Source organism: Pinus tabuliformis, chromosome 6, assembly GCF_031772625.1.
Source record: "Pinus tabuliformis cultivar Carrire ecotype Pingquan chromosome 6, CPIR1, whole genome shotgun sequence".
Classification (NCBI taxonomy): Eukaryota; Viridiplantae; Streptophyta; class Pinopsida; order Pinales; family Pinaceae; genus Pinus; species Pinus tabuliformis.
This window is the reverse complement of record NC_142292.1, coordinates 755,818,501-755,890,589: the sequence shown is the minus strand read 5'-3', so window position 1 is coordinate 755,890,589 and position 72,089 is coordinate 755,818,501.

Genomic DNA, 72,089 nt, shown 5'->3' with positions numbered 1-72,089 from the left:
TGTTAGTGGTACGACCCAAACACACACCTTGAAAATCTATCAGCTCACCATGAGGATCATAGATCACCCACGCCGTAGAGGACAAGTTGCGAGTACTGCGACAGGCACCATCAGCGAAACCAACATCAGGTGCATCAGACATCTGCACAAGAAGCGAAAGACACAATAAGTGGCATTTATGCCTTTAAAACTGACACACATACACACAACACACTTGCTAGAGTACATGTATGTACAAAATAAAATGTACAAGCATCATGCATAGTACTTTTTCAAATACAGCCTGTTTCGGGGCTTCCCAAGAGGGTTCCCTTCATAATCAATTAGCTCGTAGGCCCCTTTCTACAAAACTTTCTTGACAATGTAAGGGTCTAGCCACATAGACTCGAGCTTTCCTGCTCCTAACTTATCCTTTGCCTGATCGTACAGCAGGACTAAATCTCCCTCAACAAAAGAACGTGGATGTACAGTCTGATCGAAGTGAGTCTTGACTCGCTTCTTTTTTGTTTCGATGGCCAAAGAGGCCAAGCGATGGGTCTCATCTAGGCGTTCCAAGTAAAGAAGGCGTTCTTCTAACAGAGTAGTGTTGGGAAGTAGCTCGACAGCCAATTTTAATGAAGGGATTTCACATTCGATTGGAAGGGTAGCCTCTAGTCCATAAACGAGCTGAAATGGAGTAAAACCAGTGGCATCCTTCACGAAGGTTCGGTAGTCCCACAAGGCAGGGAACAACATCAAATACCAGTTAGACTTATGCATGCCAACGGTACGCTGAAGCATTGTAACCAAAATCTTATTGATAGCTTCAACTTGGCCATTGGACTGAGGGTAGTATGGAGTTGAACTATCGTGCTGCAAGCCTAGCTGGGTTGTTAATTCCAACATCATGTGATTACGCAAATGCTTCCCGTGATCAGTGACGATGGCTTGAGGGACGCCGAATCGCGAAATAACATGATTGAATAAAAATTGCACCGCTGTGTGACCGTCTTCACTTAATGTAGGCATCGCCTCAACCCATTTAGTAAAATAATTGACGGCAACGATAATAAACCCATGCCCCCAGGCCGAGCGAGGGTTACAGGTCATATAATCAATGCCCCATTTTGTAAAAGGGCCGACGGTGACAACAGGGTGAAATGGAGTAGGAGGCGCTCGCATTTTCCGCTGGTATATCTGGCACTCATGACAAGAGCGGACGGGAAGAATGCAATCCTTGAAGATAGAGGGCCAAAAGTAGCCAGCACGGAGGATTTTTTGGGCAGTGGCATATCCGGACATGTGACCACCACAGGCACCTGAGTGACAGTCATTCAAGACATGCTCAGCTTCCTCGAGAGTTAAACATCGGCGGAGAACAGAGTCAGCACCGAGGCAATATAGTGTATCCCCAATGATACAGTATGGTTGAGACTGATGACGAATCCTTTGCCGAGCGTCTTTGGACACGCCAGGGTGAAAGGAGGACGTTTGCAGATATATAATAATATCACCGTACCAGGGATCGAGGGTGCTAATGAGAAATAAAGTCTCATCCGGAATTTCATCCTCTACGTGAGAGGTCGAGGAAGAAGATGGCAAAGAGCAAAGCAACTCAGCAAATACAAGGGATTTCTTAGACTTGGCAGTGGTAAATTCCAAGTCAAACTCTTGGAGGATGACAATCCACTTTGAGTACTTGCCCCCCAGCAACTGGCGTGGCAAAATATACGTCATGGGGTTACAATCAGAAATCACGGTAGTAGTGCGCAGCAGAATATAATGACGAAAACATTGGACAGCACAAACGACGGCCAAAGCCAACTTCTTGACATAAGCATATCGAGTTTCCATGTCTAAAAGGTTGTGGCTGAGATAATAGATAACATGCTCAGTGTCATCGTCGTCAGTTTGAACAAGAACCATGCCGATAGTAGTGTCGGCGGCAGCCAAATACAGGGTGTAGTCACGATAATAGTTCGGAGGACGGAGCAATGGAGCAGAAACAAGGAGACCCTTGAGACGCTCAAAAGATTCTTGAGCGATGGTATCCCAATGAAAAGGGACATCTCGCTTTAGTAATCGTTTGAAACCTTTGGCCACCTCGGCATATTTTGGAACGAAACGTCGTAGAAAATTTGCTTTACCCTGCAAGCTTTGCAATTGCTGTAAAGAAGCAGGGGGAGGAAGATTCACTATAGCCTCGACCTTAAGGGGATCCAAACGGATGCCCTCTCGGGAGACGACAAACTCGAGAAGTCGGCCGGATTCAACGCAGAAGACACATTTGTGAGGATTAAGCCTGATTCGGTATTATCGGCAGCGAAGAAAGTTTGCGTGAAGGTGCTTAGGGTGGTCCTGACGTTTGGCTAAATGAGCAGGGAGATCATCCAGGTAAGGCTGTACAATGTGTCGAATGTCATGGAATGCATAGGACATTGCACGCTGGAAGGTAGCACCAACATTTTTAAGACTGAAAGGGAGCTTCTTATAGGCAAATGTGCCCCATGGACAGATAAATGCGGTCTTGTGTTGATCAGTGGGAGCAATATTGATCTGGTTGTATCCAGAAAAACCGTCCATAAAAGAGTACATTTCACTTCTGGCACACTCGTCAATAATTTGATCAATGAATGGTGTGGGAAAACTGTCTTTAGGACAGGCTCGATTTATATCACGATAATCGACACAAACACGGATTGTACCCTATTTTTTACTCACAGGTACGATATTAGAAACCCAATCTGTGAGCGGGATAGGATAAATAAAACCGGCTTTAAGAAGCTTCTCGACTTCAGCCTTAATAGCTGCAGCCTTTCGGGGGTGTACAAGGCGTAGACGTTGACGAACAGGCTTAGCACCTGGGTACGTGATTATCAAATACACCACTATGCTAGGATCAATGCCGGGCATTTCTTCATAGGACCATGCAAAGACGTCACGGAATTCGCGAAAAAAATTGGAATAAAGTTGAATCTCCTCCCGAGTACAAGTGACTCCAATGTGAAGATGCTCGACAATCCCTGGTTTCACAGAGATGTCGATGGGTTGGGTTTGCGTAATTTTCGCCATATTTCCTTCCGAAGACACTTGATAAACTTGGATAGGTGTTTGAAGGATTTGAAATGGGAGGCAAGGAGCAAACCGCTCGATACAAGTCAACATATCCTGAGGGGCAAGGAGAAACGAGGAATGATGATGAGAATCATGCCAAGGAGGTTCCTCGAGAGACATAGTCTCAATAATGGCTTCGTCGGAAGGGAATGTTTCGTTTAAAGAGTCCGAAGAAGTCTCATCTACAAGCCCTGAGGATGGAGCGAACAAGTGAAGAACCTTGCTCGAAGGAGCAAGTTCAGAAGAAGGAGTCGATGCAGCAATGATTTCGACATAGTTGAGCTCGGTAGGACTCAACGGCATCTGGTCGCCCCACGAGTCTACTTGGTCAGTGGGAGGGATGATCCACGGATCAGAACAAGTAGTAATCATATTGACAGAAGCGACATTAGGAGGGGGGAGTGGAAAAACACCCATAAGGGCTAGATCTTTGAAACGTCCGGCTCCCAGAATCTCAGATAATTGCGAGGTATGCTCCACAAAAGGGATGTTGCCTTCCGAAGAGGAAGCGAAGAATGATAACTGGTCTACGGTAATAATCTTCCCTTGATGAGGGAAACGAATGATATGAAACAAAGATGAAGCTACAACTTTCATCACGTATATCCAGCTACGTCCGAGAAGGAGGTTGTAGGTAAGAGTAGCATCAACAAATTCAACTTCCATTTCGACCATCTTCCCTTCTAAAGAGATGGGCAAACGTTGGAGTATACCATAAGGACAAGATGCTCTTCCATTAAAAGCTTCCAAGGTTGTGGAAGACTGGCTCAGCGTTGGAGATCCAATAGCTTTCCAACAGGCCACAGACATGATGCAAGTAGAAGCACCTTCATCAATGACTGTACGATGAATCGTTTTGGAATCAATAATAACCTGTGTAAGGAATGCGATTTGGAGAGGAAATCTCTGCGTATGGCGTTCTAAGTCAAAAGTAATTAAATCTGAGTCAGCCGGGTCTATGCCACCAATAGCGGATAGCAAGGACTTCCTCTGAGAAGGGCAGCTCTGGAGAACTTCTAAAGCGGACATAGCCGACGGACTCTGAGCTAAGTCCTCAATGATATTGTAGTGCTGTGCAACACGAGCATTTGGGTTGTAAGAAGATTTCCGGAGTACTCCTTTTTGAGGGGGTCGAATAGGCGCCTCAGTACTAGGTCTCTCAATGTGGAGCGGACCTGAACTGAACGAAGGAGCACTAGAGGGGATCTAAGGCTCTTTCCCGGCAGATGGTGGATAATATTTTGTTCAAGTACTGATATTGACAGGTATCGTTCCAGCCATAAACACTTGAGAACCGAAGGAAGAGGGAGGCTGAGAGGGGTCAGCCACCATTTGAGTTTTTTAAGTTTGTTGTGAGGGAAAGGGTTCTTTGAGCACCGCAGGAGTCCCGGGAGCACCTTTCAACAAACGACTAACTTCGGACCACCTAGGGCAGTCTTTGGTATAGTGATATTCATCATAGATAAGACAAGGATACTTGGGTTTGCGCTTGGCACCGTCGTCGGGCGGAGGTTTAGGGGAGTCCTATTTAGGTTGATCAGGCTTATTCTTCGCTTTCCCTTTCTTCTTTCCTTTCGAGGCTTTGTCTGCCGTGGTGGACTGGATGACATTGACCTCGGAAGTAACATTCAAAGCAGGTGTTACCTGAGAAGTGGGTTCATTCAAAGCACTTGATTTTTGCTTCCCAGGGTTCGCGGGATTTTTCTTCGAGGATGAATTAACAAAACCAATAATACCGTCAACAGTTGGTGTTGGCGGGGCTTTGGATGTTCCTGGTCTCGGGGCGTCAGGCAGATAATCATACAGTGTACCTGACTGAGAATAAACCAAGTCAAGGTACTGAGCGCGCGCGATAGCTTGCTCTTCAGTGACACACGCCCCCATGGCAATGTCCCGAGCTATTGGAGGAACGAATGAAGTCGTAAACCAATCGGTAAGAAGTTGGTCGGGAATCCAAAATTCGATCATACGTCTACGCCGCCTCCATTCATGGATATGATCAGAGATAGGCGTAGCCGTTGTTTGTCTTAAGGATGTGAGGAGGTATGTACCCGTTTCATATCGAATGGGTAACTGAAAATGAGTGAGAAATTCCATAGCCAACGAGTTGAAATCCTGAAAGGATCCGCGATTGAGCTCAATATACCACTTAGCGGCAGAGCCAGTGAGAGTCCTTTGAAAAAGGTGAAGCCGAATTGAATCATAAAGCCATGAATTGTATGAACACCACAGGTGATAAGTCATGACATGAGCTTGTGGATCTTCATTAGCTTTACCATCGAATTTTGGACAGTCACCAGGAATTTTCGTTGGAACCAGAGGCCAATATGGATTATGGAGAATAGGATCATTGGTCAATTTAGACACATCCGATAATTCTAAAGTCGCTAAGAAAGGCAATTGAGGATTGAAGGACATCTGGGGCTGCTGGTGGGATGGAACAGCAGGGTTCCAACCAACTGGCAGTTTCCCCCAAGGGCTTGGTCCGGACGGATTTGGCCCCATAGGGTTTTGTCCGTAGAGATTTGGGTTCTGCCCCCCAGCGTTCCAAGGATTAACAAACGGTCCTGCAAGAGCACCATATGGTTGTGGATAATTCTGATAAGGATTCGCTTGCAGTTGTTGATAATTTTGATATGGGGCAAACAAAGGTTGCCCTTGAGGTTGCTGGTAACCATATGGGGGCTGGACTCCAAACTGAGTTTGGGAAACAGGATGAGTTTGATAGGATTGTTGGGATTGAACTCCAGCTTGCATTTGAAAACCAGATGGGGTCTGGGGTCCAGCCTGGGGAAAAAAACCGGGTTGAGCAGTGCCAGAAGGATGTCCTGTAGGTTGGGCTATCTGGCAAGAAGGATGACCTTGTTGATATTAAGGTTGGCCTCCCTGCCCAGAAGGTTGTACCTACTGGGAATGGAGTTGTTGTTGCACAAGTGAAGGTTGTCCTAAAGGACCAGATGTCTGAGTGGGCTGGGCAGTTGGTTGGCCTGATTGGATTTGAGGCTGACCGACTTGCCTAGAAGGTTGACTATACTAGAAGGTAGGCTGACCATGTGGTTGAGCAGCTTGTCCAGATATTGGACCATACTAGACATTGGATTGGTTTGGGTTAACATATGATTGACCAATTTGTCCAGTAGGATGACCTTGCTGGATACCAGGTTGGGCTTGTTGAACGGAAGATTGACCTGAGTTACCAGAAGGTTGAACATAAGAGGGGAAAAACGGACCACCAGAGGCAAAAGGGTTTCCCTGGAAGGATTTCCCTTGTTGGTCTTGATGAGGTGGTCTTGGAGATTGTGCAGACGATACTTGGCCACCATGAAAAGAGGTGGAGCCCCAATCAATTGACAACGGAACTGAAATCTCAGCAATCGGTTGAGAAGGCAAATATCGATCGTATGGCCCCTCTGCTGGGAAATTTGACGTAGGATCAAAGACTCCGAATAAAGAAGCTGAAGGACGACTGAAAATAGGAGTCGAAAAAGATACACATACCGTTGGAGTGGTTGTGATTGAGGTAATAGACGTACTGCGACTTTGTGGAGTAAAAGGCTCCATGGTGGGAAAAGCAAGTTGTGACCAAATAGAACCCGTGAAAGGAGTTCCAGAGGGCATAGTATCCCTTAATGCTTTATTGCCTGGAGGTAGGTTCCCAGTAGTAGGAGTGCTACTAACAAGTGTAGGTTCCGTTGCGGTGGGAATTTCACCGCTCGTCGCAACGGATTCTTCAGTCGAAGTAGGGGATACGTCCTCCATGTCGGAGGAAAAAGGTGGGACTGAAACACGAGGAGAAGTGTATTCCCAAAAAGGGACACTGTCCTCAGAAGGTTCCCAAACAGGGTTCCAATGAAACTCGTAAGTCTCGTCGCCTGGAGCACGAGAACTAATCGGTTGTATACTCGGAACAACAGGAAGAATTCCACTCACAACCAGTATCTCGGCAAAGGAAGAAGACGAAATTGGTAATTCCGCCAGGATGAAACTTCACAAAACCTAGGGAGTCTAACGAGACAAAACCCTACTCAAACTAACGCAAACAAAATCTAACCAAGTAAACGTGTATCGTGGCCGAATAAATTTTAAGACGCAAAGACACAACTTGATCTTTTCATGTTTTAAGAGTCGAGAAAAGGAAAAAAAGATGACTCTAGTCTCCTTCGAATGTTTAATGAGCACGAAGTGACAAGACGCTCACTGGCACCTTTTCTTTTAAGGAGTCCAAAAAGGATCAAAAGTGACTACTCTGGAGACTCTAGGCAAAGGGTTTACCAAACAATCTGTAAAACTACTTATACACCTTGGCAATCAGATGAAAACCAAGGACTTCCCGTACGGCAGTCAATCTTCACGAATGCTGTGTTCAGTGCATTACGGCTTGTAAGGCGGCAGACACGGCTTTCTGTGGATAAAGGATGATGACCTAGTGGGGTCTCCCTTATATATGCGACAGTACGTGGGAGCTCAGTCTGTGCTAGACCACTATCGAGTCACAAGAGGAGGAATCACCCAATCGTAATGTGAAACAAAAGTGACTAGGTTTAACGACGCCAGAGCACGTCTCTAGCCTAGACCTCTAGAATGTATACGTTAGGTTCCAATGTGTTGTTAGATTTATTCGGTTTATTTTATAGTTGATCTTCAATTAGGTTTCAGTTTTTAGGTCCTACCGTATGTGATTTCTCAGAATTTCCTAAATGCAAACTATATGCCAAAATATATCATTCCGTTCAATGAATGCTAAATACAGGAGAGTTGAGATTTTCAAACAAACAAAATGATCACCAAACAATCAACAAAGATCCTAATGCAGCTAATAGCAATAAATGAAAATTTTTCCTTTTCTTTTTTAAAAGTGACTAATTGCCAATAACAATAAATGCTAACTAATATAATGTAAAAAGATCATTTGTTTTTTCTTTTTTAAAATGGCACAATGCACTTAAACAAATCTCGAGAGATGTTAACAAGCGTAAACAGACAAATTTCACTCAATGCAAATAGAACCAAGTCTGAAACACCAAGACAACCTGTTAAAACAAGGAGAACCACAAAGACCTCAATGAACCATGTGATCTAAGCTCAAACGAAGTCAAGCAAAATGCAAACGAGGTAGAGGTGAACTGCTCGAAGCACGGAATAATAAGCTTTAACAACCACTAGACAAGTGCAAACAACCAAAAAGTTGACTGGACAATCAAAGAATCAAAAACTCCCACGGAAGGCTCGATATACAAAGCCACTAGATGCTCCAGGGCTGGGATATAAGATCGATGGAAATAGGCAAATACCCGAAGGATAAAGGTAAAAAACTAGTAAAACAGAGTTTTCATCACCGTCCCTGTTACCCCTTTTCCGTACATTTGAGTACTCATTCCGGTACCTGTGAGCAGTGACATATCTTAAAAACATTTGCATTATGTTCCCCTAAGTATGGACTTCATGTGCCCTAAAGACACCTCCTGCAAAATATCCCTGAAAAGTGCCCTTTTTCCATTAGCGCGGGTCCACAATGTACTACCCGCGCCAATGAATGAGATCCTCAAAAGAAGGTGCGACCATTGGCGCTCTGTCTTAGAGTAACACCCGCGCCAACCAAGTTTGGATAATATTTTTAACAAATACGCGCCCAGATGTTTTTTCCCTTCAAGTCATGAAGTCTTTTGAGGATAAAGCTCATCTTCTAGATGTCGAGAGTCATCATCTATCCCTTACATCTATCCACAATGGCATTTTGGAGATAATGCCAATCCATAATGGGTGTCTTGATTCATTGTATTTTCTTCCCCTTCTCCATCTATAAAAGTCCGTCCTCATGCATTTGACAAGCTAGTTTTTGAGTAGTAGTGATAACGCTTGTCTCGAGTGATAGTAAGAGTTTTGGAGCATAGGGAGGTTATGCTGCCGGAAGTATGAGAGAGAGAAGGTCTATTGCAAGACATGTATAGCTGCTCGCCCAGCCAGAGGAGAGATTCAGCGTCAGAACTTTGGTTGTATCTTTCTCTGTTGATTATTCATTAATAAATGACTATTATTATGGTTCCAATCTTATTGTTCATTATGATAATGTTTGATCTATTTCCTTTCTGACTGATATATAGTTGTATTTAGTGGATTTTATGCTTGTATCTCTTTTTCCTCCCATCACATATAAAGCTTCTTCTGGAATCCATAGAAGTTGGCTTGAGATCCTAGTGATCTTGCGCCAACTGACCAAGTGACAACCTATAGTAAGAACTAGTACTTATGCATATAGCACCGTCGCTTCCAAGTTTGTTATGAACTACCGAGTTGATAAGAGTAAAGTAGGCATCCCAAGAGTTGCAGCATTATTGTTGCAATAATGGTCCTCACCACTTTTTTGCACCGTTGCTAGGGAAGTGTCAAAGTATTCTATGATTACTACTTTCTTTTATTTTCTCTTGCAACATTCTGCTAATAGTTTATTTCAACAAAACTAGAATAGACATTTTCTTTCTTTCAGTTCTGCATTTCTTTTGCTTTCCTTTTCAATTCTGCAATTTTTATTTCAACAAAAGTAGAATAGACATTTCCTTTCTTTCAGTTCTTCATTTCCTTGCTTTCCTCTTCAATTCTGCAAATTTCATTTCAGCAAGTTCATTTCAGTTAGTTGTAATTTGTTTGTTCAATCAATTTTAGTTTCGTAGGTACTATTAGTGTGGGGAAAAAGAAACAAAAACCAACTGAAAATATTTCCTTTCATGCCTCGTAGGAATAGAGAAAATTCAAGTAAATTTTTGCCCAACACCCCCACTGCTCCACACAGCCAACCTTCTCTCTTCTTCGGTGGCTACGGTCAAGACGAACACTTAGGTGAACAGCTCGACATTTTTGAAGAACCTATAGGGGAAGAAGAAGAAGAAAACATTCCTTTAGAGCCAATGGATGAACACAGAAATGCTAGGGGGAATGGAGAAACAATATAGGGTACCTTTCCCATATGAGAGACGAATGGGTACACCAAAATGAAGAATATAAGCCCTTCTGCCCTACCTAATTTCCATGGTCTAATTACAGAAGATATTGGTGCCTTCTTGTTTGAGTTTGTTGTTACCTGTCAAACCTATGACTATGCTAAAGATGAGAAAAAATTGAAACTATTCCCTTCTACTCTCAAGGATGTAGCATTGCACTGGTTCATGGGACTGCCTGGCAATAGTATCACAACTTGGGCTCAGATACAGCAAGCCTTTAAAAAAAAGTATCAAGACTATTGTAGGTAAAAAGATACTAAATAAGAATTTTTTTGAATGACTATAGGAAGTGGTGAGTCCCTGGAAGACTATGAGGAGAGGTTCCAGCTAAAATACAAAAGGGTTGGGTGTAGACTTGAGCCTGAGTCTCTGAAGATGGTTCTGCTAAGGGGAATTTGGGAATATCTTTTAGACACCCTCCATCTATTGGCCATGGGAGACATCTATCAACTATCATATGAATACATAAAGACTATTTTTAGAAACCATTCTAGAGCAGCTAGAAAGAAAGGTGGGGGAGTCAACCCATAGCCAGTACCTCTTCCTCTAACTCATCCATCAAAGGAGAAATTGGAAACATGTTGGAAGACTTCAAGAGTGAGATGCTGCAGACTCTTGCCATGCAAATGGATACCTTGCATATCAAAAGGAAACAAGAGGAAGCAGAGAGGGCTTTAGCCATATTTTTCCCTAGATGCACCAAGAGGCATCCTAAGAACGAATGCCCATTGAACTCTATAGAGGTTTGTTCAGTCTGTGAAGAAAATCATTCCATAGATAAGTGGCCTTCCTTACCTGGACTTAAAGCTTTATATCAAGGGGCTAAGGGAGTCACCGAACAGCTCTATTGCATAAACCAAAGAAAGCTGCATGGACCTAGACTATACGAGCAGGGGATGCAAGGGACATCCCAGGCATACTACCACCCCAACCAAGTCACTTCCATACCTTCTTGGGGTCCCCCTGCTCATCCTTCCTAGTCCATGCCTCCTCCTTGGTCCTTCACATCTCACTATCATGCCCAACTAGCCAACCATTCATTTCAATCCTATGCTAAGCCATCACCTCAACAGAATGCACCTCATCAGGGTGGAGGCCCCAACACAACTCTCTCCCTTTCCTCCACCACCTGCCCAACCACAACCATTACCTCCTTCTCCTCCAAAGAAACCCCAAATGTTTTCCCAGTCAAACCCAAACCGGAACAACAGACAAGATCAACAAGTGTATAATGGGGAACCATCATGCCCAACTTATGTTGTGGAGATTTATGAGATCAACCTGCGATCTGGGAATGTTATCCCATATAGTCAACCTCCACCTAGGGAGGTTGAGGAAGATAAATAGGAAAGTGAATCGAAACCAATTCCACCCTTTCCTGAGAGACTATCCTTGATAGTCTAGCCTACCCATGAATAAACTCAACTCCAGGGGGAAATGAAGCATCTATGTGTAAAGATACCACTTTTCCAAGCCATAAAGGATGCGCCTATCTACAATAGGTTGATTAAAGAGAAGTTGTTTAGGCTTCCAGGAAGCTGTAAGAGAGATGCCCCAACCATCAATGTCATAGGGCAATTTTCCGACCAAATGTTGGGGTAGGTAATCTGTACAAAATATCTAGACCTTGGAAGCTTAGTAATTGATATCCACATCAATGGCACCATGATTCCACATAATTTTATTAATCTGAGAGCTTCCATTAATGTGATGAAAAAGGACACAATGCTCAAACTCAACCTTCAGGGCTCCTTGAGGAAGACCACAACCATGCTACAGTCAGCAGACCACTCCATCGTGACCCCTAAGGGGATTGTGGAAGATGTGATGGTCTCCACTGATTCTTGGGAGTACCCTACTGATTTATTAGTTCTTTAGCCCAAGGCAAAGCTCACTAGGTATCCTCTCATTCTGGGAAGACCTTGGTTAGCTACCACTGATGCCTACATCAGCTGTCGAGCTAGGAACATGACCATAAAGAATGGGCATATGTCCAAGAAATTAATCATATGTCCTCCTACCCATCTTTCATTAGAACATGATCTACCTCTCTGGTTGGAGGAGGAAGATGAGGATGAAGTTTATTCTGCACCGCTTTGTACATTAGAAATTTCCCTGGGAGGAAAACAACAAGATGAGGATGATATGATTCAAAATCTGATTCAAAATCCACCTCCCAATGTATCGCTTTTAGAGGAAATAGTAAGAGAAACCCAAACAACCCCTCAATTGATCTCTGTGCAACTGACTCCACTTCCCTCTGTGTTAATAATATAGAGTTCGGTCTAGAAAGAACCTTGAAAATCAATCCATCCCTATCCACTTCCCAAGAGAAGGAACTGTGTAGCCTAATGAGAAAGCACTTAGATGGCTTTGCCTGGAGTTATAAGGAGATGAAAGGAGTGCACCCTTCAATTTGTACTCATCATATATACATCAAGGAAGGTTGCAAGCCAGTCAGGCAACCTCAAAGGACGATGAACCTAGCACTTAAAGATATTGTTAAGTAAGAACTGCACAAATTTCTTGATGCAAGGTTCATTTATCCCATATTTGACAATGAATGGGTCTCTCCTTTGGTGCTAGTGCCAAAGAAAATCGTAAGTGGAGAACCTGTGTCGACTATCAAGAATTGAACAAAGCCACTAAGAATGACCATTTCCCCTTACCTTTCATAGATCAAGTGTTAGATGTTCTAGTAGGGAAAAAGTTTTTCTCTTTCCTACATGGGTTTAGTAGGTACAATCATATTCAAATCAACCTGGAAGACCAAGATAAGACCACCTTCACTTGTCCTTGGGGTACCTTTTCATACCAGGTCCTTCCTTTTGGTTTATGTAATGCTCCAGCCACTTTCCAAAGATCGGTACTGAGTATATTCTCCGAATTAGTTCATGATGTGGTAGAGATATACATGGATGAATTTACTCCTTATGGCTCTGATTTTTAGGAAGTTTTACCTAACCTAGGAAAAGTTCTAGACAAGTGTATTGAAATGAACTTGTCCATCAATCTCGAAAAATTTGAATTTTTTATGACTGAAGGGACTGTGCTAGGGCATGCAATATCTCAACAAGGATTGCAAGTGGACCCCAACAAGATTGCCATTATCCAATGGGTCCCACCTCCTCAAAAGGTGAGAGATGTCAGAAGTTTACTAGGCTTAGCTGGGTATTCCCAAAGATTCATTAAATATTTCAGCAAGCTAGCCTCTCCGTTGTTTGGTCTTTTGGGTAAAGATGTTAAATTCATATGGCTCCGTGGTGGGAAAAGCAAGTTGTGACCAAATAGAACCCGTGAAAGGAGTTCCAGAGGGCATAGTATCCCTTAATGCTTTATAGCCTGGAGGTAGGTTCCCAGTAGTAGGAGTGCTACTAACAAGTGTAGGTTTCGTTGCGGTGGGAATTTCACCGCTCGTTGCAACAGATTCTTTAGTCGAAGTAGGGGATAGTTCCTCCATGTCGGAGGAAAAAGGTGGGACTGAAACACGAGGAGAAGTGTATTCCCAAAAAGGGACACCGTCCTCAGAAGGTTCCCAAACAGGGTTCCAATGAAACTCGTAAGTCTTGTCGCCTGGAGCATGAGAACTAATCGGTTGTATACTCGGAACAACAGGAAGAATTCCACTCACAACCGATATCTCGGCAAAGGAAGAAGACGAAATTGGTAATTCTGCCAGGATGAAACTTCACAAAACCTAGGGAGTCTAATGAGACAAAACCCTACTCAAACTAACGCAAACAAAATCTAACCAGGTAAACGTGTATCGTGGCCGAATAAATTTTAAGACACAAAGACACAACTTGACCTTTTCATGTTTTAAGAGTCGAGAAAAGGACAAAAATATGACTCTAGTCTTCTTCGAATGTTTAATGAGCACGAAGTGACAAGACGCTCACTGGCACCTTTTCTTTTAATGAGTCCGAAAAGGATCAAAAGTGACTACTCTGGAGACTCTAGGCAAAGGGTTTACCAAACAATCCATAAAAATACTTATACACCTTGGCAATCAGATGAAAACCAAGGACTTCCCGTACGACAGTCAATCTTCACGAATGTTGTGTTCAGTGCATTACGGCTTGTAAGGCGACAGACATGGCTTCCTGTGGATAAAGGATGATAACCTAGTGGGGTCTCCCTTATATACGCGACGGTACGTGGGAGCTCAGTCCGTGCTAGACCACTATCGAGTCACAAGAGGAGGAATCACCCAACCGTAATGTGAAACAACAATGACTAGGTTTAACAACGTCGGAGCACGTCTCTAGCCTAGACCTCTAGAATGTATACGTTAGGTTCCAATGCGTTGTTAGATTTATTCGGTTCATTTTACAGTTGATCTTCAATTAGGTTTCAGTTTTTAGGTCCTACCGTATGTGATCTCTTAGAATTTCCTAAATGAAAACTATATGCCAAAATATATCATTCCGTTCAATGAATGCTAACTACAGGAGAGTTGAGATTTTCAAACAAACAAAATGATCACCAAACAATCAACAAAGATCCTAATGCAGCTAATAGCAATAAATGAAACTTTTTCCTTTTCTTTTTTAAAAGTGACTAATTGCCAATAAAAATAAATGCTAACTATTATAATGCAAAAAGATCATTTGTTTTTTCTTTTTTAAAATGGCACAATGCACTTAAACAAATCTCGAGAGATGTTAACAAGCGTAAACAGACAAATTTCACTCAATGCAAATAGAACCAAGTCTGAAACACCAAGACAACCTGTTAAAACAAGGAGAATCACAAAGACCTCAATGAACCATGTGATCTAAGCTCAAATGAAGTCAAGAAAAATGCAAACGAGGTAGAGGTGAACTACTCGAAGCACGGAATAATAAGCTTTAACAACCACTAGACAAGTGCGGAAAACAACCAAAAAGTTGACTGAACAATCAAAGAACCAAAAACTCCCACGGAAGGCTCGATATACAAAGCCACTAGATGCTCTAGGGCTGGGATATAAGATCGATGGAAATAGGCAAATACCCGAAGGATAAAGGTAAAAAACCAGTCAAACGGAGTTCTTATCACCGTCCCTGTTACCCCTTTTCCGTACTTTGGAGGACTCATTCCGGGACCTGTGAGAAGTGACATAACTTAAAAACACTTGCATTATGTTCCCCTAAGTATGCACTTCATGTGCCCTGAAGACACCTCCTGCAAAATATCCCTGAAAAGTGCCCTTTTTCCATTAGCGTGGGTCCACAATGTACTACCCGTGCCAATGAATGAGATCCTCAAAAGAAGGTGTGACCATTGGCGCTCTGTCTTAGAGTAACACCCGTGCCAACCAAGTTTGGATAAGATTTTTAACAAACGCGCGCCAAGATGTTTTTTCCCTTCAAGTCATGAAGTCTTTTGAGGATAAAGCTCATCTTCTAGATGTCGAGAGTCATCATCTATCCCTTACATCTATCCACAACGGCTTTTTTGAGATAATGCCAATCCATAATGGGTGTCTTGATTCATTGTATTTTATTCCCCTTCTCCATCTATAAAAGTTTGTCCTCATGCATTTGACAAGCTAGTTTTTGAGTAGTAGTGATAACGCTTGTCTCGAGTGATAGTAAGAGTTTTGGAGCATAGGGAGGTTATGCTGCTGGAAGTCTGAGAGAGAGAAGGTCTATTGCAAGACATGTATAGCTGCTCGCCCAGCCAGAGGAGAGATTCAACGTCAGAACTTTGGTTGTATCTTTCTCTGTTGATTATTAATTAATAAACGACTATTATTATGGTTCCGATCTTATTGTTCATTATGATAATGTTTGATCTATTTCCTTTCTGACTGATATATAGTTGTATTTAGTGGATTTTATGCTTGTATTCGCTTCGTTCTTTGCATGTGCAGGTATCCATTCGCGGAGATCGTGAGGATCGTGACCTGCCGGAGCAAGGGAACGGGAGTATCAACTCTTCTACGACACGAGCGTTGGACTCCAGGTTGGTTCTCATAATCCACTTTCCATTTGCAACTAGGAACTTGCATGGTAGCGTTAATTGATTGTTGCTAGACCCATTTTGGGCTAGTGGGATCGCCTCTGTCCGCAGAGGGGATTTACCTCTCCAACACTTTCCTCTCTCTCCTTGAGCAAATCCAATCATATTTCTCCCTTCTAATGATTGTTGGTAGACCTTAGGTGCCCTAACACTTCATTCCAATCTTCATCTACCTTCTCCACCCACTCTCACACCTTCAAAATAGTGAAAAATGCTCTTGGCCTCTTCCTATAGAACGTTGCTTTTCCTCCTGTAGATTTCCTGTGTCCTCCTGTATATTTTCTTGTAGGCTTTCTTTTGAAGGCCCACTTTGGGAAAAGCCTCCAGAAGGCCACCTGAGACCTCCTAGGACCCATCCACACCATCCTACATCCTCTCAAGTCCCAAAACTTCCCTCCATCACCACCTATTCGCCGCCACATACATGAACAAATAAATTACATGTATGACAAATCCACATAAAAATAAATAAAAATCCAAAAAGATGTTTTTTGCTCATTTACTTTCAGAAATAGCTCAGGTAGATGTTTTTTACTTCCTTAAGTAGATAATGGCATTATTTTCATGGTTTTCATAGTGTTTTCTGCAAAAGCAAGATTAGTGGTTAATTAGGATTTCCTTGGTTTGCTTCACATTTCAGTTTTCGTTTTTGCAAGTAAAAGAGCATCAATACAGTAATCTCTTTTTCCTTCCATCACATATAAAGCTTCTTCTGGAATACATAGAAGTTGGCTTGAGCTCATAGTGATCTTGCGCCAGCTGACCAAGTGACAACCTATAGTAAGAACTAGTACTTATGCATATAGCACCGTCGCTTCCAAGTTTGTTACGAACTACCGAGTTGATAAGAGTAAAGTAGGCATCCCAAGAGTTGCAGCATTATTGTTGCAATAATGATCCTCACCACTTTTTGGCACCATTGCTAGGGAAGTGTCAGAGTATTCTGTGATTACTACTTTCTTTTATTTTCTCTTGCAACATTCTGCTAATAGTTTATTTCAACAAAACTAGAATAGACATTTTCTTTCTTTCAGTTCTGCATTTCTTTTGCTTTCCTTTTCAATTCTGCAATTTTTATTTCAACAAAAGTAGAATAGACATTTCCTTTCTTTCAGTTCTTCATTTCCTTGCTTTCCTCTTCAATTCTGCAAATTTCATTTCAGCAAGTTCATTTCAGTTAGTTGTAATTTGTTTGTTCAATCAATTTTAGTTTCGTAGGTACTATTAGTGTGGGGAAAAAGAAACAAAAACCAACTGAAAATATTTCCTTTCATGCCTCGTAGGAATAGAGAAAATTCAAGTAAATTTTTGCCCAACACCCCCACTGCTCCACACAGCCAACCTTCTCTCTTCTTCAGTAGCTACAGTCAAGACGAACCCTTAGGTGAACAGCTCGACATTTTTGAAGAATCTATAGGGGAAGAAGAAGAAGAAGACATTCCTTTAGAGCCAATGGATGAACACAGAAATGCTAGTGGGAATGGAGAAACAATATAGGGTACCTTTCCCATATGAGAGACGAATGGGTACACCAAAATGAAGAATATAAGCCCTTCTGCCCTACCTAATTTCCATGGTCTAATTACAGAATATCTTGGCGCCTTCTTGTTTGAGTTTGTTGTTACCTGTCGAACCTATGACTATGCAGAAGATGAGAAAAATTTGAAACTGTTCCCTTCTACTCTCAAGGATGTAGCATTGCACTGGTTCATGGGACTGCCTGGCAATAGTATCACAACTTGGGCTCAGATGCAGCAAGCCTTTAACAAAAAGTATCAAGACTATTGTAGGTAAAAAGATACTAAAAAAGAAATTTTTTGAATGAGTATAGGAAGTGGTGAGTCCCTGGAAGACTATGAGGAGAGGTTCTAGCTCAAATACAAAAGGGTTGGATGTAGACTTGAACCTGAGTCTCTGAAGATGGTTCTGCTGAGGGGAATTTGGGAATATCTTTTAGACACCCTCCATCTATTGGCCATGGGAGACATCTATCAACTATCATATGAAGACATAAAGACTATTTTTAGAAACCATTCTAGAGCAGCTAGAAAGAAAGGTGGGGGAGTCAACCCATAGCCAGTACCTCTTCCTCTAACTCATCCATCAAAGGAGAAATTGGAAACATGTTGGAAGACTTCAAGAGTGAGATGTTGCAAACTCTTGCCATGCAAATGGATACCTTGCATATCAAAAGGAAACAAGAGGAAGCAAAGAGGGCTTTAGCCATATTTTTCGCTAGATGCACCAAGAGGCATCCTAGGAACGAATGCCCATTGAACTCTATAGAGGTTTGTTCAGTCTGTGAAGAAAATCATTACATAGATAAGTGGCCTTCCTTACCTGGACTTAAAGCTTTATATCAAGGGGCTAAGGGAGTCACTGAACAACTCTATTACATAAACGAAAGAAAGCTCCATGGACCTAGACTATACCAGCAGGGGATGCAAGGGACATCCCAGGCATACTACCACCCCAACCAAGTCACTTCCATACCTTCTTTGGGTCCCCCTGCTCATCCTTCCTAGTCCTCGCCTCCTCCTTGGTCCTTCACATCTCACTATCATGCCCAACTAGCCAACCATTCATTTCAATCCTATGCTAAGCCATCACCTCAACAGAATGCACCTCATCAGGGGTGGAGGCCCCAACACAACTCTCTCCCTTTCCTCCACCACCTGCCCAACCACAACCATTACCTCCTTCTCCTCCAAAGAAACCCCAAATGTTTTCCCAATCAAACCCAAACCGGAACAACAGACAAGATCAACAAGTGTATAATGGGGAACCATCATGCCCAACTTATGTTGTGGAGATTCAGGAGATCAACCTGCGATCTGGGAATGTTATCCCATATAGTCAACCTCCACCTAGGGAAGTTGAGGAAGATAAATAGGAAAGTGAATCGAAACCAATTCCACCCTTTCCTGAGAGACTATCCTTGATAGTCTAGCCTACCCATGAATAAACTCAACTCCAGGGGGAAATGAAGCTTCTATGTGTAAAGATACCACTTCTCCAAGCCATAAAGGATGCGCCTATCTACAATAGGTTGATTAAAGAGAAGTTATTTAGGCATCCAAGAAGCTGTAAGAGAGATGCCCCAACCATCAATGTCATAGGGAAATTTTCCGACCAAATGTTGGGGTAGGTAATCTGTCCAAAATATCTAGACCTTGGAAGCTTAGTAATTGATGTCCACATCAATGGCACCATGATTCCACATAATTTGATTAATCTGGGAGCTTCCATTAATGTGATGACAAAGGACACAATGCTCAAACTCAACCTTCAGGGATCCTTGAGGAAGACCACAACCATGCTACAGTTAGCAGACCACTCCATCGTGACCCCTAAGGGGATTGTGGAAGATGTGATGGTCTCCACTGATTCTTGGGAGTACCCTACTGATTTATTAGTTCTTTAGCCCAAGGCAAAGCTCACTGGGTATCTTCTCATTCTGGGAAGACCTTGGTTAGCTACCACTGATGTTTACATCAGCTGTCGAGCTAGGAACATGACCATAAAGAATGGGCATATGTCCAAGCAATTAATCATATGTCCTCCTACCCATCTTTCATTAGAACATGATCTACCTCTCCGGTTGGAGGAGGAATATGAGGATGAAGTTTATTCTGCACCGCTTTGTACATTAGAAATTTCCCCGGGAGGAAAACAACAAGATGAGGATGATATGATTCAAAATCTGATTCAAAATCCACCTCCCAATGTATCGCTTTTAGAGGAAATAATAAGAGAAACCCAAAACAACCCCTCAATTGATCTCTATGCAACTGACTCCACTTCCCTCTGTGTTAATAATATAGAGTTCGGTCCAGAAAGAACCTTGAAAATCAATCCATCCCTATCCACTTCCCAAGAGAAGGAACTGTGTAGCCTAATGAGAAAGCACTTAGATGCCTTTGCCTGGAGTTATAAGGAGATGAAAGGAGTGCACCCTTCAATTTGTACTCATCATATATACATCAAGGAAGCTTGCAAGCCAGTCAGGCAACCTCAAAGGACGATGAACCTAGCACTTAAAGATATTGTTAAGTAAGAACTGCAAAAATTTCTTGATTCAGGGTTCATTTATCCCATATTTGACAATGAATGGGTCTCTCCTTTGGTGCTAGTGCCAAAGAAAATCGTAAGTGGAGAACCTGTGTCGACTATCAAGAATTGAACAAAGCCACTAAGAAGGACCATTTCCCCTTACCTTTCATAGATCAAGTGTTAGATTTTCTGGCAGGGAAAATGTTTATATTCAAATCAACCTGGAAGACCAAGATAAGACCACTTTCACTTGTCCTTGGGGTACCTTTGCATACCAGGTCCTTCCTTTTGGTTTATGTAATGATCCAGCCACTTTCCAAAGATCGGTACTGAGTATATTCTCTGAATTAGTTCATGATGTGGTAGAGATATACATGGATGAATTTACTCCTTATGGCTCTGATTTTTAGGAAGTTTTACCTAACCTAGGAAAAGTTCTAGACAAGTGTATTGAGATGAACTTGTCCATCAATCTCGAAAAATTTGAATTTTTTATGACTGAAGGGACTGTGCTAGGGAATGCAATATCTCAACAAGGATTGCAGGTGGACCCCAACAAGATTTCCATTATCCAATGGGTCCCACCTCCTCAAAAGGTGAGAGATGTCAGAAGTTTACTAGGCTTAGTTGGGTATTCCCAAAGATTCATTAAATATTTCAGCAAGCTAGCCTCTCCGTTGTTTGGTCTTTTGGGTAAAGATGTTAAATTCATATGGTCGAAAAACTATCAATAAGCCCTAGATACCTTGAAAAGAAAAGTTGTGACTGCCCCAATTTTGAGAGGCCCAAACTGGGTGCTAGCTTTCCACATTCACATAGATGCCTTGAACAAAGCAATAGGAACAACCTTGGGAAAAGTCGATGAAAAGTTACCTTATGCCATATACTTTATAAGAAAAAACTTGTCAAAGGCAGAGTTGAACTATACGGTAACTGAGAAGGAACTCTTAGCTTGCGTACATTCCTTAAACAAATTCAAACATTATATCACAAGCTATCAAACTTTTTTGTACACTGATCATGCTGCAATTAGATATTTAATGAACAAACCAGATGTGAATGCTCACATTATTAGATGGTTTCTTTTACTGCAGCAGTTTGATTTGACCATTGTTGATAAGCCTGGTAAAGAAAATGTCGTTGCTGAATTTTTGTCTAGAATAAATTTTCCTACAGGTGAAGAAGGAATGGAGGATGACCAAATGCCAGATGAACACCTGTTTTCTATCTTAGTACTCTCTCCATGGCTTGTTGATATAGCAAACTACTTGGTTTCAGCACAGTTCCCACCACACTTATCCTCAAAAGAGAAGAGCAAGATAGGAAGGAAAAGCACCCTTTTCACTTGGATTGGGGGCAATCTCTTCAAACTTGGCCTAGATCAGATCTTGAGAAGATGTATCAGGGAGGAGGAAGTTTTTGACATCCTCCTGACATTTCATGATGGGCCTTGTGGAGGTCATTTCGCAGCAAAAATAATTGCTTCAAGACACTGCAAGCAGGCTACTATTGGCCCAGTCTTCATCAGGGTGTGAGGAGATACACCAGCCAGTGTGATCGGTGTCAAAGGATGCAGAAACCTACTCCAATGTATGAAATGCCCATGAAGCCTCAAGTGACCGTCGAGCCATTTGAGAAGTGGGGCATGGACTTTGTGGGGCTTATCAGCCCTCCTTCAAAATAGAAGCAATACATCATTGTGTGCACTGATTACCTAACAAAGTGGGCAGAGACAAAAGTAATTAAAGCAATGACGGAGGAAAAAGTAGATGAATTTTTGAGAAACAACATATTCTACATGTTCGGATATCAATGAGAGTTGGTCACAGATCAAGGCAGCCAATTCACTTCTAATCTGATTGAAGACCTGCTCACACATCATAGAATCAAGCATAGGACTTCCACCCCTTACCATCCACAAGCCAATGGGCATGTGTAGGTCACTAACAAAGCACTGGAAGGGATCCTGACAAAAGGTAGTGAGCAACAACAGAAAAGACTGGGTGGACAGATTAGTTGAGGCCACTTGGGCCTACAACACAACATGGAAGACCACTACAGGGTTCACACCCTACGAGCAGGTCTATGGGAAGAAGGCTTTGTTGTCAATATAATTTGAATTCAAAACCCTAAGGATGGCAGCTCAACTGGACCTAGACCTTAGCCATGCACAGAAAGAAAGATTACTCTAGCTTAATGGATTGGATGAACACATAATGCAAGCCCTTCTCCACACAGAGGTAGTTCAGCTTCAGAGGAAGATATAGCATGACAAAAACATCAAAGAGAAGAAATTTCAAGAGGGAGATTGGGCAATCCTCTATGATTCAAGGTATAATGATTTCAAGGGAAAGTTGAGGACAAGATGGCTAGGACCCTACACTATGGAGAAATGCAATGGCAATGGTTCAGTTCTGATCAGAACCATTGATGATGAAGCCATCCCCATGCTTGTCAATGGACACCAGTTGAAAATCTACAAGAAACCCCTCTCCAAGCGAGATTTCATTTAAGGATTGAATAAGTCAGTGATGGTAGTGGAGCATGTCTTAGCCTCCACTTCACCCACTCACTAAAGAATGAAGAAAAAAATAAAAAAAATAATAAGGACTCAAGTGAAAATCTCCATGAGGCCCTTGAGTCCCATCATTGGGTTGAAAACCTCTCCCAAGGCGGCCTGGTGGTGTCAAAAAAGAGAAGAAAGAAAATAAGATCCCTAGGTGAAAACCTCCCTTGGAGGTGCCCAAGGCAGGAAATTAGGGTGATAACCTCCCTCAGGCACCTTGGTTGTTTTCAAAAAAAAAAAAATGAAAAAATGAATTTCCAGTTGTATTACAGGTTTACAGGAGGACTACAGAAAGCAACAACAGGTACTAAGGGAGATCTGAAACCAATACTAGCACCTATCCCACCTTCCCTCATGTTTCTCCATCATTATTGACATTCTTTTCACCTCACTGTTCTTATTTTCCGAAAACTATGTTTTCTACAAGAGGCCCTGTGTTTTGTATAGGAGGCTCCTGTAGAAATTACAAAGGTCAAGAAATGGATTTTAAAGGTATTTTGAGGAACAGGGAAGCTTCATAAACGATTTATAAATCCTCATGTAGTATTCAAACCTCTCTTCCATAATTTCTAGACCAACATCATATTCCAAGCACCATTCTTCTCCCCAACCAGAAAGAAACACAGAAAAAATAGTTTTTTTAGGAAAAGAAAAACAAAAAATAAGAGAAAAGAACAACGCCATTCAACTCACCTCAAGCCTAACCATTACCTCCCCATCTCTATCTACATTTTTGGCATCATGCTCACAGATCCAAGCACAGAAAAAGTTAAAATTTCAAAGGGAGAAGCAGCTACAAGAGCTCCTGTAGGAATTCCTGTAGCAGCTAATCCCATTAAAATCTATCATTGGCAGCGTGAGCGTGCAAATCTGAAGGTTGAAGCAGACACCTGAAGATCAAATCCAGCCACAAAGTAACCTGCACATAGCACATCCATATCTCAGCAAGGAGACAAGCATGCATCAAAAGAAATAAAGGCATGCAGCAGAAGGAAAGACCATAGCACCTCACAACAAACGCATTCAGATCCCTGGTAAGTGACTAACCCAATCCTCTATTTTCATTGGTATAATGAGAGAGCATACAACAAAAACGAGATGATTGAGGCTGGTTGGGGTTGAGGTGGCCAACTAACTTGGTCACCTTCACCCAGTTGACTTCACTCATCCAAAGATGTCACCACACGTGTACTTAGTCAAACTCAAGAGAGATGTCGAGGATAGGTAGTGGAGGAAGTTGGAACTCCGATGCAATCATGAGGGGTGATTACAAGGAAAGGGAAATGATGACAAGGGAGGTGGGGACCAATGGTCCAAATAGGGCCAACGTACACTTGGCCAACTCACCCTCTATCACCGAAAATATCCATAAAAATACATAAGTACTCCTTGCTGAAGCACTCTCACCACCTTTCTCCTTCATTCTCTCCTCCAAACTCCACTCCTGCTACCTTCTCGTGCCCCTATAAGCCTCATACCCATCGTTCTCCACTGATCTCTCCAATATCCCTGCTCTCGGCATTCTACAGGAGCACTTACAAGTTCTACAGGAAAACCTACAAGAATCGTACAGGAGGGTTGGCAGTGTTCTACAAGAGGACCAGTAAGTTGTTTTGGAGAGGAAAAACACGGTTTTTAGCACAATTCTCGGGCTTCAGAGGTAGGTTCTTGGCATGCCTTCATTGAATATAAAAGTATGCTAACAATGGTTTAGTTCTTGAGGAGAAAATAGAACTGTTGGGTGGAGGAATTTCATAAAAGAATTGTTGCTTATTTCTTAAAAAAAAAACACAGTCTATGTCTCTCTGTTTCTCTTGAAAAAAGAAATTGTTCTCCCCATTTCCATAGTTGGTTTTCCAAGGAAGCATAGAAAAAATAACAAGAGGTCTCATCAGGAAGGAGCCAACCAAATACTCCAGGCTCCATGCACACCCCCAAGTAGTGGACATATTCACAAGAGTCAATTGGATTAACGTTTTTGAGAAATTCCGAGGGTTTGATAAGGAAATTGCTCAGGAATTTGCCCACTCTTTGGTCCCTCACTCCAAAACACATTCCACTGTCACTTTTAGAAGCCTTTCCATGGAGTTAACCCCTGAATTTATCAGTAGGGTCACTACCCTTCCTCTTCGGTTGCCTTGGAGTAAGGATGAAAAACCAATTGGGCAGGCTACCAAGAAGAACTTCTTCCAAACAATGAAACCCATATAGAAGATAAGAATGGCATATGAAGGGCTAGCATACCATACCCTTGGGATGAAGTTAGCTATCAAATAATTAAGTATATTTCCTGTGAGGGGAGGTATAGCATTGTCTATGGTTACCACTTTAGAAACATGCATAAATTAACGTATGGCATGGACACTTTGGCCCCTCAGAATCTAAGCATCCCTTACTTCCTCTTGCAGTCCATCATTGACTTTAGTACCAAAGTAAAAGTAGGAAATCCAAACCAACTAGCTCACCATGGGTTAATCAAAATTTTAGTAGAAGAAGCCCTCCATACATTTACAATCCCCATAGCATGGGAAATTTTTCGAAACATGATTGTTGAAGATGACATAAAGGCCTTGACATATGATATTAGCCCCACTAGTAGTAAGGAGGAGGAGCAGTAGGAGGGAGAGGGTGGAGAAGAAACTGGTGATTTAGAGGAACAAGAAGGGCAGGAGGAAGAAACCAAAACAGAGAAGGAGAAAAAAAGACAAACAGAGACAGAAACAGAGATAGAAGGAGGAAAAGGGGGTAAAAAAGATAGAAGTGTCCCCTGAAACCTTATAAAGAGAGGCAGAAACTGCTCTCATTACCCTCAACACCCCAAATAAACCAAAACAAAAGAGGAAGAGGCAAACCTCAATGTATTTCAGGGCTAGGAAGAGCACAAGGATCAAAACAGGGAAACCCCAGACTTCTTCTAAAGTGCCTATCATTATCGAAGATTCACCCTCTGCCCGAGGAAAATAATCCCCTTCCAAGGCACCTATTACTTATGAAAGGGGGACTCCTAGATCTCCCACATGGAAAGAAAAAGTAGAACTACAAGACTCAAAAACAATTCTACAGGATGCACATACTATTCTACAGCAGACCCTATCAAAACTACAGCAGACCGAAAAACTTGAAAAAAGGGTAGAAGGATAGCCACAAGGGATGGAGGAAGCAACAAAGGCCTAAGAACCTGACCCCTAGCCTAGTCTTGGCTCTTACTACAATCTCCTTGAGGGGGGGAGACACAAAAATTTGAAATTCCACTATTCTTTGAGTTGGAGAAAGAAAGAATAAGGACCCATAGGTGGATGCAAATAGCCAAATCCAAAGGATTTGAGGATATTGGCCACATGGTGGACAAACTTAGAGAAATGGGTAGAGAGTTAAGTGTTGTCAGACATAGAGAAGAAATCATAAGAAGTCACTTGGACACTGAAAATGAATTGCTAAGAAGACAGTTGCAAGAGAAAGAGACCCAACTGGCATGCATGGCCAGCTGGTCCATGGAGGCATTGCAATGTAGGACACCAGTAAAATCCTATGGCCTGTATCTCAAGGACCAATGGATGCAACTTCAGACCAAGATTTGGCACAAAGAGGCACAACGCCTTTCCAAGATTGCAGGCAGTTTATGAACCTATGTGACCAAAGCACATTAGAAGATAAGGCAAAGATGGCAAAATTCTATCTGCATAACATGGCCCTCATATAAATGAATGTGTGGCACCCCAATGCTAGGCTAGGGGGCATGCAACTAATGGCCATGACCTCATGGATGAACCATGAAGAGTTAAGGGCATCAGAAATAAGAAAGTTGATGATAAAGGAGTATAATGAGCCCTTAATGATCAGAGTTGAGCCATCAGACCCCATGGCACTCATCAGCACACATAACCTACTTGCACATAATCCTTAGATTGCCCCTAGATATATCAGTGATCAGGCTCAAGCCATTGCACATTTTGAGGATATGGAAAGGTTACTTGGGGATGACTGTGTGCATGCTTGTATGAGGAGATGGAACACCTTACCACATAGTCTGCAGATCAGGGAGTATCACTCCCCAATGAGGATGAAAGAGGCATTAAGGAGAGTGCCAATGTACAAGCGCTCCATGCAGAGGCTGTAGGTCAATTGGATTGGCCTCAAATTGAGTCCCCCACTGCTGCTAGGAATGCTAGAAGGAAGAAAAGAAGCAGAAGAGCAACATCAATGGGAAGAGGTAGACAGAAAGGCAAGATTCTATGACAAAGAGGAGGAGACCACATCAGGAGCATGGGATGCTAGGGAGGCCACCACGACCATCAAAGATGAGGAGATGGACTAAGTTGCTCAGAGGATGAGTAACACTTTCGGTAGGGGGTGATGATGAGCCTCATAAATGGGTAACTATATGGGCTCATTTTACCTCCTAACCTAGCCAAATCAACCATTCTCTTAGCTTATTGCATGATTTTCTGAATATATGTATGCTTATAGAGCGAGTTGAGTTAGTTATGATGCCATGAGGTCTAATATGTGTTTAATGCATATTATTGATGATTTTTGTGGTCAAATTCAAAGATCCAATGGACAAATGGGAGAAATAACTCGAAATGGACAAAGGAGAGGACTTATAGGAGGGAATCACCCTCGTTTATTACTCCTAACTTCGAACATCCCTTCATTCAGCTCAGAGTACAAGCAGCCAAGTCATGCATTAGCAGGCAGTCGAGCAAAGTGGAGGATAACTAATGTTTATCTTGAGTTTTGGGAGCCAAGCCTCCTTGATTTTTAGGAAGTTTTTCGGAGCTTCATTTGTATAAGTAGAGAGGCCTAGGACCTTACTAGGGAGTTGGTCAATTTTTTTTGAATTTTTGCTACAGTTTTTCCTATGTAAACTCTGCTCAACTTCGACCTTATTATCTTGACAGTTCATGTAATCTTGTTATTGTTTTGGAAATAACGATGGAATCCTTTTTGAGTTAGCACTAAGTTACCTCATAGGGCTGAAGCTCTTGGGTTAGGGCCCAATCCAAACAGCCAAGCTCCTCTTTACTTGTATTTATATGTTTCATTTCAGTTTGTAGATTAGGTTGTTGTTAGATGCATTCCTTTTATGGTTAAGAATAGGTTGCTTTTGATGATTCAATAGTTTTCTTCCATTTATGATTTTATAGTAGGTTAAGTAGTGATAAAGAAAAGATTCAAAAGGCTAGTAGCAATGCCTTGGCCTCTCTTCCTCCCTTTGGGACAAAAGGCAAAGACCCTCTTGCTACCCCAAAAACATAGATTTTCCTCCTCCATAGGACTTCTAGTGTTTGCAACCTTCTAGTTTGTTCATAGTCTAGTTTTCTTTACTTTAGAACTTCTTCATCATGTTCATTTCCTTATTTGAAATAGTCTTCTTTCATGCAATTGTTATCAACATTTTCTTCCATAGATCATAGTTTACTTTGATGCAAAAACTCTATTCTTTTAGATGCACTTATTTCCTTGCTTGCTTAATCTCATTGTTCGATTATCGGTTGTTTATGCAGCAAATATCTTCTAGCAACAGTCCAGCGTATTAGCCATTCCATCATCCATCTAATCCATGCCCTACAGGTCACCCAAGTCTCCCCTCACTTCTGCATTAGTTTTCTACATTTTCCATAGACTTTCCTCTCTCTTCTTGAGCAAATCCAATCATATTTCTCTCTCCTAATGATTCTTGGTAGACCCTAGGTGCCCTAACACTTCATTCCAACCTTCATCTAACTTCTCCACCGACTCTCACACCTTCAAAACAGTGAAAACTGCTCTCGGCCTCCTCCTGTAGGCCTCCTATAGAACATTGTTTTTCCTCCTGTAGATTCCCTGTGTCCTCTTGTAGATTTTCACGTAGGCTTTATTTTCAAGGTTGAGTTTGGGGAAAGCCTCTAGAAGGCCACTTGAGACCTCCTAGGACCCATCCACACCATCCTATATCCTCTCAGGTCCCAAAGCCACCCTCCATCCCCACCTATTCACTGCCACATCCACAAACAAATATATTACATGCATGACAAATTCACATAAAAACACACAAAAACACAAAAAGGTGGCTTTTGCTCATTTACTTTCAGAAATAGCTCAGGTAGATGTTGTTTACTTCCTTGAGTAGATAATGGCATTCTTTTCATGGTTTTCATAGTGTTTTCTGCAAAAGTAGGATTAGTGGTTAACTAGGATTTCCTTGGTTTGATTCACATTTTAGTCTTCCTTTCTGCAAGTAGAATAGCATCAGTAGAGTAATCTCTTTTTCCTTCCATCACATGTAAAGCTTCTTTTGGAATCCATAGAAGTTGGCTTGAGCTCCTAGTGATCTTGCACCTGCTGACCAAGTGACGACTTGCAGTAAGAACTAGTACTTGTGCATATAGCACCGTCACTTCAAAGTTTGTTACGAACTACCAGGTTGATAAGAGTAAAGTAGGTAGCCCAAGAGTTGCAGCATTATTACTGCAATACTGGTGCTCACCACTACCCTAATCCCCTTGATAGATATATTAGTAATTTATATGGAACATTAAGTAGTTAATTAATATTCACTTGTTGTCAAAAGGGTTCTATTTGTTAGTACAAGCCAAATTAATTAGTAGGCTATCATTAGAAATGGGCCCATACGTAGTTATTACTCTTCATGGATAAATATATATTGAGTAGAAGGTTATGTAAAAAAAAAATTAGAAATTTTCTTTAAACTTAGATATTTTCTCTTGTAGGTTTCCCCTTTGAAGAGGTAAGTGAACATAGATCTATATTTCTATTATCAAAGAGATATTCCCTATCCTTGTATCTTTATTCCTTGGTTCTTAGGTTTCATTCCACACAATTTCATGTGAATTACACTACAAGTTTCCCAAATCTTACCAAGTAATATCTAGATTCCTTTCAACTTATCTCATCAATCCCAACAGCTCCATTATCTCAATATATGGTCTATGACCAATGATAAGATATACATAATTCACTCATATTCTAGTATCATTATAATATTTCATTTAGAATTCTAACATTATGAGATATATAACATTTAACTTTCACTTGTATATATTTAAGAGAAATTACAAGATGATATTATTATTCACTTTTACTAAGTGCTAACTAAAAGCCATCTTGAACAAATTCTTGTACATTCATACCTAACTTGCATGATAAGCTCCTAATTGGGCTATATTTCTCAACAATCTCTCTGAGAGGGGAGGGAACTATGAAATAATCCAATTTTGTATTTGAATGTTTGAAACTTCTCTATTTTTAAGGGATTCATTTAATTTAGCTACCTTTTGATTGGTGTGCATATTATAGAACGTCATTACACCTTTTTGAATCATGTCTCAAATGAAGTGAAATTTGATCTCTATGTGCTTGGAATTGTCATGAAACAATGGAATTTCAAAGAGTTTGATACAACCATCATTTTCATGGTAAATCATTGTGGGATCGAACTCCTAACAAAATAAAATTGTAAGAAACACACAATGCCAAAATAGTCTAAAAAAGCATTTTATTAGCTTCCATATACTTTTCCTCCACTAAGTTAAATTTCATGGTAGCATACTTCCTACTAAACTAAGATATGACCACTTATCCCAATTAAAGAAGCATCTTAAGGTGCTCTTCCTATTTATTTATTTTCCTATCCAATCTTATTTTGTTTACCCTACAATTTCACATCAACATCTCCAACATATCTTACACCATACTCTATCATGCCCTTAAATTTCTAAGAATATATTTTCTTGCTACCTAATGCTCCAACATAAAGTGACTTAAGGTGTACATTGCAGAAAAACACACGCACACATAGACCAAATACATTAAGGAACTTACCAACTAGTTTTATAATGTTGGATTCACCAATCTGAATGTGAAATTGTCACCTTCACCAATGTGATGATTATGGGTCTAGCCATAGATTCGTAATCCTCCATCCAAAATATCTTCAGGATTTCAACTACATACATACCCTATTTAAGGAAAATATCCTCTAGTATATGGGGAACCTCCAAACCAAAGAAGAAATGTATCACGTCAATGTCATTGATGTTCCACTCAGCTTCGATATATTCTTTTCATGTTGTAATGAGATTCTACGTAACTATAAGAAATAAGTGATAGATCTACAATATCAAAATAGGAAAATTAGTCTCAAAAATATATATAATATATGTTCAGATTTGGTTCACATTTGATGAAGCCCATACTCAAACAATATCCATCAATCCTAGAATGCCATGCTCTTTTTTGTTGCATGTGTCCATAAAAATTTTTTCCAAGGAAATTTTGATAGTCACTAATCATGGCCATATCAACCCTTATGATGGATTAGCCTATTTACTATGCAACCCCATTCTATTGTAGGTTGTATGAAATAATTAACTCCTTTATTCTTGACTCCTTGTAAGAGTATTTATACTCATTGGAGGTATACTCACCCCCAATGATCTAATCTCAAAAACTTGATATTGCTCCCTTCATTGTTTCAAGTAAGAGATTTGAACTCCTAAAACCTACTAATTAATTCATATTTTATCTTTAAAGAGTATATCCATGTATTGTGAGAGAAATGATCCATGAAGAAAATATGATACATGCTTCATATGGTTAATGATCCTAACATTGATCCACATAGATATGAGCGAATTAGGTGTAGATTCTCCTTATACTTGTGCTCACTACTTTGGAAGGAAACCTTGGCATGATTTCAAAGCATCCATATTTTGTATAATTCCTTTCCCTTACTTATCTAAAATTTAGAAATAATTGTGTATGTATCCCTTATAATAAGAAGAATTATAATGCAAGTTCCAAGTCCTCTTTTTCAATAATTCACAAAGGCTATTATTGTTATGAACTACATCTAGAGCAACTTCACGGTGGAACATGTACACATTTCCTTCTCTAGGACCAATCACTAATGTTTCTTTTGGGATAACTTCATTTTACTTTATAAGGACTTGTATTTTCTTAAATTATACATTAAATCCCTTATCTTCCACAATTCAAACTAGAAGCATATTTTCCTTTAGACTTAGAACTAAAAACACATCACTAAAGTCTAAACAGTTACTTGACTCAAGGTGGAAGGGAATAGTACCAACTTTTGTTAGAGAATACTTAGCATCACCACAATCTCAATTTGTAGTCCTGGGTCCTACTCTATTGGATTAGAAAAACTATCTAACTCATGTCATATAAAAATATGTTTCATTTGACCACATACTAAGGGTTCATTAAAACTATGTTGATATAAAGGGAAGATATCATTGAGAAATAGTTATCAAACTTGGCAACAAACTCGTTCATTCCAGAGTTTCTATAGACGTTGTTACTCACTTATTTTTTGAAAGGATCTTAATAAGACATCATCCATTCATACCATGTAAATTATAATGTTCTATATAAATATTTTCCTTTGTTTCTCTTATATAAATCATATAAGAACTTATTTAAGAATAGAAGTAAATGTCTCTCAATATCAAACAATCAAATATATAGGTAAAACTCAACATGGAAGGATAAAAAAATACACTAGTGATTAGATCCTCACATCAATTTTTTATTTAAAACTTCCAATCTTACAAGGAAACCTCCACAATTTGTTGTACTAATAGTTGTATATTATACACACAAAAAAATTAGATTTGCACTTATTGAGATGAATCTACTCAATATACCTCTAAGGATATGCAATTTTTGTCCCACTTCTTGACCTCCACTCATATTGTATGCTCTAAAACTACTCAACTAATCTATATTAATCTCTAGAGTTTTCTTGGTAGACATAATTAATCTCTAGAGTTTTCTTAGTAGACATAATTGAGTGTATTAATTCATACTCTATTAATCTCTAGAATTTTCTTACTAGACATAATTGAGTGTATTAATTAATTTCATCTAGTTTTGTTTATATTTTGAGATAAATCATTAATCTAGACAATCCCATCAAATAATTTCTCAAATCTTATCGATTAATTTCCCAAACCTTAATTTCTCAAATCTTATCGATTAATTTCCCAAACCTTAACAACTAATGTTGAGAACTATCTTATCTCAATATTGAAACATACCACTTAGCTCAGAACAAATCTTACTTCCCACTTAGCTCAGAACAAATCTTACTTCCCAATATTCTAAAATCTTTAGAATATTTCAGTTATATTTTGAAGACTATGAGCATATAGGAAATTTGACATTAACTTGTATTGATATAACTGAAATTACATGAACATTGAATAAGTGGTATATAGAAGTTGTATTGAACAACTTCCAGCATATTCACACCGCTTTGTGAAAGAAGCTCCTACGCAAGCTGCATTTTTCAACACAGGTCAAAATACTGTAAATTATTACATGCACACAACTCCTTCAGGTCAAAATACTGTAAATTATTACATGCACACAACTCCTTCAGTACACATCTACAGATCTTTCGACATGCTATTGGGTTTATTATTTTTTCAATTTATTACTTGTATCAGTGCATTTTAGTAATGATGAAGCACCTTTTCTATGGTTCTATGAGACATTCTCAATGCATCACATTAGTGGGCCATGTTAAGTGAAAAATGGTCACTATACTATTAAGTAGATGACTCGGATTGATACCAACCTCTAGAAGCATCGTTCCCTTCATAGTACATTTCCCCTCATTTACAACGAGCATATTGGTAGGACATGGGAGTAGCAGATTCCCAAGACTTGCACGCAGGTTGAATTATACCTTCAGAGAGCAATGTCCAAAAGCCCCAAATCACTGTTTTTAAAAATTATGTTTTTTTTTTTGGAAACTTATAGAAATTCTAGTTATATTTTGAAAAAAATTAGTTAAGGATTTTTGTAAATCTAAGTAAAAGTTGTTAATATTTTTCATTTAAGTTTTTGCCACGGTCTACCTCTTGATCTGATCCATACTCACTTGTTGGTTCAAAATACCTAGGCCAAAAGATTCTCTCATATGATTTTTATGGAAAGACCTTGTTTAATTTAATTTTAAGTGTGTTAGACTTTTTTTAATGCTGCTGTGTCTATTTCCACCATCAAAAATATGATTCAAACACTATATTTACAAAAAATTTTAAATAATTTACTTAAATTCCAACCACTTTTAATCGTCCAAATAATAAAAAACTCCCTCTGCCAACGACAACACTAACCCAACGAACGACATCACTAACCCAACGATTGACGTGCAAACATTAACAACGTCAAAGACACCGACATAACGATTGGCATGCAAACATTAACAACACAACCTTTCGCCGTCATCAAATACACGGACGTGCATATATATCGATTTTGTTACAGGCACTTTATTTTATCTTTTCGTTCCACACAAACGTTGTTTTATCTTTTCGTCCCACACAAGTCTAAAGGAGAAATAGCTATTGGTCCGGGACGAGGTGTTCAGCGTTCTGTCTTTTTGCTGTCTATTGTATTGTGTGGTGAGCCGCTGTCAAAACAGAATGGAACCTGCTCTTTCCTCAGGTAATAATGGAGTTGAGATGGAAACGGTACCTGAGAAATATAAGGACGTTATCAACTATGAGTTTGTTTACGATCCAGTCCGATTACCGCTTGACCAAGATCCCACACAGAGTCTATATAACCGAAAAACTTTAGAGACCATCTGGGAAACCAAACGTCATGCACAGAACCCCTTTACTAAACAATGGTTCAATGCGAAAAGTGCCATTCCCCAAACAGAATTGAGGCAGGAAATGGAAGACTACATTAAACTACGGAAATTGAAAGGGTGTAGTGGTGCGGAGCTAGAAGTAATCGAAGAGTATACAAAAGTTTTGGATGAGGGTGAGATGAACCAATTTTTATATATATTAGATAAATCTCTGCCGAGAAACGTGGCAGCCCAAAACCAGTGCTTAACGATATGGAAAAAGATTAATCTACTGCGCTTGTATTGTCAGTTTGATCGTAAGAACATAGAAACATTCCGATCTTTACATGGCTTTAGATATTTAAACGAATTCATTATTCAAATGACGATGCTTCTAAGGAACACTACAGTAGGAAAAGAAACTAAAGAAACTGCATGGGAAGTGTGTAAGGAAATCAGCAGGGCTATTGACGTTATGGGCCTGAGACCTGAGGATATCGATGATGTAGAAAGGAAATCGAAGCAAATTGCCCTGCTTGGAGGTTATAGCAAACTATTACAACAAGCTTATATCTATAACGAAGGTTACGGGAAAATGGAATCCCTTATGTTGAGAATGTTTTGTAAAATTTTCTTTGAGATGAATGTTCAAGCTGAGCAAATCCTTGGACCAAAATCATACGAAATTATTGTAGCACATACGGCTCCTTCGATTGCTTCAAAGGCAATGTCTCGAACAAATGTCGATGATATCAGCAGTGAAGACTTAAATCATGGAATTTCTATTCTGCACAGATCCTGGATCACGACGTCATTTTTACGTCATCCACGTCTCTTACAAACGCTGGTTAATGCCATAGTTGTCTGCATTGCTAGAGAAATTAATAGTTCAGAAGAGAGGGCAGGTCTGGGGGAGGGGCAACTCCTGGAAGCCGAAATAGAGGCACGGCATAATTCTGAAGCCCTTGAAAAGGGCCTTTCCCTTGTAAAAGATATACTGATGACAGAAGGCCCATCAGCTGCTATTATTATTGCGCAAGGAGGTTTGTATATGGTAAAAGAGATCGTTTACATGTTCCAACATTTTACCCGTGAAGATGAAGACGAGACGGTGGATGAAAGCAACGGTCCACTGTTTTGTGCGAAGAAAGGATGCAAAATATTTGAGTGCATTCATTCTAGAATTGCGCAACTTGGATTGGATATCATCACAGCGATCTCGACAAGAGTGGAAGGACCTCCGCCTGAAACTGAAGCTCTCCTTAAATTCGTAAAGTCGAGAAGCACTGTTTAGGTTTGAGCGTGAACGTGAAGAGTGGTGGGGAAATCGCTGAAGAGATTTTAGTGACTCTTTCCAGTTTTGTACTGATCTTACAGCAATTGTGCTGATAATGCATAATAATTTTTTACACCGATTATTGCAACTTTTTAAATAATTTTTATTTTGTACGTCAAGAAGACTCAAAAGATTACTTGAACAAATTTAGAGAATAAGAAATAAGTCGAGGAAAACTCCATAGATTAGTTGAACAAATTTAGAGAATAAGAGATGAGTCGAGCACAAGAATCAAGCCAAAGTAGGCATATCCTTACTTCTTTATCATATTATCATATAAAATCATAGGGCTAAGCACAAATAAATTTTTATTTATGTTGTGTACCATACAACTATTAGTTTGACCACTTCAAGAGGTTTCCTCGTAATCTTTGAACATTTAAATGAAAAAATTATTTGAGGTTTTAATTATTGGTGTATTGTGTTTATGGTTTCGTTGTTCATTTCTATTTATATGTGTGATTGTTTCATGTCTATATATATATATATTGTTAAACACACGGTAGTATTCATCTAATGCTTTACATTTTACATGGTATCAAGCATCATATTTTATGATCCTTCGTTAAAATAAGCAAGCAACATATTTGGGAGAAACTCATTCTTATTGTTAAACACACGGTAGTATTCATCTAATGCTTTACACTTTACATGGTATCAAGGCATCATATTTTATGATCCTGTGTTAAAATAAGTAAGCAACATATTTGGGAGAAACTCATTCTTATTGTTAAACACACGGTAGTATTCATCTAATTTCTCTACTCTAAAGGTAGAACCATATCCCACTTCTATCCCTATTCAAGTGAAGCAAAAAGGAGTATTTGAATGATGGAAAACAATAGAAAGATTATCTTATAAACCTCACTTTAGTGATCAAGTGTAGTTTTTTTCTGAATGATTCACTTAGGTATATCTCTCTATGGTTTAGTGCGAAATTTCTATGGAATATTGCACAAGTTTGAGGAACAAATTTTGTGGTATTGTGCGAAGGTTAAGTGGATTAAGTGTGTAGATCTAAGGCACATATTCTATGGTATCGTTTTCATTCTAAGGCTAAGGCAAAGGACATGTTCCATATTTGCATACAACATCCTTGTCTCTATGGCTAACTATGTATTTTGAGTTAGAGCTATAAAACACTTTCATCCCTCTTATCATATATATCATTTGAAGTAATGATAATAGTACATAAATAAAGTACTTCTATCTATTGTACTGGAAACACCAAATCTCTTAACCAATCATACTAACTAGTCACCATGACTCGATTGACACCTCACAGGTGGTTCCCTTAGGCTTTGATCTTTGGAAGTGTCCAAAAGAATTTAATTTTTCTCCTAAAGTGACTTTATAATTTTATAAAGTTAAATCTAATTTAAAAGTGACTTTAAGTGATAAAGTTATTAAGTCTAATTTTAAAGTGACTTTTATAAAGTCAATGAAAAATTAGAAAGTAAAAGTGACTTTGGAAATAAATGACTAAGTGGGTCTTTATTAAAATGGGGTGAATTAAAAAATAAAAAGTGAGATTTAAATGAGCATTTAATCTCAGCCATTGATCTAAATCTATTTCAGCCATTGGATTTAGAGATCACCCAAAAGTCACTTGGATCACCCAAAAGTCACTTGGAGTTATATTAAGGGAGGAAAATGAGGAAAAGATCACATTCGATTCAATTCTTTCATGAGCAGATTGAGAGAAGGAGAGCAAGGGAGATTTCTGGGTGGTGTAACAGCTGCGGAGTATCAGCAACGGTGTATCAGCAGCGGTGTAACAGCAACGGTGTAACAGCAGCAGTGTATCAGCAGTGGTGTATCAGCAGCAGTGTAACAGCAGCGGAGTATCAGCAGCGGTGTATCAGCAGCGGTGTAACAGCAGCGGAGTATCAGTGGCGGTGCAACAGCAGCGGTGTAACAACAGCGGAGTATCAGCAGTGGTGTAACAGCAGCGGTGTAATAGCAGCGGAGTAACAGCTGCGGAGTAACAACAACGGAGTAACAGTTGCGGAGTAATAGCAGTGGAGTATCAGCAAGGCTGAGTTTCAGCAAGGATGAGATAAGTTGTAAAAGTCTGTTTGCTGATTTTTTTGCTAAACATTTCACTTACTGTAAAAAGGCATTTTCCAGAAATAAAGAAGAGCTCTCAAACTGGTTTTCCCCAAGAGTTGTAGGGGGTCTTTCCAGGGTCACATTGACCAAAAATATCAGTGTTTAAATGTGTTTTAATGGCTTTTTATTACCACTGATTTTTATTTATTCAATTTCCAGCATTCTGTAAAATTTCCAGAATTTGTGTTTTCAGCAAATTTATTTTTTTCAGCTTGTTAAATGTATGGTTATGGGAAAGGGCATTTAACTATATGGGAGAAATAAGGAGAAACTAAAAACCGGGGTGGGAAATGAGAAATTTCTACATGGTATCAAAGCTTGAGTGCTGAAGGGCAGTTTGGGACAGCAAAAGGAAAAATTACAGTTGCTGATTTTTCACTCAGAAAATTTCAGCAAGGTGATTTTTTCATAAACATCAGTTTTATCTTTACTACAGCAGTGCTATTTTTCAGTTTTAGGATAGCAGGATGTCATTGGGATTGAGGGTGGAGGATAGGCTGGATGGGCATATAAATTACAGTGTTTGGAAGGAGACAATGCAGAGTATCTTTGAGGAGGCAGAAGTCTGGGATATCATGGTGCATACCGCACAGAACCCTGTTGTTGTGCCCACTGATGTTACTCAGTTGGCTGAGTATAAAAAGAAGAACAATAAGGGTAAGAGGTTGATTCTAGACGGAATCAAAGACCATTGCATTCCTCATGTGAGAGGAAAGAGCAATGCCCATGAGATGTGGACAGCATTGTCCAATCTCTACCAGAGTACCAATGAGAACCGGAAGATGGTCCTGAAGGAGAAGCTGAAGAACATTAAGATGGGGAATGATAGTGCAGCTGGATATCTCACAAAGATTACCAATGTGAGAGATGAGTTGGCAGTGATTGGAGAGGCCATTCCATCCACTGAGTTGGTGTGTATTGCAGTGAATGGCCTCCCCCGTTCATGGTTGAACTTTGCTGATGGGGTTTGTGCACGTGAGACCCTTCCCACATGGGAGAGGTTTTGGGATGATTGCATTCAGACAGAGATTAGGAAAGGACAGCTTGGGGCAGCCAAGCCAGTTGAGCAGGATGAGGACGTAGCACTGGTGGCAGGAGGCAAGAAAGGCAAAGGGAAGAAGCAGGCTTCCACAAGCAGTGGTGGGGGCAAAGGCAAAGGTAAAGGTAAACAGGGGAACACACAGAAGGACTATTCTAAGGTGAAGTATTGGAATTGTCAAAAGATGGGACTCTATGCAGTTGTGTGTCCAGAGAAGAAGAAGAAGAAGGGGAAGAACCAGGACGTGGCAGCTTCAGCAGAGATTAAGGACTTTGCAGGTCGTTTTGACCGGGAGTTTGCGTTCACTACATGTGAGTCCTCTAGTGCAGGATCACCTACCACACAGGTTCAGAGGGAGCATGCTTTTCCCTCAATTAGTGGAGCATCTTCAGGTATCTGGTATGTAGACAGTGGGGCTTCACGTCACATGACAGGAGTCCGTGAGTACTTCTGAGAGCTTTCAGAGAGTGGCACTGATATCGAGGTAGTACTCGGTGATGACAGAGTTGTTAGAGCAGTCGAGGTGGGGACAGTGACATTTCAGAGGGAGTCCAAACCTCCCTTGAAGGTGTCAGAGGTTCTTTATGTGCCAGGGATGAGGAAGAACCTCCTATCCGTCTCAGCTTTGGAGGACAGAGGATATGAGGTATTGTTCAGGGGAGGACAGGTGTTGATGTATCCCAGGGGCACTCCAATTGATTCAGCTAGAGTGATAGGTGTACGCCATGCAAAGGTGTACAAGTTTGCATTCCAACCCCTTTTGGCATTGAGCAGTAGTACCGACAGCAGAGCTAGCAGTTCTGAGCTGTGTGAGATTTGGCACCGTAGGATGGGACATATGTATCATGGAGCCTTGAGGACATTGCGGGAGATCACTACAGGTGTGCCAGATTTCAGTACTGATCACTTTGATACTTGCAGAGGTTGTGCGATCGGCAAGTTTGCCAAATCCCCTTTTCCTAGTAGTGACAGCAGAGCGACGGGGATACTTGATTTGATTCATTCCGATGTGAGCGGTCGGATGTCTCATGTTTCCTTGAGTGGATATGAGTACTATGTGTTATTCATTGATGATCACTCCAGGAGGACCTGGATTTATTTTTTGAAGACCAAGAGTGAGGTCTTCAAGCAGTTTCAGGAGTTCAGAGCTCTTGTGGAGACTCAGACAGGTCGAAAGATCAAGTCCTTGAGGTCGGACAATGGAGGAGAGTACACCCTTGGAGAGTTTGTTGACTATTGTGCGGAGGCAGGCATTAGGAGGGAGTTCATTGTTCCTTACAACCCCTAGTAGAACGGAGTTGCAGAGAGGAAGAACAGATCCATCATAGGGGCTGCCAAAGCCATGTTACATGATCAGGGGTTGTCATTGTTCTTGTGGGCAGAGGCCTGCAACACAGCTGTTTACTTGCAGAACAGGAGTCCGCATCGTGCCTTAGGGATCATGACTCCGGAGGAGGCTTTCTCTGGGAAGAAGCCTGATCTTGGTCATCTTCATATCTTTGGATGCATTACATACTCCTATATACCCAAGGAGAAGAGGACCAAACTAGAGCCCACCGCAAAGAAGGGTATCTTTGTGGGCTATAGTGAGACCTCAAAGGCCTTTCAGATTTACATTCCTGCACAGAGGAGAGTTGTTGTCAGACGGGATGTGAAGTTCGAGGAGGACAGGGCCTTTAGGAGGTCACGGGAGTTAGAGTATCTGGATCAGCCAGACCCTCAGCAGCAGTTGAGTCAATCGCAGGGATCCAGTGGGCAGGGATCAGGAGGATCCGGAGGTACATCTATGAGGATGTCAGGTCTATCAGTGAGCAGTGGCTCGCCGAGCCAGAGGGGTGGTGCTCCGGGCAGCATGCAGAGCAGTTCACTAGGGAGTCCATTGATGGACAGTTCACACGGTACCTCAGCTTCTACAGGTTCAGGTGCAGGCAGGAGGATAGCAGACAGACAGTCAAGAGTTCAGGCTACTGATGATGATGAGAAGGAGGAGTTTCATTCTCCGGTGGGAGAAGTGCGCTCAGGGAAGAGGAAGCCCAAGTGGCTTCAGGACACCTTGAGAGATGCCACATCTGTTGTTGAGCCGAAGAGGCCGGTCAGAGAGAGTAGACCACCTGAGAGGTTTTGTAGCTATATGGCGATGGTTACCAGCATCCTTGACTCTGAGCCTTCTAGCTATGAGGAGGCAGCTAGCCAGCAGGTCTGGATTGAGGCCATGCAGGAGGAGTATTCTTCTATCATGAAGAATGATTTTTGGGAGGTGGTGCCGAGGCCTGAGGGAAAATCCGTGGTTACTTCTAGATGGCTTTACAAGGTAAAGCATGCTGCAGATGGTAGCATTGAGAAATTCAAAGCGAGGTTTGTGGCTAGAGGGTTCTCCCAGGTAGAGGGAGTTGATTATGAGGAGACCTTCGCTCCCGTGGCTCGATATACTTCGATCCGCTCCATTATATCGATAGCAGCAGAGATGGGTTGGAAGATCCACCAGATGGATGTGAAGACCGCATTTCTCAATGGCTTCATTCAGGAGGAGGTGTACATTGAGCAACCACAGGGCTTTGAGGTGCATGGGAAGGAGTCCCATGTGTGCAGATTGAAGAAGGCCCTTTATGGCCTGAAGCAAGCTCCCAGAGCTTGGTACTCCAGGATAGATGCATACTTGCAGGGGATGGGTTTCACAAAGAGTGAGGCAGATCCGAACCTTTACTTTATTGTGATTGGTGAGGAGCCTCTCATTCTGGTGTTGTATGTGGATGACTTGATCATTACAGGTGCAGAGAGACTCATAGAGCACTGCAAGAGAGATCTTGCGGCGAAGTTTGAGATGAAGGACATCGGCCTGATGCATTACTTTTTGGGTTTGGAGGTGCGGTAGGAGGAGGGGCATTTCTTCTTGGGGCAGGGGAAGTATATTGTGGACATCCTTAGCAGATTCCACATGGAGGATTATAGACCCATGTCGACACCGATGATCACCAACAGGAAGAAGCTTCATGCTTCGGATTCCGAGTTGGTGGATCCCACATTGTACAGGCAGCTGATTGGTTCCTTGATGTATTTGGTCAACACTAGACCAAATATTTGTTTTGCAGTCAACACGATGAGTCAGTTTATGTGTGAGCCTAGGAAGGTTCACTGGGTGGCTGAAAAACACATTTTGCGGTACTTGCAGGGGACATTGGATTATGGTCTGGACTACAGGCAGGGAGATGGAGTGAGATTGGCAGGATACACTGATTCTGATTGGGCAGGTTGTGCTTCTAATAGGAAGAGCACTTCAGGGTGCTGTTTTGGGTTGGGTTCAGTAGTAGTGTCATGGTTCAGCCGGAAGCAGCAGTCAGTAGCACTGAGTTCAGCGGAAGCAGAGTATATGGCAGCTAGTCTAGCTAGTTGTGAGGCTATCTGGCTTTGCAAGATGTTGTTTGGCTTATTTGGTCAGCCGTTGAGACCTTCAGTGATTTACTGTGATAATCAGAGTTGCATTAAACTCACGAAGAATCCAGTATTTCATGACAGGTCAAAGCATATCGAGATCAGATATCATTTCATCAGAGACTATGTTCAGAAGGGAGTTGTGAAGCTTGAGTATATTTCAACTGATGAGCAGGTTGCAGATATCCTTACCAAAGCCTTACCACGGGGCAAGCATGTCTACTTCAGAGACAAGATGGGTGTGGTGAGGAACACCTTCCTCGGTAAGAGGGAGTGTTGAAATTTGGTACCGGACGACAGGTGGTTCCCTTAGGCTTTGATCTTTGGCCTACGGAAAAGTGTCCAAAAGAATTTAATTTTTCTCCTAAAGTGACTTTATAATTTTATAAAGTTAAATCTAATTTAAAAGTGACTTTAAGTGATAAAGTTACTAAGTCTAATTTTAAAGTAAATGAAAAATTAGAAAGGAAAAGTGACTTTGGAAATAAATGACTAAGTGGGTCTTTATTAAAGTGGGGTGAATTAAAAAATAGAAAGTAAGATTTAAATGAGCATTTAATCTCAACCATTGATCTAAATCTATTTCAGCCATTGGATTTAGAGATCACCCAAAAGTCACTTGGATCACCCAAAAGTCACTTGGAGTTATATTAAAGGAGGAAAAGGAGGAAAAGGTCATTCATTCTTTCATGAGCAGATTGGGAGGAGGAGAGCAAGAGAGCAAGCGAGATTTCTGAGCAGGGAGGGGAAGGAGACAGCAGCTTGGCACACATTCCAAGGCAGCAATTGAGCAGATTTGTACAGCTGATTCAGCACATAGTGAAAGACAGATTTTTGCACAAAAATCGAGGAGCAGTTTGTTGATTTTTCTGCACACAAAACGGAGGTCGTACAGCATTTATTGTTGTCCTGTTTGCTGTAATTTCCATATTGCTGTGAGGCACGGGAAAGGAGATAAGTTGTAAATTTGCTTGCTGATTTTTTGCTGAATAATTCTCACTGTAAAAAGGCATTTTTCAGAAATGAAGAAGAGCTCTCAAACTGGTTTTCCCCAAGAGTTGTAGGGGGTTTTTCCAGGGTCAAGTTGACCAAAAATATCAGTGTTTTAATGTGTTTTAATGGTTGTTTTTGATTGCTGATTTTTAATTCTGCAATTTCCAGCATTCTGAAAAATTTCCAGAATTTGTGTTTTCAGCAATATTTATTTTTTTCAGTCTGTTAAATGTATGGTTATGGGAATGGGCATTTAACTACATGGGAGAAATAAGGAGAAACTGAAAACCGGGGTGGGAAAACAGAAATTTCTACATCAAAGACCATTGCATTCCTCATGTGAGAGAAAAGAGCAATGCCCATGAGATGTGGACAGCATTGACCAATCTCTACTAGAGTACCAATGAGAACCAGAAGATGGTCCTGAAGGAGAAGTTGAAGAACATTAAGATGGGTAATGATAGTGTAGCTGGATATCTCACAAAGATTACTAATGTGGGAGATGAGTTGGCAGCGATTGGAGAGACCATTCCACCCACTGAGTTGGTGCATATTGCAGTGAATGGCCTCCCCCGTTCATGGTTGAACTTTGCTGATGGGGTTTGTGCACGTGAGACCCTTCCCACATGGGAGAGGTTTTGGGATGATTGCATTCAGACAGAGATCGGGAAAGGTCAGCTTGGGGCAGCCAAGCCAGTTGAGCAGGATGAGGATGTAGTACTGGTGGCAGGAGGCAAGAAAGGCAAAGGGAAGAAGCAAGCTTCCACAAGCAGTGGTGGGTGCAAAGGAAAAGGTAAAGGTAAACAGGGGAACACATAGAAGGACTATTCCAAGGTGAAGTATTGGAATTGTCAAAAGATGGGACATTATGCAGTTGTGTGTCTGGAGAAGAAGAAGAAGAAGGGGAAGAACCAGGACGTGGCAGTTTCAACAGAGATTGAGGACTTTGCTGGTCGTTTTGACCGAGAGTTTTCGTTCACTACGTGTGAGTCCTCTAGTGCAGGATCACCTTCCACACAGGTTCAGAGGGGGCATGCTTTTCCCTCGATTAGCGGAGCATCTTCAGGTATCTGGTATGTGGACAGTGGGGCTTCACGTCATATGACAGGAGTCTGTGAGTACTTCTCAGAGCTTTCAGAGAGTGGCACTGATATTGAGGTAGTACTCGGTGATGACAGAGTTGTTAGAGCAGTCGGGGTGGGGACAGTGACATTTCAGAGGGAGTCCAAACCTCCCTTGAAGGTGTCAGTGGTTCTTTATGTGCCAGGGATGAGGAAGAACCTCATATCCGTCTCAGCTTTGGAGGATAGAGGATATGAGGTACTGTTCAGGGGAGGACAGGTGTTGATGTATCCCAGGGGCACTCCAGCTGATTCAGCTAGAGTGATAGGTGTACGCCATGCAAAGGTGTACAAATTTGCATTCCAGCCCCTTTTGGCATTGAGCAGTAGTACCGACAGCAGAGCTAGCAGTTCTGAGCTGTGTGAGATTTGGCACCGCAGGATGGGACATATCTATCATGGAGCCTTGAGGACATTGCGGGAGATCACTACAGGTGTGCCAGATTTCAGTACTGATCATTTTGATACTTGTAGAGGTTGTGCGATGGGCAAGTTTGCCAAATCCCCTTTTCCCAGTAGTGACAGCAGAGCGACCGGGATACTTGATTTGATTCATTCCGATGTGAGCGGTCGGATGTCTCATGATCCCTTGAGTGGATATGAATACTATGTTTTATTCATTGATGATCACTCCAGGAGGACCTAGATTTATTTTTTGAAGACCAAGAGTGAGGTCTTCAAGCGGTTTCAGGAGTTCAGAGCTCTTGTGGAGACACAGACAGGTCGGAAGATCAAGTCCCTGAGGTCGGACAATGGAGGAGAGTACACCCTTGGAGAGTTTGTTGACTATTGTGCGGAGGCAGGCATTAGGAGGGAGTTCACTGTTCCTTACAACCCCTAGCAGAACGGGGTTGCAGAGAGGAAGAACAGATCCATCATAGGGGCTGCCAGAGCCATGTTACATGATCAGGGGTTGCCATTTTTCTTGTGGGCAGAGGCCTGCAACATAGTTGTTTACTTGCAGAGCAGGAGTCTGCATCGTGCCTTGGGGCACATGACTCCAGAGGAGGCTTTCTCTGGGAAGAAGTTTGATATTGGTCATCTTCATATCTTTGGATGCATTACATACTCCTATATACCCAAGGAGAAGAGGACCAAACTAGAGCCCATCGCAGAGAAGGGTATCTTTGTGGGCTACAGTGAGACCTCCAAGGCCTTTCGGATTTACATTCCTGCACAGAGGAGAGTTGTTGTCAGACGGGATGTGAAGTTCGAGGAGGACAGGGCCTTTCGAAGGTCACGAGAGTTAGAGTATCTAGATCAGCCAGACCCTCAACAGCAGTTGAGTCAGTCGCAGGGATCCAGTGGGCAGGGATCAGGAGGATCCGGAGGTGCCGAGCCAGAGGGGTGGTGCTCCGGGCAGCATGCAGAGCAGTTCACTAGGGAGTCCATTGATGGACAGTTCACACGGTGCCTCAGCTTCTACAGGTTCAGGTGCAGGCAGGAGGACAACAGACAGACAGTCAGGAGTTCAGGCTACTGATGGTGATGAGGAGGAGGAGTTTCATTCTCCTATGGGAGAAGCATGCTCAGGGAAGAGAAAGCCCAAGTGGCTTCAAGACACCTTGAGAGATGCCACATCTGTTGTTGAGCCGAAGAGGCCGGTCAGAGAGAGTAGACCACCTGAGAGGTTTTGTAGCTATATGGTGATGGTTACCAGCATCCTTGACTCTGAGCCTTCTAGCTATGAGGAGGCAGCTAGCCAGCAGGTCTGGAGAGAGGCCATGCAGGAGTATTCTTCTATCATGAAGAATGATGTTTGTGAGGTGGTGCCGAGGCCTGAGGGAAAATCCGTGGTTACTTCCAGATGGCTTTACAAGGTAAAGCATGCTGCAGATGGCAGCATTGAGAAATTCAAAGCGAGGTTTGTGGCTAGAGGGTTCTCCCAGGTAGAGGGAGTTGATTATGAGGAGACCTTCGCTCCCATGGCTCGATATACTTCGATCCGCTCCATTATATCGATAGCAGCAGAGATGGGTTGGAAGATCCACCAGATGGATGTGAAGACTGCATTTCTCAATGGGTTCATACAGGAGGAGGTGTACATTGAGCAACCACAGGGCTTTGAGGTGCATGGGAAGGAGTCCCATGTGTGCAGACTGAAGAAGGCCCTTTATGGCCTGAAGCAAGCTCCTAGAGCTTGGTACTCCAGGATAGATACATATTTGCAGGGGATGGGTTTCATAAAGAGTGAGGCAGATCCGAACCTTTACTTTATTGTGATTGGTGAGGAGCCTCTCATTCTGGTGTTGTATGTGGATGACTTGGTCATTACAGGTGCAGAGAGACTCATTGAGCATTGCAAGAGAGATCTTGCGGCGGAGTTTGAGATGAAGGACATCGGCTTGATGCATTACTTTTTGGGTTTGGAGGTGTGGCAGGAGGAGGGGCATTTCTTCCTGGGGCAGGGGAAGTATATTGTGGACATCCTTAGCAGATTCTACATGGAGGATTGTAGACCCATGTTGACACTGATGATCACCAACTGGAAGAAGCTTCATGCTTCGGATTCCGAGTTGGTGGATCCCACATTGTACAGGCAGCTGATTGGTTCCTTGATGTATTTGGTCAACACTAGACCAGATATCTATTTTGCAGTCAACACGATGAGTCAGTTTATGTGTGAGCCTAGGAAGGTTCACTGGGTGGCTGCAAAACACATTTTGCGGTACTTGCAGGGGATAGTGGATTATGGTCTGGACTACAGGCAGGGAGATGGAGTAAGATTGGCAGGGTACACTGATTCTGATTGGGTAGGTTGTGCTTCTGATAGGAAGAGCACTTCAGGGTGTTGTTTTGGGTTGGGTTCAGCAGTAGTGTCATGGTTCAGCCGGAAGCAGCAGTCAGTAGCACTGAGTTCAGCAGAAGCAGAGTATATGGCAGCCAGTCTAGCTAGTTGTGAGGCTATCTGGCTTCGCAAGATGTTGTTTGGCTTATTTGGTCAGCCGTTGAGACCTTCAGTGATTTACTGTGATAATCAGAGTTGCATTAAACTCACGGAGAATCCAGTATTTCATGACAGGTCAAAGCATATCGGGATCAGATATCATTTCATCAGAGACTATGTTCAGAAGGGAGCTGTGAAGCTTGAGTATATTTCCACTGATGAGCAGGTTGCAGATATTCTTACCAAAGCCTTACCACGGGGCAAGCATGTCTACTTCAGAGACAATATGGGTGTGGTGAGGAACACCTTCCTCAGTAAAAGAGAGTGTTGAAATTTGGTACCGGAGGACAGGTGGTTCCCTTAGGCTTTGATCTTTGGCCTAGGGAAAAGTGTCCAAAAGAATTTAATTTTTCTCCTAAAGTGACTTTATAATTTTATAAAGTTAAATCTAATTTAAAAGTGAATTTAAGTGATAAAGTTACTAAGTCTAATTTTAAAGTGACTTTTATAAAGTCAATGAAAAATTAGAAAGTAAAAGTGACTTTGGAAATAAATGACTAAGTGGGTCTTTATTAAAGTGGGGTGAATTAAAAAATAAAAAGTGAGATTTAAATGAGCATTTAATCTCAGCCACTGATCTAAATCTATTTCAGCCATTGGATTTAGAGATCACCCAAAAGTCACTTGGATCACCCAAAAATCACTTGGAGTGCAAATAATAATTTAAAAAACCATAAACCCAGTGGCATGTCCAAAATCCTTCTATGTGTAGTCATGGAGTTTAATGTGAATGGAATAATTCAAAGTATTGTGACATAGTGTTACTTGTCCTTTCTATTGAAATATAGAGTGTAGGCATATAAAAAATGTGAGATAGTGGGACGAAGTGATACAGTGGCACCAGAGATAAAGCATTGAGTCTTTGACATGTGCGCCTTCTCCTTGAGGCATAGTTGTCTTTCATTTAGTGTTTTGCATCAACACAACACAAATAATATTCAAATTCAATAAGTCAATGAACCAATGTGAGAAACTAGCAATAGTGCCCTACGTCATCCATCCACACAAGTCTATCACCATAATGCATATCTACCTAGGTTTTGTTGTGTGCATATGAAGATGAGTCACCTCAATAATGGTGTTCCATATCATTGATTAGCACAAATGAATTCCACAATAAAAATAGACCTGGACCATTTTCAAGTCATCAAAGTTATTATAATGTTATGGAGTAATACAAGCAGTGTGGATCGTAAACACAATGCCAAATAGTGTGCAAAGTTACAATACGATACATTAATGGCAAGTTTTTTCAAAAAAAAATGGAAAAAATGAAAACTTACAAAATAAATTAAAAAATCACAACTATGGAATATAAGTTAAGACATATCAAAGAAATTACATCTTTCACCTCCATTGTGAAAGCATGCTTACCATGAAAATCTCAAATTAATTTCAAGGGTTCGGGAGTGGGCTTAAAAATTTCAAAAATGAAATGGAATTCATTGTGGACAAAGGTTGCTAGTAAAATCCAACAATTTGGAAGCACATGATAATGGGACACTTGTTGAGAAATAAAAATCGCTAGTGCATAGAATCGCTACAAACACTATGGTTGGTAAAAATGATAAATCTACCCCTAATAGTTTTCTTTGTATCCCAATATATCAATATAATTCAAATCTAAGGTAAAAAAAAATAATTTAAAAAAAAATAAAAATAAACCTCTTCATGGTGTACCATGTAGGATTACTTACTAACGTGTTTATAGTTTAGTAAGCATAAAAAATAATTAGTTAAAATATTATTCTAGACAAAATTCAAGTTCCTTTATTTAACGCTAATGTAATGCACCTTGTATTGCAATGCATCAATTTTTTTTTGGTATATTGAAAGCAAATATCACTTCACAATAATTTTTTAAAATATTATGTTTTACAAAATTTGATCATGGGTAGGTTTTTTTTATTCAACCTTACTATCATGTTCCTTGTATAATGATACATTAATTCATCAACAGTTTTAGTAATCATTAGTGAGTAATTTTTAAAATATACATTTTTACGAGATTTGGCTCTTTTAATTTAAGCTTAAATTTGTGCAATTGTTTAGGGTGTAATGCATGAAAATTTGTTCTCGTTTGTGTTTTACAAAATTCAAGCATGGGAGAACATTCTTTCAATTAAATAATAAATCCATATAGATGAGGAAAGTTTTAGATAGAGGAGAAATGACCTGATATAGAGTTTTATGAACCCAACGTTGCGGACTATCAAGTGAGTCCATCATCAGGGGATGCGTCAATAGATATTCTGAAGATATTAATGATATATACATGAGCTATATTTCAGAGTATATATATAGGTTATGAAATAAATAATATAAGAAATTTAGTGGGCCATTATTTGACAGTTTGTTAATTTATTATTATTATTATTATTTATTTAATTAAATTTGTTTACTGAATTAATTAATTTGTTTATATTAATTAAACAAATTAATTAATTAATTAATTAATTTTATTATTTATTATTTATTATTTATTATTAATTTATTTATTTATTATATATTATTTAATTAATTAATTTGTTTATTTAATTAATTAATTTGTTTAAATAATTAATCAATTTGTTTAGTTAATTTTTTATATACATCTATTTATTGGTTTAATTTTTATTAAGAATTTAAACCATTAAAGATTTGGTGAGTTAATTCACTATAATTTTATTGGAATGTATAAATTCTAGTGTTAATTTCTAATTATTTTACTTTGAGTTATTACAGCTATATGCTTAATTTAAATTCATATGTTACTTATAACATTATAATTAATAAATTATGATTCAAGTTTTATTTTAATTTTATCAAATGATTAGTTATGAAATAATCATTTATTTGTTTATTTGTTTATTTGTTTATATTTGTTTTTTTTAAAGGAGGATGTTTAGATAATGTTTGTTTGTTGTTTTATTTTTTATTTTATTAATTTTTATAAGGGATATGGGTTAATTATTGATTCTTTAAGATTTCAAGTAAACAAATTTAATTAATTAAATAATAATTAATTAAAAAAAAAAATCTAAATATTAACAAATTATCAAATAATGGCCGACTAAATTTTTTATATTATTTCTTTCATAACCTAAATATATACTCTGAAATATAGCTCATGGATACATCATTAATATCTTCAGAATATCTATTGACGCATCCCCTGATGATGGATTCACTTGGTAGTCCAAAACGTTGGGTTCATAAAACTCTATAACAGGTCATTCCTCCTCTATCTAAATCCTTTCAATTGTCAATTGTAGTGTGTTTAGATATATAATCACATTGACATATGTGTTATCAAATAGCACTAGTGCACCTCAGGTGTACCAAATAGAAAACCTTCACTAAACCTTTACCTATGTGTGTCCAAAAACATCTACTAAAAGTAGAATATGGAGAAGTGCTTCCACAAAAATCTCTTAAAAGCCAAGTTTTCCTTGTAGTGTGTGTTAGATCAGTTCTATTTATTACCAAGGTGCCATATACACCAATCATGATGAAGATACCTCATAGCACGTGCCACACAATACTAACCATTAGGAAGGTGTCAAATGGTACATGTCACACAATCAATTAACCACTATATGGCATCAGTATATTGATGTCATACCAATGCCTTGCTTATGATGTCGACACACTAACTTTCCAGTTCCAACTCCTTGAAATTGTTTCTTTTTACATTAGGTTGATGTTATAAATATTGGTCTGATATCAAAATTTCTATATGAAAATATAAATAAAAACACAAGAGTGAGATCAAATGAGGCACGATGGAAGCTTAAAAATAATAAATCCATGGGCAGTTGATGGTGAAGTGTTTGGGATGGTGGAAGTATTCATATAATAATAAATCAAGTGTTTGAGGAAAAATAATCTCAAATATCAAGTATTCAAATCTCAAGGAGAAATAGATGGTGAAGTGTTTGGGATGGTGGAAGTATTCATATAATAATAAATCAAGTGTTTGAGAAAAATCATATCAAATAATAGATGATGATTGATTGTGGGGATAAGTCTAAAGGCAGTCAAAAAAGACCAAATATCAGATAGTACAGGTTGATGTTTATAAAAGCAATTGGAAGTGGACATGGTGTTAGAGGACGAAAGGTACTTAAATGGTGTTGGATCCATAAGACACATGATCATTACAAATTGGGTGTGAAAAAATTGGGAGTTGGGAGGAAAAGTCACAAAAGTTCTAAGGAAATGAGTGAATTCTTTGAGAATAATTATTTTTTACATTTTAAATATTTGTGAACATTGGAAGCAAAAAATAACCCAAGGGGTTATCTTAATTGGTTGTCACCAATATCGGTGGGATTTTGACTAGTTCCATGTTATTGGGCTCCCAAGTTAAATGCACCTAAGTGAGGCATAGTAAGGCATAGTAGTGTATTTCAAAGGGTTTATTAGGGATACCAAGGACAAGGGCGGGTCCAAAGCATCCCTTGAGATTCCCCACAAGGTTTTCCTTAAAAAAAAAAGTAATATATGATATTTTTCATAGAAAAATGCATAACATGATCATGGATTTTTAAGAGAACAATGATTTACAAGTTTTACTTTCTTTTTTGTGTCTGTTTGGAGGATAAAAAATTTGGAAACAAATATGGCACAAATAATTACCCAATTACAAAGTTGAGAGATAAAAATGGAGGGCTAAAGTGTTGAAATTTGAACCAATGACTCTTCAACAAATACATAGGAAACTTAAAACATGAACACAAATCTCTCAAAAAATAATTGTAACAAATATATGACCCATCATGCATAGCTTGAATAAAGTTAAAAATTGTTTATTTCCTTAATATATGCACATCAGTTTGTAAACCTATTTGATATTATAAAATTGAGGTCTACAAGTATTAAAGATAAATAAAAAAGAAATAGAACTTAAATACAACGTGATAAAATATTTGAATTTTTTTAAAATGTAATATTAAAATAACAATACAGTAAAGTAATTAAATTTTGACAAATGGTTTAAACTATTTATGAAAGCTAAAACATTTCACAAGTTTTTTCATCCTAGCTTTTCCCAAATTGCAACATAGTTCATGAAACATATAGAAATTTATGGGGAGTAGAGGGCTCGGTGACTAGGTAACCTTATCTTCTTTTTCCCTATGTTTCATGTTAACCCTCTCTTCTTCCATGATTAATGTTTTGAGGCCTTCACCATTGCAGTCAGCTAGTTGCTTTTCTCATAAGACACGGCGCACCTTCACCTCTATCGCCTCTTGCTAGTGTAGGTTGTGTTTGCTTTGTCTACCAAGGGATTTGATTCCCTTTCCATATCCCTCGTTGGCCTATCTTTTTCTTGGGGTTTTTTGCACCATGGTCTTCCCTTTGTTAATTCCCCTTCGTGTTGTCATCACCATATTTTCATGTGTTGTTATAGTTTTCCACGGGTCAAGGTCTACAACTATCTATTGTGGAGCTTCTTTGGGCTTTGTTCACTTCACCATTGTTGGTGCACCTTAATATTTGTTGCTTCTAGCTTGGGTGGTTTGGTGGTATTTTCTACTCTAATGAGCTCTTGTTGCCTCATATTTATCGAGGTTTTCTCTATAAGGCTTAGTTTTTTCATTCTCCATTTTTTTCCACTATCGTTTTTCTTATTGTTGTGCTCATCCATGAGGGTTTCTCCAGTGACATTTTTGTTTTTTGTGGTTATCAATCCATTTTCGGATGTTGAGGATTTTCCTCACCCTGTATGCGCATTTGGAGCTAGTGTATGCTCTGAAATTTTTTTTGTAAGGTTTTCTTGTGTGGACCCTTGGGGTCTATATTGTAATGATGTAGTTTCTTTATTGGGGGAACTAGTCTTTAATGTGGCATTTGTTCATTTCAAGGTAGCCATTCCTTGAATACACATTACATTTGTGTATATACAAAATGTAATTTTTCTTATTTATCTAAAAAAAATGTTTTTTCCTAGGAAAAAAGCATATAGAAATTTATGATACAAACAAACATAATGTGTTGTAAAATCATTAAATTACAAGATTTCACATAGATTGATATTTTAATTTCCTTGGAAAATTTAATCAAAAAATATTTTATGAATGGCTTAAATTACTTTTAATGCTTAAACTCCTTTATAGAATCCATGTCCTGAATTCAACGATGATCCAGGTGGATATTGGTGGCCACCCACCTTTTCCACTTAGACCCCCAACACTATCTCTTTCAGTTTTTTTGGTTTCCTTAATTTTAGCACAGTTTACTATTTTTGGCAGTTTTTTGGGTCCTTGACTTCTGGAACCGTTTTGAGGCCCTAAACAATGTTTTTAGGAAAAACAGAGAGACCGAAAACATTCCAATCTAGCTTATTAGTTTTTTTTTTGGCCTTCTCTTCGAGACCTTCAAAACGAGGTATTATGATAGCCAAACGGAGATCGTATGCCAAGTTACGACCTCGGGAAGTTGATGTACCAATTTACCCAAACGGGGCCCATAGTTTTGGTGCTTCATATCCTAGGGTTAGGTTTTTGGATGTTTATGGTTTTCCATTGTTCTCAATAATAAATAGGCCTTTGACCCTCATTGTAACACAGTTCAAAGGCATGTAGCCACCACATCTCTTCTCAGAGATAAGCTACCATCGCTCGAGCTATCTTATTTATATTTTGTTTGTAAGCATAGTTCAGTATTTTTCTTTAATGAAATGAAGTGTTTTTCTACTGCATCTCTGTATTTATTATTATATTTGTAAGTTGTTGCATTCATGTTTGAGCTCGAATCAGTGGTATCAGAGCGGTCTGCTCTTTCTCTATTTTCCTTTTCATGTCCCCAACAAGGTCAGGGTATAAGGAGTTAGGGCTCGATTTCATTGAACCGTTGCAAGATTAGCCTCGCAAAACACGACGACCTCCCATAGCGGAAGAAAAGAAAGACGAGGGGGTAGGAGATCCTTTCAAAAAATTTCTTGAGGAAGCCCTTGAGCGACAGAGGGACGTGATGATCGATAAATTTTCCCTGATCCTTCGATGGCTACCCACAGGCAATGCATCTTCATCCAGCAGTCACTTTGGAGGCGCCACTCCTTTTAAGGTACAAGTTAACTTCGATATTCCCATATTTGAAGGCCTGATAGATGTAGACACCATAGATAAATGGTTAAATATTTTGGAAGGATTTTTTAGTTCATGACTTTTCCAATCGAGAGAAGATTAATTTTGCACTTCTCAAAGCCACCCCACACTTCAAGGACTGGTGGGAAACATACTATGAAAAAAAGGACAAGAGTGAACCCTCGCTATTTTTAGCCGCACCCACTTGGGGTTCTTTTCTAAATGCCATCAAGGAAATATATTATCTTTTCGGGAGCTATGAAGATAAATACATAAAGTGGACCATGCTATGGCATAGAACGGACCAAGATGTGTCGAAGTTCACAAATATTTTCCATACCCTTCGCACAAAGCTGGGTATCAAGGATACTGAGAGGAATTTGGTGCTCAAGTACCATTGATGTCTACACAAGTACATCTAGGACGAGGTGGAGTTCCTGGACATTTCCTCGCTCGGCACAGCGTACCGGTACACTGTCAATATTGAGTAGAAGTTTAAACAGAAGAAGCGGGACTTTGAATCTATGAATCCAAAGTAAGGAAAATGTGCCCCGAAAATACATAAAGAAGGACCAAGCCAAGGCGGGGTTACCCAGGACATCCTGTCGAAGCCACAAGAAAAGAACAAAACAACAAATACAAATAAGGACACGGGAAAATGGTGTGAGTTCCATAAGAGCTCCACTCACAATACAAGTGAGTGTGGGCCAAGCAGTCACTGGTGGTTGAGCTAAAGGCTTATGAATCAGATGCATGTTCTGAATCTGAATCAAAACTCGATAAGGGAACTGAAAGAGCAAAGCAAATCATTAATGCAAAGCCCAATTCCACCGTGGCCATGACCAAGATGCAGAAGATTGAGCCTGAAGACCCAAAGGAGGGGGAACACCTCTTCCACTCACAAATGTGGGTGAAGGGTTCTTCATTGCGGATCATTGTCAATAGCGGGAGCCAAAATAACCTCATTTTAGCAAAGGTTATGAAGCAGTTAGGCCTAAATTCTATAGCACATCCACAACCATACACCATCGAGTGGCTTAACCAAGGATGAGATCTTCGCGTCAGCCAGCAATGCCACCTTCACTACAGCATCAAGCCCTTCACAGATGAGGTATTATGTGTTGTTGCTCCTCTTGAAGTTTGTGATGTATTGTTAGGACAACCATACTTGTGGAAGAGACATGTTGTATATGAGTCTAGACCTCGCTCTGTGATTATTACCTTGGCCAAAAAGTTGTATAGGATACCGGAGGTAGCCCCACTATACCACCATATATTTGATCACTACGAAGCAATGTTGTAAGATCATTTCCAAGACCAGGAAATTTGGTTTCCTTATGATTCGCCCTCAGGGAAAGAAGTAGGTTATGGCCACAACTTCCAGGTAGGGGCCCTCTGCATAGCAACAACAAATGGACAAGGTTGTGGAGGAGTACAGGGATATTTTCACCTCACCTACAGGGGTACCTCTGCACTGTCAGGTCAAGCACTCCATCGATCTGACCTCGGGCGTGCCGCTACCCAATGGGCCAATCTATCAGCGCTTTTTTCTGGAGAACGATGAGATCAGGAGGCAGATTCAGGAACTATTGCAGAAAGGGCACATCAGGCCAAGCTCATCACCCTGTGGGAGCCTGATTGTATTGGTACAAAAGAAGGATGGGACCTGGAGGCTCTGTATTGACTACCAGGCGTTGAACAAGATCACTATCTGGAATAGGTACCCAATCTCGTGGATTGATGACCTTCTTGACCAGCTCCAGGGGGCCAAATATTTCAACAATATTGTCTTGAAGTCAAGTTATCACCAGGTGCCATCAAACCCTCTGATGTGTGGAAGACTGCCTTCAAATCCAAGGAGGGCCTTCTCGAATGGTTGGTCATGTCGTTCAAATTGATGAATGCCCCTGCAACATTCATGAGACTGATGGATGACATATTTCGACCCTTCACCAATGCATTCGTGGTGGTGTAGATGACATCTTGATCTTCAGCTAGAGTTGGGATGAGAAACTCCACCATATTCGACAGATCCTTCAAACCTTGTGACAACACAAGCTATGTGCTAGCTTGGATAAATGCACCTTTGGCCTCACCCAAGTTCAATATAGTGGGTACATAATTGATGAGCGGGGTGTACATGTGGACCCATCCAAGATACAAGTCATTCGGGATTGGCCAGCCCCAACCACTCTAACAGAGCTCCTCAAATTTTTGGGTCTTGCCAACTTCTATCGTAGGTTCGTGTTGGAGTTCTCTCATATTGCTTGGCCTTTAAGTCAAGTCACCAAGGGTAGAGAAAAAGCAAAGTTTTTTTGGTCTCAAACTCAACCGCAAGTGTTCTCCGAGTTGACGAATCGACTCTATTCTGCACCAGTGCTCACATTACCAAACCTGCAACAACCATTTGAGATTGAGACAAATGCCTCTGACTATGCTATTGGTGCGGTTCTTACTCAGCATGGGCATCCGGTGGCTTACCGCAGTGAGACACTTTCAAACACAGTTCGAAAGTTCCCCACTTATGACAAAGAAATGTATTCCATTGTGCAAGCCCGTCGTCAATGGAAGCATTACATTCTAGGGAAGGAACCGTTCATCCACACAGACCACTGACCTCTACAATTCATACAAACACACGGGAAGTTGCAGAATGAATGCCATCAAAAATGGTCCACCTACCTGCAACAATTCCATTTGAAGATTAAGTATAAGAAGAGAAGCACCAATAATGTCATTGATTGCCTCAGCCGACCACCGGTCATGGCACTAATCACTGTGCTCGACTCCTGTGGGCTCGAGATGTCTGGGTGGCCACATATTTAGAAGAGCGATCCAGAATTCGGCAGTACATACCAAACACTCCTAGAAGTGAAGCAAGTACCAAATTTTCACCTTCAGGATGCACTGTTATGCCACCTGGGACACATTTGTGTTCCTTCAAGTGAGCGCACCAAGATGATTTGGGAGCCACACTACAGCTGGGGTGTTGGAAATTTCGGAGTAGAGAAAATAGTGGTGGTATTGCAGAGGTCTTTTTATTGGCTGAAACTTCGTGAGGATGTTGGGAAGTACATTAGATTTTGCACCGCCTTTGTAATTGCCAAACCAACCATTAAGAAGCAAGGCATGTATACTCCTCTACCTACTCCTAGTCGGCTTTGGGAATCTGTCTCCATGGATTACATGTCGGTCCTTCCTTCTACTAAGCATGGCAACGATTGTGTTTTCATGGTCATCGACAAATTCTCTAAGATGGCCATCATGGCATTCTGCAAGAAGAGTATTACAGTAGAGGCCACTACTAAGCTCTTCTTTGAGCAAGTATGGGTACACTTTGGGATCCCACAGTCCATTTTCTCAAATTGGGACAACAGATTCCTGAGTGCATTTTGGTCAAGTCTCTGGTCGATGCTAGATACAAAACTTACTAAGTCCACGACTTTCCATCCCCAAATTGATGGCCAAATAAAGGTTTTCAACAGGATGATCGTACACATTCTACGCATGTACAACTCAAAGCATCCATGCACATGGGATGAAAGCCTCCCCTATGTCTAGCATAGCTACAACAGAGCTCTCCACAGCTCAACGGGCCACAGCCCCTTTCAGGTAAGGCTAGGATTTCAACCATTATGCCCCCATTGATGTGGTCATACCATATGTAGCTACTCAGGCAGATTCGGCTCATGTCCAGTCCAAAGCCAATAAGGCTAACAGCTTCATTGAGCACATTCAATACATCCTCCAACAGGTCCATGATATATTAGAAAAATCCAATGCTAACTACAAGCAGTGCCATGATCAACATTGGGTACCGCAAATGTTCCAGGTGGGTGACAAAGTTTGGCTACATTTGCAGAAGGAGTGCCTCGCTAGACCCCACCATAAGCTTCGCCCGCTCCGATATGGGCCATACTCCATCACCAAGGTTGTAGGGGACAATTCCTTTGAGCTTAGCATTCCATCATTCCTTGGTCTACACCTAGTGTTCAATTTAGACCATCTTTGGCCATACTTTGCACCCTTACTGGACACACCCCACGTTACAGAACAACTCACGCCAACAGAGCTAAACCCGCACTGCATGGAATAGGGCACCACCGATCGGATCATGGAAACACATATCAAGAACACTCGCTAGAAAAAGATCTAACTATATTGGGTTGTCAAAGCTAGCCAACTCCTTCACCAAGGCAAGTGGCTCACCAGTTTTCCCTAAACGACGTTTTTAGGGAAAAAGGAGAGACCAAAAACACCCCAAACCAACTTGCTGGTTTGTTTTCGGCCTTCTCTTCGAGACTTTCAAAACGAGGTATTATGATAGCCAAATGGATATCGTATGCCAAAGTTACGACCCTAAGAGATGTACCATTTTACCCAAACGGGGCCCACAGTTTTGGTCTTCATCTCCTAGGGTTAGGTTTTTGGATGTTTAGGGTTTTCCATTGCTTCTCAATAATAAATAGGCCTTTGAGCCTCATTGTAACATAGTTCAGAGGCATGTAGCTCCCACATCTCTTCTCAGAGATAAGCTACCATCGCCCGAGCTATATTATTTCCATTCTATTTGTAACCATAGTTCATTATTTTTCTATTAATGAATTGAAGTGTTTTTCTGCTGCATATTTGTATTTATGATTATATATGTAAGTTGTTGCATTAATGTTTAAGTTTGGATCAGTGGTATCAAAGCGGTTTGCTCTTTCTCTATTTTCCTTTGCATGTCCCCAACGAGGTCAGGGTATAAGGAGTTAGGACTCGATCTGGTTGAACCGTTGCAAGATCAGCCTTGCAAAACCCGACGACTTCCCATGGAGAAATAAAAGGAAGATGAGGGGTCACAAGATCCTTTCAAAATGTTGCTCGAGGAAGCCCTCGAGCGATAGAGGGACGTGATGATCGATAACTTTTCCCAGATCCTTCGACGGCTACCCATAGTCGATGCATCTTCATCCAACAACCACTCTGGAGGCACCACTCCTTTTAAGTACAAGTTAACTTCAATATTCCCATATTTGAAGGCTTGATCGATGCAGAAGTCGTAGATAAATGGTTAAATCTGTTGGAAGGATATTTTTCAGTTCGTGACTTTTCCAATCGGGAAAAGATGACTTTTTCACTTCTCAAAGTCGCCCCACACGTCAAGGACTGGTGCGAAACATACTATGAACAAAAGGACGAGAGTGAACCCTCGATATTTTCAGCCACACCCACTTGGGATTCTTTCTGAGATACCATCAAGGAACAATATCACCCTGTCGAGACCTATGAAGATAAATACATAAAGTGGACCGCGCTACGCCAGGGAAGGGACCAAGATATGTCAGAGTTCACAAATATTTTTCATACCCTTCACACAAAGTTAGGTATCAAGGATACTGAGTGGAATTTGGTGCTCAAGTACCATGGTTATCTACACACGTACATCGAGGACGAGATGGAGTCCCTGGACATTTCCTCACTTGGCACAGCATACCGGTACACTATCAAGATTGAGCAGAAATTTAAATAGAAGAAGCAGCACTTTGGATCTATGAATCCAAAGCAAGGAAAAGGTGCCCCCTAACCATAGAAAAAAGTACCAAGCCAAGGCGGGGCTACCCAGGACAGCCCATCGAAGCCACAACCAAAGAACAACACAACAAAGAAAATGAAGGACACGGGAAAATGGTGTGAGTTCCATAAGAGTTCCACTCACAATACAAGTGAGTGTCAGGCCAAGCAATCGATGGTGGTTGAACTAAGAATTAAATGCATGTTCCAACTCTAAATTGGAACCCGATAAGGGAACTGACAAAGGGAAGCGATCATTGATGTGGAGCCTAATGCCACCATGGCCACCACCAAGATCCAAAAGATTGAGCCTGAAGACACAGAGGAGGGGGAACACCACTTCCACTCACAGATGTGGGTGAAGGGTTCTCCTCTGCAGTTCAATGTTGATAGCAGGAGCAAAAAGAACATCATTTTAGCAAAGGTCATGAAGTGGTTTGGCCTAAAGACTACAGCACATCCATAGTCGTACACCATTAGGTGGCTTCACCAAGGACAAGATCTTTGCATCAGCCAACAATGCCGCCTTCCCTACAACATCAAGCCCTTCATGGATGAGGTACTGTGTGATGTTGCTCCTCTTGAATTTTTTGATGTATTGTTAGGACAACCATACTTGTGGAAGAGACATGTATATGAGTCTAGACCTCACTCTGCGATTATTACCTTGGCCAACAAGTTGTACAAGATACCAAAGGTAGTGATGAGCCTCATCATTTAGTAATTCTTTGGGCCTTAATTGTCCTTAATTCACCTCCTAGCTTAGTCAAACCAACTATTCTCACAACTTATTGCATACTTTTGATTATATTTTGTTTATGAGATGAGTTAGAGTTGGATATTTTACTTTGTGGTCTAAAGTGCATGTAATGCAGGAATAAAGTAGAACGGCAAGGAAAAATGCAGGCATAAAGGATAAAAGCAAGGAACTATGGCAAATACCTTGGTCAAAACTCGAATGGGACAAGGGAGAGTAAGTATAGGAGGTAAATCCTCCTCATTTACTACCCCTCCATTCGAATATTCCTCCATCATCAGAGTGCAAACAACCATAACTATGAAGACTAGAAGACAATCGAGCAAGCGAAAATGACAGAAACCAGTTTATCAGATGTATAAGTAGAGAGGCTTAGGACCTCATTAGATTCAGATTTCTATTGTAAAATCTCTGCTTTATTTCTAAGCTGCAAGACTTGTGAAATTTTGTTTTGTGATCCATGGTTTTTATAATAAAGATGAGTTATGTTCTGAGCCAGCTCTGTGTTAACTCAGAGGGCTGAAGATCTTGGGTTAGGGCCCGACCCGAGCAGCCAAAGCTCCTCTTTATTGTACATGTATGCTAGCATAGATTTCTGGCTCTGTTCATTTGCTTAAGTAGCTTTCTGGTTCAGTTCATTTTCTTAAGTAGCTTCATTTTCATTACAGCAGTATAGCGTAGATGATTTATGGTTTTTCTGTTCATTTTCTTAAATAGTTGCATTCCGCTTATAGTAGTGTAGAGTAGATCGGTTATGCTTTCATTTACTTCCATTTGTGCCTTCTTTCAGTCCATAGGTTAGCTAGGAGAAAAAGATCACCATAAGGTTGTTCGTAGGTGTCTCGGCCTCATCTCCTCCCTCTGGGAACATGACTTGAGGAAGAGACCCTTCAGCAACCCCAAAAACATAGGTTTCTAGTTCTCGCATGAGCTTTGGAGTTTGTCGTTTGATGCAATCACTCATTTCGTTTCACTATCATCGTTTTCCATCACTCTCGGTCCACGCTCACCCTCATTGAGTTTTCTGTCATTTTCATTTGAAACCACCTTCAGCACGTTCTTTATGCATCATTTCATTACCATCTGATCCATAACAAACCTTCCCAATCACCGTCTAATTCATTTGTTTATCCAACTACCACCTCACGTGAAGCATTCCACTTACTTTATGTGCTCTAAGTCCCTACCATCGATCTGCCTTGCCTGATCCAACGGATATCGCGTCACCTCAACACTTTATGTGCTTTAAGCCCCCACCGTCTATCTGCCCCACCTGATCCTACAACTATCTGACACAATATCACGCGTACTCTTGCACGGCTGTTATCCGCCCGAGAGCATGCGAGAAAAGAGGTTTTCTTGTGCTATGTGTCTCTCAGTTAGGCTAATCACATGACATTTCAAAATACAACTTACAGCCTTGAGGGTGCACGAGAAACTACTTACCACCTTCGAAACCCTCTTCATCATTTCCGCACATTTATTTTTTTTTCCTGCTATACGATCTTCATCGTCCATCCTCCGATTAATCTTGTCTTTCCACCTCTTGACTTAATCTCCGCAATAAGATCTCCACCGTTCCTCTTCTATTCGTTGTCTGATCCAACGGTTCTTATGCACTACTTCTTCCTTACGTCCTCCTTTCACTGATTTCGACAACTGATTACTCTTCCACTTGAAAACCGATTTAGCTTAAGTTTCTTTGCTTACACTTTAGTATAGTTTGATGCTCTTTACCTCGGCAACTTAGATAGCAGCATTAGGTTAGTGATTGATTTAGCAATTTTTCTTAGCATAGCTATTTAATTGGTTAATTAGGTTGTGGTGGAGTTTAGCATTACATGTTGTTTTCTTCATTACTGTAGTAGAGTAGCTCTCTGTTAGAATAGATTTTCTCTTCTTCCATCAAAGAATTAAGCTTCTTCTAACCCTATAGAAGTATGGCTTGGAACCCCTGGGGTCTCTTGCCAAATAAGCAGTGACAACAGGCAGTACCTTCACTTTTACTTGTGCATATAGCACTGTCAGCTCCAATTTTGTATGAACCCCAGGTTGATAAGTAAAGCTGGTAGCCCTGGGAGTTGCAGAATTCTTGTTGCAATACCTAGGCTCATCACTTTTTGGTGCCGTTGCCAGGGAGGTGTCTAAGTAGAATTTGATTACTGCTTTCTTCTATTTTTAGTCTCCAACTTTCTTTTCTTCTACTTCTTATCCTAAATTTTCTTCCATTAGTTTATTTCTGCAAAAGTAATCTAGTAGCTTCCTTTCTTTCATTTGTCATTATCTGGTTTCCTTTCAATTCAACAAGTAGTCTTTTTGTTAGTGGTTCTCATTCAATCAACAATTTCATTTCTACAAAGTACTTTCTAGCTTTAACAAAATCTTACAAAAGCCAACCCAAAAACATTTCCTTTCATGCCTCATAGGAATAGGGACAATTTAGGAAAATTCTTGCCAAATACCCCACTGCATCCAACAGTCAACCTTCTCTCTTCTTCGGTGACTGTGATTTGGAGGAACCTTTAGGTGAGCAACCTTACATATTTGAAGAACCTACTGGGGAAGAGGAAGAGGAAGAACCCATGCCTACTAAACCAATGGCTGAAAACTGAAATGGCAGAGGAAATAAAGAGAGAATTGAGGGTGCCTTCCCCATCAGGGAAACTAATAGGGACACTAAGATGAAAATATAAGCCCCTCTGCTCTACCTCATTTCCATGGCCTGACCGCAGAGGACCTTGACACTTTCCTATTTGAGTTTGTTTTTATATGTTGAACCTATGACTATACATATGATGATAAAAAGTTAAAATTGTTTCCATCTACCCTCAAGGATGTAGCATTGCGCTGGTTCATGGGTTTACCTTAATATAGCATCACAACTTGGGCTCAGATGTAACAATCTTTTAACAACAAATATAGGGACTATTGTAGGTCAAAGGATACTAAATAATATATTTTCAGGATGACCATAGGCCATGATGAATCCTTAGAAGACTATGAAGAAAGATTCCAGCTCAGTTACAAAAGGGCCAAGTACACACTTGACCCTGAGTCACTAAAGCTGGTCCTACTTAGAGGAGTTAGGGAGGATCTTCTGGATACCTTACACATGATATTATGAGGAGATGTCTACCAATTACCCTATGAGGATATTAAGACTGTATTTAGAAACCATTCTAGGGCAGCCAAGAAAAAGGGTAGGGGTAGTCAACCTATGGTCAGTACATCATCCTCCAACTTATCCATCAAGGGTGAAATGGGAAATATGCTGGAAGATTTCAAAGTGATATGTTACAAACCCTTGCCCTGCAATTGGACACCATGAACATCAAATGGAAGTAATAGGAAGAAGAGAAATCCTTGGCCATCTTTTGTCCTAGATGCACCAGGAGGCATCCTATGAAGGAATGTCCATTGAACTGTATTAAGATTTGCTCAATTTGTGAAGAAAACCACTCCATAGACAAGTGTCCTTCTTTACCTAGACTCAAAGTTGTATATCAAGGAGCTGAAGGGGTCACTGAGAAGCTTTGCTACATCAACCAAAGGAGACCTCTTGGGCCTAGACCATACCAGCAGGGTATGCAAGGGTCATCCCATGCATATTAGAACCCCAACCAAACCACAAATATACCTTCTTGGGGACCCCCTGCTCATCCTTCCTAGTCTACACCCCCTCCTTGGTCCTATGCATCTCAGTATCATTCCCAGCCATCCACCCAGTCATTTCAACCTTATGTTCAGCCACAAAATCAGTGGCATACCCCACTCCAGGGGTGGAGGCCCCAATTCAAAAATTTTCCAACCCTATTGCATCCACCACCTACCGAACCATAACTCCTACACTCTTCTCCACCTAAGCAACCACAAATGCCTGCCCAACCAAATCTGAACCTGAAAAATAGGCAAGCTCAACAAGCATGTAGTGGAGAGACATCATACCTAGCTTATGATGTAGAAATCAAAGAGATCAACCTAAGATCTGGGAGAATTCTCCTAGATATCCAACCTCCCTCTGCACATAGGGAGGTTGACGAAGAAAGAGAGGAAAGAAACCTTAAATTAAATCCACCCTTTCCTGAGAGACTAACTTAACCACTCCAGCCTACCCTAGAAAAAACTGAACTTCTGGGAGAATTGAAAAATCTATGTGTAAAGATCCCTCTTCTCCAAGCAATCAAAGATGTTCCCATTTACAATAAGTTTATTAAGGAGAAATGCTTCAATCATCCAGGAAGAAGAAAAGGGATGCCCCTACCATTAATGTCATTGGGCAGTTGTCTGACTTAATGCTAGGGTAGGTAATATGTCCAAAATATTTTGACCCTGGAAGCCCTGTAGTAGATGTGCACATCAATGGCACCATTTTCCCACACACTAAGGTGTATCTTAGGGTTGCCATTAATGTGATTATCGAGGACACCATGCTCAAGCTCAACCTCCAAGGGTCATTGAGGAAGACCACTGCAACTTGCAGACTGTTCCACAGTCACCCCTGAGGGAATTGTGGAGGATGTGATGGTCTCCATTGACTCCTGGGAGTACCTTGTAGGTTTCCTAGTTCTCCAGCCTAAGGCCAAGCTTACTGGTTACCCTCTCATCCTTGGGAGGCCATGGTTGGCCACAGTTGATGCTTACATTAGCTGCAAAGCTAGGAATATGACCATCAAGAATGGGCATATGTTCAAACAGTTAGTCCTACACCCTCCTGCTCAACCTACCCTAGAGCATGATTTACCTTTATGTTTGGAGGAGGAGGAAGAAGATGAGGTTTATTCTGCCCAACTTTATGTTTTGGAAGCAATCATAGGAGGAGGACAATAAGATGAGGATGACTTAATTGAACACCTGCTCCAAAGTCCAACTCCTAGTTCATTACCATTAGAAGAATAAGTAAGGGAAACACAGAACCATCATCCAATTGACTCATGCTTGGCCAATTCCAACCCACTCCATGTCAAAACCATAGAATTCGGCCCAAAGAAAAATTTGAAAATTAATCCATCTCTATCTTCTCTTGAAGAGGAAGAGTTATGCAACAAGTTGAGAGAAAACCTAGAAACCTTTGCTTTGATTTACAAGGAAATGATGGGAGTACACCCCTCAGTGTGTACTCACCACATGCACATCAAAGAAGGTTGCAAGCCAGTTAGGAAACCACAAAGGAGGATGAATCCAACTCTTAAAGACATAGTCAAAGAAAAACTGCAAAAACTGCTAGATGCAAGATTCATTTACCCTATCTCAGACAGTGAGTGGGTCTCTTCTTTAGTGTTAGTTCCCAAGAAAAATGGTGAGTGGAGGATTTGTTTCGATTATAGGGAGTTGAACAAAGCCACAAGAAGGATCCTTTTCCCCTACCCATCATTGGCCAAGTGCCAGATGGCTTCGCAGGGAAGAAGGTTTTTTTCATTCCTAGATGGATTCAGTGGGTACAACCAAATCCAAATCTTCCCAGAAGACCAAGATAAGCCCACATTCACCTATCCTTGGGGTAATTTTGCCTATATGATCCTTCCATTTGGCCTATGCAATGCTCCTGCCACCTTCCAAAGAGAAGTCTTGAGTATTTTTGTTGAATTAGTACATGATGTTGTGGAAATATATATGGATGATTTTACACCTTATGGTTGTGATTTCCAAGAAGCCCTGACTAACCTAGGAAAAGTATTACACAAATGAATTGAAATGAATCTGTCTCTCAGTCCAGAAAAATGTGAATTCTTAATGACTGAAGGGACTGTGCTAGGTCATTCAATATCTCAGCAAGGACTACAAGTGGACCCAAACAAAATAGCAATCATCCAAAGGGTCCCACCTCCACAAAAGTAGAGAGATGTCAAGAGTTTCTTAGGGTTAGCTGGATACTACCGAAGGTTCATAAAGGACTTCAGCAAGTTGGCTTCTCCTGTGTTTAGGTTGTTGGCCAAAGATTCTGAGTTTATATGGTCAAAGGGCTGCCAAGAGGCCTTAGACATTCTAAAGGGTAAGTTAACCACTGCACCAATTCTCAGAGGCCCAAACTAGGCCCTCCCTTTTCATATTCATGCTGATGCCTCACACAAAGCCATAGGAGAAGCCTTAGGTCAAGAAGAGGAGAAATTTCCCTATGCCATATATTTTACCAGTAAGAACCTGTCAAAGGATGAGCTAAATTATATTGTGACCTAAAAGAAACTCCTGTTTGTTGTGCATTCATTAAACAAATTTAGGCATTACATTACAGGCTATCAAACATTTGTGCATACTGATCATGTTGCAATAAAATATTTAATGAACAAACCAGATGTAAATGCTAGAACTATAAGATGGTTGCTTTTATTACAACAGTTTGATCTGACTATTTTTGATAAACCTGGTAAGGAAAATGTTGTTGCAGACTTTCTATCTAGGATGAATCTGCCTGCAAGTGAAGAAGGAATGGTGGATGACCAGTTACCAAATGAGCATTTGTTTTCTATTTCAGTTCTCTCCCCATTCTTTGTTGATATAGAAAACTATTTGGTATCAGAACAGTTCCCACCAAACTTTCCCTCCAAAGAAAAGAGCAAGATAGTCAGGAAAAGCGGCCCCTTCACCTGGATTGGGGGCAATTTGTTCAAACTTGGCCCAGATCAAATCTTGAGAAGGTGTGTAAGGGAAGAGGAAGTCTTTGACATCCTTCTGACCTATCATGATGGGCCTTGTGGAGGCTTTGCAGCAAAGAGGAAAACATTCAAAGTATTGCAAGTAGGCTACTATTGGCCTACTCTTCATCAAGATGTGAAAAAGTACATTAGTCAGTGTGATTGGTGCTAGAGAATGGGAAAGCCTACTCCAAGAGATGAAATTACACTACAACTTCAAGTGACTTTCGAGCCATTTGACAAGTGGGGCATGGACTTCATTGGGCCTATCAACCCTCTTTCAAAGCAAAAATAGCACATCATTGTGTGCATTGATTATTTGACTAAGTGGGCAGAAACCAAGGCAATTAAGGCAGTGACAGAAGAGAAGGTAGTTGATTTCCCAAGGGAGAATGTATTCTACAAATTTGGGTACCCTAGAGAGCTATTCATAGACTAAGGCAGCCAGTTTACCTCCAACATGATTGAAGAACTGCTCAGCCATCACAAAATCAAGCATAGGACCTCCACTCCTTATCATCCACAAGCTAATGGGAAAGTGGAGGTGACCAACAAGGCACTGGAGAACATCTTAACCAAGGTAGTTAGCAACAATAGCAATCATTGGGTAGAGAGACTAGTTGAGGCCACCTGGGCCTATAATACAACATGGAATACCACCGCTGGATTTACACCCTATGAGCTGGTCTGTGGTAAAAAGGATTTGTTGTCCATTGAGTTTGAATATAACACATTGAGGATGGTAGCCCAACTAGATTTGGATCTCATTCATGCATAGAAAGAAATATTGTTACATTTAAATGGCTTGGATGAATTCAGAATGTAGGCCCTCCTACATACATAGATAGTTCAGCTTCAGAGGAAGATCTGGCATGAAAAACACATTAAAGAGAAGCAATTTCAAGAGGGAGACTGGAAATTTTTATATGACTCTAGGTATAAATACTTCAAGGGCAACCTAAGGACAAGATGGCTCAGACCTTATGTGGTGGAAAGATGCCATGACAATGGTTCAATGAAAATCAGAATTATAGATGAAGAAGCCATTCCATTGCTAGTTAATCGACACTGATTGAAAATGTACAAGAGGCCTTTATCAAAGAAAGATTTAATTGACAATATCAATAAGACAGTGATGATTGTGGAGCAAGTTCCAGCTCCTCCCTCATCAGGGCACTAAAAAAATAAAATTGATTCAGGTGAAAACCTCCATGAGGTGCCTGAGTCCCATATTTGGGTTGAAAACCTTGTGAGGCGGCCCAAGGATGAGAAAAAATGAAAAAGATTAAGAAGATCCCTGGGTGAAAACCTTCCTTGAGGCAAACAAGGCAGATATCTAGGGTGAAAACCTCTCTAAGGCAACCTAGTGTTTTTTTTCTAAATATAGTAATAAATGAAAAAAAACATAATTGTTATTTGCAGGTGGGTGAGAAAGACAATCAAAGAGCAAAGAAAAGATCCAAAGGGAACCCTGCCTCACATATATTCATCTCCTCCACTCCTTACCATGCATCCCTCCATCAATTCCATTGTTTTTCACTTCATTGCTTCAATTCAGGTGAAGATTGTGCTTTCTACAAGATCCCCTGAATGGTAGATTGGTTAGGTCCCAAAAAATTCATACTAGACATGATATAACCAATCACCTCAACCATTGCCATCATCCATGCATCCACACACACTCCTACTCCCTTTGTCCATTCATTACAGCATCCTCGTAGCAACAGCCAGCAACATGATCAGGAAATTCCAAGGGAGACACCAAACATTTCCAAGTGGTAATCCAGGAGCTCCACAGCAGCAGCAGCAACATTAGAGCCAGGAGCTCCACAGCAACAACAACAGCATCAGATCTCCAGTCAAAGACACCTCCAAAAGCCAAGAAACCATCAGCGGGCAGTAGAGGAGGGAGAAGAATGACCATGCAGCAAATAGACAACGCAGCACCTCTGATCTTTGACAACTGCAGCATGGCATCAAGACCATGGGTAAGTATCCCACTCACTCACTCATATGCATCATTTGATAAAAAGTTTTAAAGGTTAAGAGGTAGTTGGTTTAGAAGTGAAAAGGTGGAAAAAAGGAAATTCTTTTTAGAAGGAGAAGAACCCACAGAGGATAAAAATGGAGTAAGGAGGGACACTCTGCCATACCCATTGAGTAAGGTAGGCTACCAACTCACTCAATATATCTCATATGAGGGTAGATACAGTGTTGTTTATGGATACCATTTTAGGATGCTTGAAGAACTAAGAGTTGGGGTAGAAACACCAGTTCACCAAAGACTCAACATACCCTATTTCTTGATGAAATCTCTCATAGACTCCAGCAACAAAGTAAAGGAAGGGAATTCCCAACAGTTGGCTCACCATGGTTTGATTAGAATCCCCATTGAGTATGACCTCCAAAACCTTAGGATACCTATAAAATGGTCAATCTTCAGAGACTTACCAACAAAGTATGACATCAAAACCCTCACCTATGATGTTAGTCCTTCTTTTAGTGAGGAGGAGGAAAAACGAGAAGAAGAAACTAATACAGAGGAACATGATGAAGCAGAAGAGGAGGATGATGATGAAACAGAAGAGGAAGAAGGCATTGAAATACAGGAGAAAGAACAACAAGAGGAAGAAGGCATTGAAACTGAGGAGAAAGAACAGCAAGAGGCCATCCAGTATAGGATGCCAGCTAAAACCGATGCTCCTTACCTCAGAAAACAATGGCTACAATTTCAGGTTAAAACACTAGCACAAAGGGGCACCATGCCATTTCAAGACTGCAGGAAGTTTATTGATATTTGTGATCAAAGTGCACTAGAGGATAGGGCAAAAATGGCTGAGTTTTACTTGCACAACATGGCCCTCACAGACATGTATATTTGGGATCACTAATGTAGAGCTAGGAGATCTACAGTCAATCGCTTTGGCATCATCAATGAACCATGAGAAGTCAAGGGCTGTAGAGATGAAAAGAATATTGTCCAGAGAGAAAAATGAACCTTTTTTTCATCAAAGCTGAATAATCAAATCCCATGGCCCTAATCAGCACCCATAATCTAATTGCAAATGATCCTCAACTGGAACCTAGATATCTTGTTACCCAAGAGCAAGAAATTTCACATTTTGAGGATATGTTTAGGCTGCTAAGAGATGATAACATACATGCCTGCTAAAAGGAGATGGAAAACATGGCTACACAACTTGAATATTAGAGAATATCACTCCCCTCAAAGGTTGTGAGAGGCACTCAACAGGACACCTATGTATAAGAAATCAATGCAAAGGTTGAAGGTCAATTGGATAGGCCTAAAACTCAGTCCACCACTACTCCTAGAGATTCTAGAAGGGAGAAAAGAAGAAAAGAAAAAGAGGCAGTGGGAAGGAGTAGAAAGGAAAGTAGGCTTCTATAAACAAGAAGAAGATGCCACAGCAAAAACATCGGATGTCAGAGAGGCTACCAAAGCCATGAAGGACATGGACATTGACTAAGTTGCTCAGAGGATGAGCAACACTTTCAGTACGGGGGTTGATCTGAATTGGATCCATGAAAAATTATCAGAGTTCTATGACTATATCAAATTGTGACAGACTTCAAAGACTTGTGAACAATAAGCTATCAGGAAGACCTTTGGACAGTGGAAGTTTGTAGCCAGCAAGGAACGACGAGGTCCTCGGTCAAAGCGCGTTGGCCGTTGGCCATGGAGACTGCGCAGTGGCTCAAACTGGCAATTAGGAAGTCTGGATCGGAAAACGGAGGCTGTTTCAGTGCTAATCATGCATCGTTGGACAAAACCCCTCGAGAAGGAAAGGCCCTGAATTCTCGGTCACATGGGAAGCCGGGAAACCATAAGGAAAGCACTAAAGCGAAATGCGAGTCCTGCGCTCCAAAACCGGCAGAATATCGAAGGCACTTTGGGATGGTAAGTGGATTTGGCATAGAACAAGAGATTCCACACATTGCATGACGTGTGTCCAGCGGATAAGAGAGAAAACCACCTCTCATCATGAGCTAACGATCGAGCAAGTCAACCTCGTAATATGAGAGAACACCATAGGATCTGGTGGCCCCAAATCTAACAGTGGGGATTGCACCCGATGAGAAACCGAATCTGGAGGGAGAATTAAGTCGTGGCATATAAAATTCTGAAGTCCAATTTGACTGCTGAGTTGGCGAATGAATCATTGCACAAAAATAACCAAAATACCGAACCGTTGAGGAATAGCTGGCACAGTTCATGAGAGGACAAGTGGCCACATCCCTGTGAGACGTTATGCAGTGGCGATGACGTAGATACAGGGGATTCCAAGCGAACAGCAACAGGCAATCCGAAGGGGCGGAAGAGGAAATGAACAGTCATGAGACGAATCAGCTTTAAGCCATGAACAGACAGAGAACAAAACAAGAAAAAGCACTATAGAGAGCACTGTGAGAAAGAGAAGACAGTGAAGAAGACAGAGAGCACTGTAAGAAAGCAAGCAGCAGAGAATAGAGAGCCGAGCTAACCATCAGAATTGAGGCAGCATTAAGTAGATAGAAGGCTTGAGAGATTCAAGTAATCCCTGGGAGGATATCTGTCAGGAACTAAGTACCAAATTGGACTCATCCCATAAAGACGAGTTGAGGTCGAGACTTGGTAAGGAAGAGTCTGTGCACTCTAGTGGCTTGGGGAATCCAAGAACCACCCTACTAAGCATCCTCTGTTCCAGGAGACTCAAATTGAGCTCCTCATTGTAAAAACTCTGCTTAAAAACACAATAAAAGAAGGCCACCACTGAA